General features: G+C 40.8%; 2 protein-coding genes and 1 long non-coding RNA gene across 7 annotated transcripts in view; 2 read left to right on the top strand and 1 right to left on the bottom strand.

Moving 5' to 3' along the window:
* LOC311518683 overlaps positions 1-6,771 on the top strand; it is an 11,964-nt gene extending 5,193 nt beyond the window's left edge. For all 3 annotated transcript variants that reach the window (XR_014711074.1, XR_014711075.1, XR_014711076.1), the window contains exon 3: positions 5,816-6,771. This is a non-coding gene — a long non-coding RNA (uncharacterized lncRNA). The remainder of the gene's footprint in view (positions 1-5,815) is intronic.
* Positions 6,772-15,876: 9,105 nt separating this feature from the next.
* On the bottom strand, positions 15,877-25,154 carry GTF2H5 (general transcription factor IIH subunit 5). 2 transcript variants are annotated; one of them, XM_084624706.1, is made up of 3 exons: positions 25,021-25,154; positions 23,677-23,795; positions 15,877-16,646 (listed from the first exon to the last, which is right to left on the bottom strand). In XM_084624706.1, exons 2-3 carry the CDS (start codon positions 23,709-23,711, stop codon positions 16,466-16,468), a joined length of 216 nt encoding a protein of 71 aa, XP_084480832.1. In that variant the 5' UTR covers positions 23,712-23,795; positions 25,021-25,154; the 3' UTR covers positions 15,877-16,465. The 2 variants fall into 2 exon arrangements, with proteins under 2 accessions (XP_084480832.1, XP_084480833.1); XM_084624707.1 differs by lacking the exon at positions 25,021-25,154 and adding an exon at positions 24,563-24,703.
* Positions 25,155-25,166: 12 nt separating this feature from the next.
* SERAC1 (serine active site containing 1) lies at positions 25,167-71,529 on the top strand. 2 transcript variants are annotated; one of them, XM_084624704.1, is made up of 18 exons: positions 25,214-25,287; positions 25,510-25,654; positions 35,694-35,785; positions 37,368-37,404; positions 37,850-37,986; positions 39,920-40,009; positions 41,053-41,181; positions 48,537-48,658; positions 54,347-54,475; positions 56,625-56,738; positions 58,640-58,802; positions 60,122-60,272; positions 61,824-61,965; positions 63,493-63,593; positions 66,100-66,197; positions 66,765-66,947; positions 67,436-67,579; positions 68,862-71,529. In XM_084624704.1, exons 2-18 carry the CDS (start codon positions 25,605-25,607, stop codon positions 68,996-68,998), a joined length of 2,019 nt encoding a protein of 672 aa, XP_084480830.1. In that variant the 5' UTR covers positions 25,214-25,287; positions 25,510-25,604; the 3' UTR covers positions 68,999-71,529. The 2 variants fall into 2 exon arrangements, with proteins under 2 accessions (XP_084480831.1, XP_084480830.1); XM_084624705.1 differs by lacking the exon at positions 25,510-25,654 and having other exon boundaries at positions 25,167-25,287.
* The last annotated feature ends 215 nt before the right edge of the window (positions 71,530-71,744 follow it).

Raw genomic sequence — 71,744 nt, 5'->3', positions numbered from 1 at the left:
TGAATAGGTCCCTGAACTAATCACCCCTCTTCTCTTGAAAGTGCACAAAACCTTGATATGCAAGCAAGGATTTTTCACAAGCAAAGGGAAAATGTTTTGTGGGAGCCCCTAACTGACATCACATCACTGGCCCACAGGCCACCTGCCTGTTACCACTTCTGTCCATGGATGCCAAAGGACTCACAGTTGCTACTACTGTTTCTGTAAGGATATAGGGACCCCTATGATATAGGGACCTTTATAGATATAGGGACCTCTATGATGTGCTGGAGAAGGAAACACAGTGGATCAAAGTATGAGGGGGTGGGGGGGATTAGTGGAGCTGTGAGGAAGAAGATAGAAGTGATGAATTTTTGGTGGAGGAAGAGTATGGAATTCATGGGTATTTCTGAAGAGTATGGAATTAATCGTTTATTTGAGGGAAGAACCCTAGAACCAGAAAATGTCTCAAGTATTGCCAGAAGAGGCAGAACACTTTTGGAGGAGCCCCTGGTTGAAATGTTGATAGCACATCACTGAATGCTCCCTACCTGTATGTAGTATTCTGGGTAAGTGGAGAAATGGGGAGGAAGATCAGAACTACTGGAGTGGAAGGCGGGGAACAGAGGGGAGGAGAAAAGTCTACATAAAAAGTAAATGAGCAAAAAAGAATAAGAAAGCAAAAAGATGACAAGTTAAATTGAGGACAGGAAAGGGGAAGTGAAAATATGGAGAGTAAAAAGGAGAGACTATGGCATCTGTGCCAGGACATAACAGGAAGACATATGTAAGGGCACCCATCACCAGCCCAGCTCCAGCTAAAGAAGGTTGGGAACCCCTGCTGTATGATAAAGGAATACACAACAAGTGACCGAGGGAATTCAGCATGGGACCAGGGCAGGTAAGGGATTAAGGAGACTAACAACTCCACATACAGAGTTCAACAGGAATGTGCTTTGAGTAAGACGCTTTCATGTTGCTACTTTTGTACATTTTCCATGTTCATTTTTTTAAAAGTTTTGAACAAAGTAAGTGTGGTGGATTTGTCAGTGTGTTTAATATTTGTATATAATTAAGCTCTGCAAAACATGTATTTAAATTTACCAGCCCAGGCACAAAATCTCCTTGGACACTCTTACCAACATGATGAAGATATATAACTAATGTTTCCTGCTTGTCAAATTACTCATGTTCAGCAAGGCACTGTAGCTCACGAAAGCTCATGCTCAAATAAATTCGTTAGTCTCTAAGGTGCCACAAGTACTCCTTTTCTTTTTGAGTAAATTTGGTATGCTAGTTGAAGGGTAGTATAGGTTACCTCTCTGCTAATAGAAAAAGAGTACTAGTGGCACCTTAGAGACTAACCACTAGTACTCCTTTTCTTTTTGCGAATACAGACTAACACGGCTGCTACTCTGAAACCTGTCTCTGCTAATAGTCTATGATCATGGATGGGTCTATTTCTTATTCATATTAGGATCACAATCAGCCAGATTGTGCATATCAAATGAAAAGATTTGTGTACAAGCCAAATGCCAATATGAGATCAAACACATCCCTACTCTGGATTTGTTAAGTCACTTTTAAAATTCTATGCTGAGGTCCTTACTCAAAGCACAAAACGATTTTGGATAAAGAGGAATTTCTGGCAACCTCTATCACAAAGCTGTTGATATATGATTGAAATGTGTACCTCATGTCCTCTTCAAATGATACAAAGGAGCAAAATGTACTAACAACCATACACAAAAGGGGTCAATCTGCTATATTTGAAATCAAACAATCCTCTTCTAATTAGCTTTCTATAACAAAAGCAGGCTATCCTATGTGTGCATTCAGCTTTTTTCTTGGCAGCAAATGCATACTGCTGTGTTGATGATAGGCTAATGGATGATAACACCACAGGAGAAAAAACAAAGCCTTCAGCTGAGTAGCCTTGAAATGTTTTCACCAGTCTCATTTAGTGTATATGCTTTTGAATACAGCATTTGGGAATTTCAGTTCTGCATTAATCACGCTAAGTACCAATGTGGTTCATATCTTTTCCTATAATAAGATAATATATACCTTCTCCGTTGCAGAAATCCGATTACAGCTAGCTGTATGGATCATGGTGAACAGTTATGGTATGGCACTAGTGTTCCTATGATCCAGAGACTTAAAAGACTGCTATTTCTGTGGGCAGGTCCACACTTTAAACTGTAATGGGACAGCTGACCGATGCAGCTGTAGCACTTTAATGAGAGTTCTCTGTCGATGTAGTTAATCCACCCCCTTGAGAGGTGGTAGCTATGTATAACTACATTGCTCAGGAGTGTGGATTTTTCACACCCCTGAGTGACGTAGGGTTACCCAAGTAATTCTGTAGTGTACACCTGCCCTATGAGTTTTTTAGTACAGACGTTAGGTTTTTTAATCCTAAAATCTCTCCTTGCAATTGATTAGCCGCTTCCCCCCAACACCCCCTTACTGTACCTGTAACCGGTATTTCTCTAATGGACAAAGGCCCAAATTTTTAGAGGTATTTGGTGTTACTTTGCTTATCACTGCAAGGCCTAAGTGATTTCGATGACTAAGTCCCATTTTCAAAATTGACTTAGTCCCTTATGAAAACAAGACTCAAACAATTAAATCACTTAGGCCTTGTAAGGCTTTGCAGAGCAACACCTAAATATTCGTTAAAATTTGGGCCCAGGGCACTTTCTAAATAGATGGGGTTTTGCTTATATTGTATTTGAAGAAGCACAATTGACCAATGAAAGTGCAGAATTTTTGAGTTGTCTTGAGGTTTCCTATTAGCTTCCCTAGCTCCATATGCTCTATATCAGGTGTACAATAAACAGATACACTTGCAACTTGGGAGGTGAGAGACTCTTGACTGTCTCAGGTGCAAGTTTAAATGTGCAAACTATAAACTACTAACAGATACTGCTCTCAAAATTGTAGCTGTGTCACACAGGTAGCATAGCTCATACCCACTAAGGATGGCACTTTGTTCCCATCTAGTGGTGGCTGGGCCACATATCGAGGTTAATGAGCCTTCTACAGCAGCATTACTCAAAGTGGTGGTCGGCGGACTGGTGCGGGTCTGCGAGCCATCGGCTGCCGGTCTGTGTGCACATTGGAAAAAAAAAATTGCTGGTCCCCCACAACAGATAGCTTGAGAAGCACTGGTCTACAGCATTGGCTAACAAAACTATAGCCTTTTCTAATGCAGACTAGGCATAAGGTTTTATAGCGATTTAAATCACCCTGAAGATTTAAGGCCAATTCCAGACCTATAGGTCCTCCAGACAGTGGAACTAGCATTGCTCTGCTTCACAGGGTGGGGTTGGAAATGAATGCAGAGAGTACACCCACAATGAGTGCAGACCTGCTCCACATCAGCTCCCTGCGTAACAGTGCTTAGGAGATGGGGCATGATCTAATCCTGTGCTAAATGGATCCTTCCATCTCCCTGCCCCCAGCAGGGGGGAGCCAGGAAAGCCTGCTTCAGCCTTTAAAGTGGGCTTTACAGAGTGGCTCTGACAGGGCCAGGAAGGGATTCCTCATCTCCTCCATGCAACTGGGTTGGGCCAAGCACTGAGCTGTAGCTTTTGCCTTTATTGAGGTTTAAGTAGTTTATTAATGTTGCATAGATTCAGATAAACCTGGCCAGATTGTGAGAGGAGCGCTGAACTGATGTTTGCAGGGTTAGGAGGACTTCCAGCTTTAAAGATCCAGATCAAGAAATGTGTTTGCTCAGCAAAGATTTTGGGGCAAAGTCCGTAAAAACTCAATGCTTGTAAAAGCTGAAAACCAAATTGTTGTGTCTTTCCCTTTTTGCCCCTCTGAATTTCTTTGCCTATATTAAATGTAAGCAGCAAGTTAATGCAATACAAGTTTGTACAGTTAAACATCACAAAAAGCCAGGAACTGCAGAAGTTCTTCAAAGACTCAAAAGGAAAATTACAAAGAATTTACAACTAAATTCAGCCTCGACGTACAGAGGGGCTTAATGAGAGGCTGTCCAGAATCATTTAAACAGAGGGTGATCAAAACCCTTGTTGGAAAACAATCCTGGATTTTAGTGAAACAGCACTTGGCAGATTTAAATGAACTCTCCCTACATGCATGCATGGTAGAATTTCTTCCAGACTGTATCAAAGGAAAGAGATGTGGAAGAACTTCTGGATTTTAAGAGCCTCTTACTAATTATCCAAAATATTCATGCATTGCGGGAATAAATTTTACATGTCAGGTTATCAGGGCTAGCTTGAAGATTCAAGTGAAGAAATGGATCTCAAGACAGGAGGCTAGGAACCTGAATTCTTCTCTCCATGAAGATAGACATATCTGCGATCCATGGAATTCTTGTTCATGACGGGGACAAAAGGAAAGCATTTACTTTTTCTTTTTAAACTCAATTTCTTTTTTAACCATCCAGTCAGGGAAGGAAGAAAAGATGTGCAGACAGGTCTTTGAGCTCAAAACTGAGGCAGCATCCAATTGGCAGAGTAAGGGACAAAACCTGAGGAGTTCTGCATGCAGCGGAGAAGCCAAAAGATCCCTGGTGGAGAACTGGTGCTTGTTCACTGGGAATTGAAACAGTGCAGGGAAGAGAGTCCAGGCTCTTAGAGAACTGAATTTCTTCACAGTCCACCACCAAATAGATCTATTTTTCACACAATATGAGCAACCTTCAGAGAAGTGAAATATTTCTCTGATCAGAGGAACCACAAGCTTGACTCGGAGAGAAACCTGAAATTCTTGGTGCCTCCTAGACAGTCCTATTAATCTGTTAGTACCACTGATGAACTGGCTAGCCAGACTTATACTGGCTTGTCCACACAAGTACAAAAGTGCCTTTTTTGCAGCTCTTCGTTCAAGAACCTTTATGTGGAATTTTAATTTGGAGTGGGCTGGTACCTGGAACAAAACCTAAATTAATCTGACATTCATTGGAAAAACAAAAGAGAAAAGGCAAAAAAATCATAGGGTTTCTATAAAAAAACCTTCCACGCATTTTTCTAACAGATCCTGGGAGCTGACATTGCCCTTAACTTGGAGAGAGGATTTTGAGAAGCAATCATCCCCGAGCAAATCTCATTGAATCATAGAGATGTAGGGCTGGAAGGAACCTCAAAAACTAATCAAGTGCAGCCCTGCACTGAGGAAGGACCAAGTAAACCTAGACCATCCCTGACAGGTGTTTGTCCAACCTGTTTTTAAAAACCTACAACAATGGGAATTCCATAACCTTCCTTAAAAAGGAAAGGCACCTTAGAGACTTGTGGCACCTTAGAGACTAACAAATTTATTTGAGCATAAGCTTTCGTGAGCTACAGCTTACTTCATCGGATGCATGCAGTAGAAAATACAGTGGGGAGATTTATATACATAGAGAACATGAAACAATGGGTGTTACCATACACACTGTAACCAGAGTGATCAGGTAAGGTGAGCTATTACCAGCAGCAGAGCTGGAGGCGGAGGGTGGAGAAAAACCTTTTGTAGTGATAATCAAGGTGGGCCATTTCCAGCAGTTGACAAGAATGTGTGAGGAACAGTGGGGGGAGTGAGGGGGAGAAATAAACATGGGGAAATAGTTTTACTTTGTGTCATGACACATCCACTCCCAGTCTTTATTCAAGCCTAAGTTAATTGTATCCACTTTGCAAATTAATTCCAATTCAGTAGTCTCTCATTGGAGTCTGTTTTTGAAGTTTTTTTGTTGAAGAATTGCCACTTTTAGGTCTGTAATCGAGTGAACAAAGAGATTGAAGTGTTCTCCGACTGGTTTTTGAATATTACAATTCTTGACATCTGATTTGTGTCCATTTATTCTTTTACATAGAGACTGTCCAGTTTGGCCAACGTACCCAGAAGTTACTTACTACAGGACAGGCCCAACAAAGAAAATAACAGAACACCACTAGCCATCACCTTCAGCCCCCGACTAAAACCTCTCCAACGCATCATCAAGGATCTACAACCTATCCTGAAGGACGACCCATCACTCTTGTTGTACCAATAAAATAAAAACCAGCAGGATCTTATTAAAGGGAAAAAGGCAAAATACCACATTTATTGTGAATACAGAAAGAATCATAGTAAGCAGTTAGTTATAGCTATAACATTCCATTCAATCTCATATTTATTCACACATTCATTCATACAAACACACACCCACACACATACACACCCACACACACAGGTTCTGCAAGGTTGTTATCATAGTTACCAGCCTTAGAGTTGCTCATGCCAAGCCACTGGCCAGGTGGCCTGGACATGAGGAGAGAGCAGGGCCTTGTCAGATGCTCATCTGATGCTCCTGGAAGTTGGTTTGCAGAATCAGACCCCCCAAAGTTCTCACTTTTTAGAGTCTATTTTTATAGGAATTTCTTCCTATGCCAGTCTATGGGAATTGCTTCATCATGCTGTTGCTGAATCAATCAGCAGATAGCACATTCCTGACGGCTCCAAGATGTTATCTTGTTCTTTGGTTCTCCCATCCTTGAGGCTGTTGGGTGGATTCCAGTCTGCCCTCCGGGTGGGGTCCTCTGGTTATTTCCACTTGACGCCTTCTTCAGCCGATGGACACTGGATTCTTAGGCTGGCACCTCCCTGATCATTCAGTTATTATCCACACCAAGCATCCATCCACATACATCCTCTATCTCTATTTTAATCACAATTGTTAATACAACAAAAGGGTGGGGAGTCTCTGGGTGCTGTTTCTGTTGTTAGAGTATTGCTTTGAGTCTCTCTCTCTTGTGAATTGCTTTGAGAATAGACTCTGTCTTAGAATGTACTAACACAGTTAGCAGCTTGCAAGTTTCACATATAGAGGGAGAGAAACAGTACCAAAAACCAAGAGACCTCTTAATTAGTAATACCCTGGAATTTAAACTCTGGGGAATCAAACTCATTTGTGATTTTAATACAGAACTTCTTTAATATGATCCAACACTCTCACAGATCTTGGGAGACAGGTCAGTCCTTGCTTACAGACAGGCCCCCAACCTGAAGCAAATACTCACCAGCAACCACACACTACACAACAAAAACACTAACCCAGGAACCTATCCTTGCAACAAAGCCCGTTGCCAACTGTGTCCACATATCTATTCAAGGGACACCATCATAGGGCCTAATCACATCAGCCACACTATCAGAAGCTCGTTCACCTGCACATCTACCAATGTGATATATGCCATTATGTGCCAGCAATGCCCCTCTGCCATGTACATTGGCCAAACCGGACAGTCTCTACGTTAAAGAATAAATGGACACAAATCAGATATCAAGAATTATAACATTCAAAAACTAGTCGAAGAACACTTCAATCTCTCTGGTCACTCGATTACAAACCTAAAAGTGGCAATTCTTCAACAAAAAACCTTCAAAAACAGACTCCAAAGAGAGACTGCTGAATTGGAATGAATTTGCAAACTGGATACAATTAACTTAGGCTTGAATAAAGACTGGGAGTGCATGTGTCATTACACAAAGTAAAACTATTTCCCCTTGTTTATTTCCACACCCCCACCCCCGCCACTGTTCCTCACACGTTCTTGTCAACTGCTGGAAATGGCCCACCTTGATTATCACTACAAAAGGCTTTTCCCCCCCACTCTCCTGCTGGTAATAGCTCACCATACCTGATCACTCTTGTTACAGTGTGTAAGGTAACACCCATTGTTTCATGTTCTCTGTGTATATAAATCCCCACACTGTATTTTCCACTGCATGCATCCAATAAAGTGAGCTGTAGATCACAAAAGCTTATGCTCAAATAAATGTGTTAGTCTCTAAGGTGCCACAAGTACTCCTTTTCTTTTTGCGGATACAGACTAACATGGCTACTACTCTATAACCTTCCTTGGAAGCCTATTCCAGAGTTTAACTACTCATATAGTTAATTTTTCCCCCCTAATATCTAACTGTGAGAGGACACGCCCACACACTGACTGAGAGGAGACTAAGAAGCTCCTCTGGACCTGTGCAACACCAACGAAGTACACCTGCACGGCTTGTTCTGCTTGAAGGGTAGGAGAGGGGAGCTTAAAAGGGAAAACCTGTCACAGGAAAAAGACTGCCCTCCCCCGACAATGGAGACAAGCTCTCTGAGAGGTAGAAAGTAACAAGCCTTGCCATTCCTGAAGCTGCATGACCCAGCCTCAGAGCAGTACTCCCCCTGAGGAGGGGGCTGGAGGTACTCCATTTAGACTAAACCAAACGGGCTGACCCAGGAAGACTGCATGAGTTCCAAGTCACCCCTGCTTCTCTTTTTATTTTCCTATGGACTTTCCTCTCCTCTTAGGCAAGAAAGATGGGGGAGGACTTTTTTGTTTGCTTCAAAAACTCCCTTGGGTGTCTACTGGGGAGCTGGAAAGAAAGAAAGAAAGATGATATAAGGACTTGAAAGTGGATTTGTAGGGGACTTGAGGGGACCCTCCCCCTCACACTAACCTAAATCTCCCTTGCTGCAGATTAAGCTCATTACTTCTTGTCCTATCTTCAGAGGACATGGAGAACAACTGATCACCATCCTCTTAACATATTTGAAGACTGTTATCAGGTCCCTCCTCAGTCTTTTCTCAAGACAAAACATGCCCAGTTTTTTTAATCTTTCCTCATAAGTCAGCTACTCTAAACATTTTATCATTTTTGTTGCCGTCCTCTGGACTCTTTCCAATTTGTCCACCTCTTTCCTAAAATATGATACCCAGAATTGGACACAATACTCCATCTGAGGCCTTAATAGTGCCACCTAGAGTGAGACAATTACCTCCTGTGTCTTACATATGACATTGCTGTTCATACACCCCCACAATGATATTAGCCTTTTTTGTAACAGCATCACATTGTTGACTCACACTATTGTTTGTGATCCATAATAGCTCCCAGATCCTTTTCAGCAGTACTACCATGTTGTTATTCCCCATTTTGTAGCTGTAAATTTGATTTTTCCTTCCTAAGTGACGTACTTGGAACTTGTCTTTATTGAATTTCTTCTTGTTCAATTCACACCAGTTTGCCAATTTGTCATTTTGAATTCGAATTCTGTCCTCCAAATTGCTTGCAGTCTCTCCCAGGTTGGTGTCATCTGCAAATTTTATAACCATACACCCCACTCCATTTTCCAAGTCAGTAGTTAAAATATTGAATAGTACTGGACTAAGGACTTACCCCGGTGGAAACCCATTAAACAGGCACTCCCGCTTTGACAGTGAACCATGGATAACTACACTTTGAGTCTGGTCTTTCAAACAGTTGTGCCCCATCTTATAGTAATTTTATCTAGATCACATTTTCCTAGTATGCTTATGAGAATGTTATGTGGGACTGTCAAAAGCCTTACTAAAATCAAGATACATCACATCTACTGCTTTCCCCTTGTTTTTTCCTCCCCCCCCCTCAGACATTCTGGTTAAACTTGGATTTATGCTGGAAATGGCCCACCTTGATTATCATACACATTGTAAGGAGAGTGGTCAGTTTGGATGAGCTATTACCAGCAGGAGAGTGAGTTTGGGGGAGGGGGGAGAAGACCTGGATTTGTGCTGGAAATGGCCCACCTTGATTATCGTGCACATTGTGGGGAGAGTGGTCGCTTTGGATGGGCTGTTACCAGCAGGAGAGTGAATTTGTGTGTGTATGGGGGTGGGGGGGTGAGAAAACCTGGATTTGTGCTGGAAATGGCCCACCTTGATTTTCATACACATTGTAAGGAGAGTGGTCACTTTGGATAAGCTATTACCAGCAGGAGAGTGAGTTTGTGTGTGTGGGGTGGTGAGAAAACCTGGATTTGTACTGGAAATGGCCCACCTTGATTATCATACACATTGTAAAGAGAGTGGTCACTTTGGATGGGCTATTACCAGCAGGAGAGTGAGTTTGTGTGTGGCGGGACGGAGGGTGAGAAAACCTGGATTTGTGCTGGAAATGGCCCAACTTGATTATCATACACATTGTAAGGAGAGTGATCACTTTAGATAAACTATTACCAGCAGGAGAGTGGGGTGGGAGGAGGTATTGTTTCATGGTCTCTGTGTATATAATGTCTTCTGCAGTTTCCACAGTATGCATCCGATGAAGTGAGCTGTAGCTCACGAAAGCTTATGCTCAAATAAATTGGTTAGTCTCTAAGGTGCCACAAGTACTCCTTTTCTTTTAACACAAAATAGGCATGAAACACCTCGGTTTTCTTGATGTCATCAGTTATTAGCTCTTCTTCCCCATTAAGTAGAGGACCTACACTTTAAAAACATTAGAAGCAAGAGAAAGATGAATGAAAGAACCTCTTTAAGAGGAAAAGACCAGCTAGCAAAGGAGAAACAGAGCTGAAGAATAAGTTTGCTGAGTTGGAAAATGAAGGGGAGAGGCAGGCAATTACAGAAGATGGGAGGGCAAGAAAGAAGAGAAGAGTGGCTAGTCCTACAAGAAGAGGGGAAGAGTCAATAGAGACAGCCAGAGTTCAGTTCCCCAGGAGGACAGAGGTGATTTGCAGAAGATTGCAAGTGAGATCAGAAGGCAAGAAGACTTACAGCCAGAAATAACAGAAGGAAGAAGGCCAGAGAACTGCACCAACACTCAGGAAGAGTCAGGTCTATGTGATTGGGGATCCCCTACTAAGAACAGAGAGGTCCATCATCAGAGCTGATCTAGAGAAAAGAAGAATGTGTTGTCTGCCGGGAGCTAAAATATAGGATGTGGACCTGAGGCTGAAGAGGATCCTAATGGAAGCAAAAAAGAATCCACTGACTGTCCTTCACGTATGAATAAATGATACTGCTAGATTCTCACTGGGATGCATCAAGGAAGACTATGCCAGGTGGGGAAGGCGCTTAAAGAAATGGAGGCTCAGGTGATCTTCAGTGGAATTCTATCTGTTACCAGAGGAGGAGAGCTAAGATAAGAAAAGATTATGATAATCAACAGACGGCTTAGGAAGTGGAGCTATAAGGAGGGCTTTGGGATGTTTGACCACTGGCAGGCACTCATCGACAGAGGACTATTCTCATGGGATGGACTGCACCTGAGTAGGGAGGGAAAACATTGAAATAAGTTTATTAACTACAGAAAGATAGATTTTAAGTGATTATAAGTGGTGGGCATAAAGGTCAGAGATAGTTATCTTGAGAAAATAAAAAGTAAACATGCATTCTAACTCCTAAATTTTTAGTCTAACTTAGAGTAGAATCCAACAGCTTTTCTCACCCTGAGAGATATTACAAGCAGGTTACAGTTCCTTAATACACAGATTGGACTCTCTTTCCAGCCTTGGACCAAACTTCCCCAGTTCAAAATCTTCGTCCTCCAGACATTCTTCCAGGTGTTGAGTCATGGGGTGGGGGAAGAGGCCAAGTGATGATGTTGCTTTCCCTGTTTTATACCTTCTTCCAGCTTGCAGGAAAGATCTTTGCTGTGACATGCGAACCAGACAGTCCCATGGGTGGTGAGTTCTATGGGCCCGTGGTGCCTGGGCACCACAGGCCTGGCTCCAGCACTGGTCTCTCCCTCGGCCCTGCCTTCCGCCCCCAGGCGCCCCTCCCCCGCATCCCCCAGGACATTTAAAACAGCCCGGGGCCCCCACTCACCACCAGCAGCGCAGTGGAGCTGAGCGGCTTCCTGCCTGCTCACTCCATGTGGCTGCCAGCCCCTCCCTGTGGCCCCTTGGTGGGGTTGGTCTGTGTCCCACCCCAAGCCCCCCTGCAACAATAGGAAGCTGCGGGGGCAGTGCCTGGGGGCAGCAGCACACAGAGGTCCCCTGGCCTACCCTGCCTAGGAGCCCCAGGTAAGCGCTGCACCCCACCACCCCCTCCCAGAGCCTGTACCTCCACCCCTTTCCCACACACCTCCTCCCACCCCCAAACTCCCTCCCAGAGCCTGCACCCCCTCCCTCCACACCCCCTCCCATTCCCGCACTTCCTCCCAGAGCCTGCACCCCTCACCCCCTCCTGCATCCCCACCCCTTGCCCCAGCCCAGAGCCTACACCCAAACGCCATCCCAGAGCCTGCACTCCTCACCCCCTCCTGCACCCCTGCCCCAACCCAGAGCCTGCACCCTGCACCCAAACTCCAGCCCAGATCCTTAGGCAGGTGGGGGGCGGAGTTTGGGGGGGGTGGGCTCTGGGCACCACCAAAATTTCTATAAACCTGCTGCCCCTGGACAGTCCCCATTGGTTAAGCAGTCTTCATTGCATATGTGCGTTCTCTAAGGAGTCTCTGGGATAGTGGATTATTTTCTTGATGTGCCATTAACGTCATTTGGCTATCGATGGCTACTCCTTTGTTGTACCTGAAAGCCTGGTTGTGGGTGTTCCCAACCTCACAACATATTTCAGTAACACATATAGCAATACTCCATAACTTCACATACCATGATATTACATACAATCTAACAGGATATTAATGTTCAACCGATCAAAACTTTTAAAATGATATTTCATAAGGTATACAAAATATAATCATATCACTATGGTGAATATGGGGGTTCCAGGGTGCTACTTTGAGGTGCAGAGAATCACAAACTCATGACAGGCTGAACCTGAAGAAGAGTCAGGGCTGATGAGGTCTAACTGATGATGAAGCCCAGCTGGGCAGGGGAAGACTGAGATAGTATAAAACCAGGAAGTCGTGTGCAAGAGGGGCTGCAGGAAGGAACTCTGCAGTCACTCCCTAGAAATAAGGGGAGTTGGCAAGAGACAAGGAGTAAGCCCTGGGATCCTGTGTGGGAATACAGACTCTAGCAAGAACTGAAGAGGGGGTAAAATAGTCAGACGGAGCTGAAGAAGCTCCACTGGTAACCGGGAGGTGGGGGCAGAGCTAGAGAAAAATAGTAGGAAGGAGCTCACAGAAACAGCAACAGGGTTTGGGATTGCGTACCATGGTTGCTAGTTATAGGGTCCCTGGGCTGGAACCTGGAGCAGAGGGTGGGCCTGGGTTCCCCTACCAGCCACTGGGGAAGTGGCACAGTCTAGGCAGTGGAACAGAAGACTGCTTGAGACTGTTTGTCTAGAAGGACTTTGATAAACTGGAAGGGAAAACTATAGCAATTTCACTGGAGGTCCAAGCCATGAAAAGCAAGCAAGCAAAAGTCCACAGAGAGAGACCACAAGGCAAGCAATGAGAGGAGGGGTCGTCAGACTGGTTGAGAGCTAATCTTCCCATGAGCCACAATGAGGTGACCCAGTGGTGAGTAGTAAACCCTGTGTCAAAGGGAGAGTTGTTTTTTATGTTAAGGGCCAATGTTGACACAAGAACAAATGGATATAAACTGGCCATCAACAAGTTTAGGCTTGAAATTAGACACAAGCTTTTAACCATCAGAGGAGTGGTTTTGGAACAGCCTCCCAAGGGGAGCAGCGGGGGCAAAAAAACTAACTTGTTTCAAGTCTGAGCTTGATAAATGTATAGAGGGGATGGTAAAATGAGATTGTCTACAATGGCATGTGGAACTATCCACAACTGCTGTTAGTAAATATCTCAAACATATGGTGATGGGACACTAGATGGGGAGGGCTCTCCGTTATTGCAGATAATTCTTTCCCAGGTGTCTGGCTGGTGGGTCTCCCCCACATGCTCGGGGTCTAATTGTTCCCTATGGGGTTGGAAAGGAATTTTCTCCCAAGTCAGCGTGGCAGAGACCCTTTTTTTTTTTTTTTTTACTTTCCTCTGCTGTGTGGGGCATGAGTCACTTGCTGGTTTGAATTAGAGTAAATGGTGGATTCTCTGTAACTTGAAGTCTTTACATCAAGTCTTGAGGACTTCTGTAACTTCAGCCAGAGATCACATATCTGCTCCAGGAGTGGGTGGGTGAGGTTCTGCAGCCTGGGAGACGCAGGTCAGACCAGATGATCATGATGGCCCTTTCTGGCCTTAAAGTCTGAGCCTATTACCTTTTATGTCCCTTGCTAGGTGATATTCATTTTGTGCCTTAGTCTTTTTGATTTTGTTCCTACGTGCTTGTGCTATTCTTTTGTACGCCTCTTTAGCAATTTGTCCACGTTCTGGCTTTTTGTAGGGCTCCTTTTTGATTTTTCAGGATATTAAAGAGCTCCTGATGGAGCCAGATTGGCCTCTATTATTCTGATCTTTTCTTTGCATCAGGATAGTTGGAAGCTGTGCCTTTAGTATTGTCTCCTTGAGAAACTGCCAACTCTCCTGAACTCCTTTATCCCTTAGATTTTTCTTCCCATGGGACCTTACCTACCAGTTCTAAGTCTGTTTTGTTTTGTTTTTAAATCCACTATGCTTATTCTTCTGCTCTCACTCCTTCCTTTAGAATCCTGAAATCTAGCACTTCATGATTGCCTTCCAAATTCAGATTTGCTACCAATTCATCCCTGTTGGTCAGAATCAATTCTAAAATGGCTGTTCCTCTGATTACTTCCTCTACTTTCTGGAACTAAAAGTTTTCCCCTATAGATTCCAAGAACTTATTGGAAGTTTATTTTGGTGTGTTACTTTCCAACAGAAGTCCGGATAGTTAAAGTCCCCCATTGTGACCAGGACTTGTGTGTTAGATATTTCTGTTTTTTGTTCTAGAAAAGACTCATCCACCTCTTCTTCCTGAGTTGGTGGTCTATAGTAGACCTCTACCATGAACTCACCATTTTTGTTTTTTTTTTTAAATCCCTTTTATCTTTACCCAGAGACTCTCAACTAGTCTGCCTCCCACCTCCTTCTGGACCTCAGAACAAGTGTATATATTCTTGACGCATAATGCAACACCACCTCCCTTTTTACTCTGCCTGTCCTTCCCGAACAAGCTATACCTCTATCAATATTCCAGTCATGAGACTTACCCCACCAGCTCTCTGTGATACCAATTAAATCATAGTTCTTCCTGTCTATTCCCCATACTCACTGCATTTGTGTAGCAACAATACAAATGCTGAGCAAATTCTCCCACTGATTTCTCTTATTGCTCCTATGACCCTATGGTAATTTTCCAAGTCCTCCCACCAATATCTAATTCTCTGTTAGGCTGCCTTTTTTATACTTACCTATGGGCTTCTGTCACCTGCACCCTCTGAACTTAGTTTAAAGTCCACCTCACGAATTTGATTTGTGAAGATGCTCCCTCTCTTTTTAAATCAGATGGGCTCCCATCTCTTCCCTGCACACCTTCCCAGAATACAATCCCATAGTTGAGGAAGCCAAAGTCCTTCGGTGTGTGGAACTATGCATTCATCTTCAAGATGTGCATGTCCCTTCCTGGGCCCTTACCCTCAACCAGGAGGATGGATGAGACCATCACCTGTGCCCTGACCCCTTTACCCTAGCTCCCAGGGTCCTGAAGTCTATCTTTTGGCAGTAGTATCTCACTTTTTTTGCATTTGCAAATGGTCATTTATAAGTCTCATTACATTGTCATTTGCTATCCTGCTCAGGGGGAAAAACTCATGATAAAACTGACGATAAACCTCTCTCTGTTGCTCAATATTTTATACTACTTTATTTGTTGGTGGGTTCCACGTATGACATGTGTTTCATGGATATATGTTAACACAGCAGCTTAACTTGCTGAATAAGCTAAGATCTGAAATGGTGGCTTATGAATTCAAACAGAAGTTTCACAGTAATTGAAAACAGTTTTCTCTTCAGTTTAAGGAATGTCAGCTTCCACCGTAGTCTTAAGTAGACAGACTGCTTATTTAACCTCCTATTTATGCACTTTATTTTAGAGAATTTGCTACATGTTCAAGTGCTATTTGACCACCATTTACAGGCACATTTCTCCTCCTTATTTGTTGTTGCTGGTATTCAGTTCAGCAACCATTTAAATCTAATAATCATTGGTGTATTTTGTTTTTCCATACAAATATTTTAATTAAAAAATACAGAACTATGAATTAGGTAACTGTCTCAAGGCTGTGCTAGCAAATGATTAATTGGTAAACAACATTTAACAAACTGAGGGGAAAACATTTTATTTATTTTGGTACATCAAATATTTAAAAAATAAAAGCTAAGTACTCCATATCATCATGCACTCAATTTACTTAGGGTGTTATCAGTCACACAAAGTAACATTTTAATACAGATGGTTTAATCAGAGTCAATCATACTATAATCTGCTCTAATCTCAACTGCAGGAATGTGAAATCCACACAATATTCTAAGGAAATGCTGATAAATAAACCATTACCCCCTGTTTTAAAATAATGTAATTTGACAAGAAAAGAAATGGAAGAAGAGGCTAAAGGAACACATGGTATTTAAGAAAATAAACAAAAAACCCCTAAGCATCAGAAAATCCTTCAGACTAGCAAACTCTGAAAGGTATCCTGTCTTTCAAGTCTCCCCCAAAATGGCAAAAAGCCAATTCAAAAGTATTTAGTCTATGGAAACAATCCATTTTGTTATAGTAACAAAAGTGTTAGTCTTCTCTCTAAGACTCCCTAATCAGTCACGCAGAGAATGAACAATAAAACTCTTGATTCCCTGTGTGTTGCTTGCAATTTCGGAATAGTCAATTCGCTATCTAGTCTTTTTACTTTTGTGTTATAGGAAAAGAGTTCTGGTCCATTAACTCGCCCACTCTCTCCTGGAGGAAGTTAACCAACTCAGCTAACACAAAGACATGTGTTTCATCCAGGTCTTGTATGATGAACTTCTTCCCCAGGGCATTTGACTCATCCAAGTACAGCAGGAACTGCTTCATGGCTGGATCACTGTAGAGACAAACATGCACCAGAATCCATATTACTGCCATATGACGCAATACAGCAACACAGCAGTAAGTAAAACAACTTTGGAATAATGGAACGTGAAAACTGCTTCCTAAGCAGCATCCTCATTTTCAAAAGTTCTTTGTTGCCTATATCCATCATCTTAGAAAGGCTTTTCTAAAAGTTATTCTTAAGTAATAGTGCCCCTTTTGGAGTTTTTCACAAATTAAACTGTGACCAGCTAAAAGAGCCCAGGAGGAAGAAAACTGGTTGCCTGACTTGCAGAGAATACTTAGTGATTATATTGGTATTATAAAATACGTTCTCAGTAAAACATGAACAATGAGTTTAAGGTTCATTTGTCTTTGCTGAACACTTAATATCCTCAGTTTACATATTCTTGTTCTAGCCTGATTTAGCTATAAATAGTAGAGACATAGCCAAGGCCCTTTGCTTTCAGTTTTGATTTTGTTTAAAAATTTCTGGGAATTTTGGTGTTTGTTACAAAAATTAAAAACATGGATGAAAAGCAGCACAAAAAAGTAACTTCACAGTTGTCCAAGTAAATATCAGATTAATACTGGGTGATGGGAGGACAAGAAAAAAAAAGCAAAAAATAGAGAAAAGTAAGAGTATTGAAAGTAAAAGCAATTTAATTCTGTGGTTTATTTTATGAACTGTACATATGCATGTGCCTTGCACTACACTGTCTTTAACAGCCTTGCATTTACACTTAATTATTAGCATAAACATTTACCCAATGTGTATTTGATTTTCTGAACATAATCCATTTTTTTCATATACTTGAGTGGTCCAAAATTTGGATGACAAGGGGTAAAAACTGTATAATAGCCTTTGTAAAACCTGAGAATTTTTCTATAAAAACTAAAAATGAAGGGCCCTAAGTACAGTATGGCATGAAATAGTATTGTACCTGAAACACAATGGAATTTAAGAGTTTCTCAGTAAATCCTTAATTATCCAATACTTTGTATTTTCCAAAACTTTGTGGGTTTTTTGGTAGTGTTTGAAAGTTAATTTCTCAATACCTTATCTAGACACCTTACCTAGCTCCTCTGGGGCTCTCAGGTTTTATTTAAATGCGAGTAGCTAAAGGATCAGTGATAAACAGTATTTATTGAGCTGAGGTGTAGGTATCATCATCAGAAGGGCAATCTTTATAATAACCACATTACAAAGTGACCAGATAATTTAAAATTAGACTTTTAATAAGTGCTGTGTTCCACTGATATATTTAGCAGTTTAGACTTGACAGGAATATATAAATAAATCAGTGGAACACAGCACTTATTTAATATATTTTACACAAGTCAGGAAAAGCGTTCTTCAGTGAAATCATGCACTTGTAAACTAATCTCTGGATTCTGGCAGCTGGAATGTTCTGGTGCAGTAGTCAATGCTGGAACAGTAGATGTCCAGAACTAAGGGGCTCAGAATCTTTTAGTAGAAACCATTATTTATATTAGAAATTATATTATCTGACAGAAAGGAGGTAATAAGATTTAGCAAGTTCTGCAATCGATATTAGTACCAGTTACCATATTTACAAGACCTTCTATGGGAGGAAACAAAACAACCCACACATTTGGGTGAACTGTGTACCACAAAATGAAGGTAAACTTTTTACACAGTGTAGAAATCCTTTTAGATATTGGCCTCAAACACATAGACACATGACTGGAGTGAGGAAGAAGTTTGCAAGATACAGATTAATTTTGAAGCCAAAAAAGTGAAAAAGCCTCTAACTTAAAGCTCATCTAAAGAGGTTACACTCATTTGCACTGGCATGTCCGGAAAGAAATCTAAGATTATATAAAATAGAGGGTGGAAAAATTGAATACCCTTCTAAAGTGCTTCTTTATATATTCGCAAAAAGAAAAGGAGGACTTGTGGCATCTTAGAGACTAACCAATTTATTAGAGCATAAGCTTTCGTGAGCTACAGCTCACTTCCTCAGATCTGAGGAAGTGAGCTGTAGCTCACGAAAGCTTATGCTCTAATAAATTGGTTAGTCTCTAAGGTGCCACAAGTCCTCCTTTTCTTTTTGCGAATACAGACTAACACGGCTGTTACTCTGAAACCTGTCTTTATATATTATTTATCATTCCTCCATAACCAGTTGTCTTCCTTTTGAACTTCATCCAACGGCAGGTTACCGATCCAAACTGCTAGTGCCAGATAATTATTAGCATTTGCTTGCTTGTGTTTAGTGATCTGTTGGAAATGAGTTAGTGTTGGATCATATTAAAGAAGTTCTGTATTAAAATCACAAATGAGTTTGATTCCCCAGAGTTTAAATTCCAGGGTATTACTAATTAAGAGGTCTCTTGGTTTTTGGTACTGTTTCTCTCCCTCTATGTGTGAAACTTGCAAGCTGCTAATTGTGTTAGTACATTCTAAGACAGAGTCTGTTCTCAAAGCAATTCACAAGAGAGAGAGACTCAAAGCAATACTCTAACAACAGAAACAGCACCCAGAGACTCCCCACCCTTTTGTTGTATTAACCATTGTGATTAAAATAGAGATAGAGGATGTATGTGGATGGATGCTTGGTGTGGATGATAACTGAATGATCAGGGAGGTGCCAGCCTAAGAATCCAGTGTCCATCGGCTGAAGAAGGCGTCAAGTGGAAATAACCAGAGGACCCCACCCGGAGGGCAGACTGGAATCCACCCAACAGCCTCAAGAATGGGAGAACCAAAGAACAAGATAACATCTTGGAGCTGTCAGGAATGTGCTATCTGCTGATTGATTCAGCAACAGCATGATGAAGCAATTCCCATAGACTGGCATAGGAAGAAATTCCTATAAAAATAGACTCTAAAAAGTGAGAACTTTGGGGTCTGATTCTGCAAACCAACTTCCAGGAGCATCAGATGAGCATCTGACAAGGCCCTGCTCCCTCCTCATGTCCAGGCCACCTGGCCAGTGGCTTGGCATGAGCAACTCTAAGGCTGGTAACTATGATAACAACCTTGCAGAAACTGTGTGTGTGGGTGTGTGTGTGTGTGTTTGTATGAATGAATGTGTGAATAAATATGAGATTGAATGGAATGTTATAGCTATAACTAACTGCTTACTATGATTCTTTCTGTATTCACAATAAATGTGGTGTTTTGCCTTTTTCCCTTTAATAAGATCCTGCTGGTTTTTATTTTATTGGTACAACATTAGAAGTCTCAGGCCAGATCTCATGGGACATATGTCCACATCAACACAAAACCAACACAACTGGCATTAATTGGAGCCCTTCTGGCAGTTCTAGCCAGGGTGGATAAAAATCAATGATTTTTTTAAAAAAAAAATCCAATTATTTAAATTGGATTTTTTTGATAAAATGCTTTTTGAGGCAGGAAAAAACCTATCTAAAGATAGTTTTAATTAAGATACATTATAGCTCAAAGATACCTCATCATGGAATAGGGATTATAAATTCTAATTCTATAGCATGAGACAATATATTCATGTTATACTTAAGAAAAGTTTTTTGTAAATGAGTTCCGAAAGTTCATAGATTAGGGACCCAATCTTATGGGATTCCAGGGGCTTCTGTATAGATTATTTAGGTTAATCTTTTTAGATTTGTCTAGAAGATACCATCAGAGATGCTTAATTTTGCCGTTCTCAAACTGTGGATATATGTCTCCAGACGTAACATACTTGTTAACAGCAAAAAAATTTTTATAGAAATAACAGAGGTGAGAAATAACAGACCTCACCCCTATTGTCCCTCTGCAAATTTGTGTACACAGAGTAATCCCTTACGTCTCTCTAAAAGTGCAAAGTTTCAAAAAGTTCAATGAATAGAAGATTGTTGGGGGAAGAATAGATCTGGACAAGGAAAAGAAGACTGGCGATAAATGTGAGAAGCGAGGGACATATGCTTGTTTTGTTAAAATATTATATGTTTGCTGTTTGTAGAAAAAAATCCAGAATACTTAACATTTATTTAACTAAAAAAAACAAAACAATTTAAATGTCTGCCTGGTGTTCTCCTCCTCCTACAGCATGGCAAGAAAATCCTCCAAATATTAATGATAGTTCACTCCCAATGGCTTCATAAATATCTGCTTCAGTTACCTTTAATAAATGAAATAACCAATTATTTTCTGATGTAGCTGTAAAACTAATCTGAAAAGTTTTCAAAATAAATCACTGTTTAAAAATGTATAGTGTGTATCTTCTAAAAATGAAACTTACATCTATCTCTGAGATGTGAAGAATATGCATTAAGGTTATAATCAACAAGAATGCACTTTTATGTAGAAAACAGATTAAACAGAGTCTTCCTGACTATAGTGATTAAAATCATGATTGAAATCAATTGATTAAAATCAAATCCACCCTGGTTATAGCAGAAGGGCTTTACCCATTTAGTACATGAAGACTTAACTATATTCTAATCCTTGATGTGGTCCTTCTGGAACAGGGCTTAGCATGCACATTAAAAGGGTGGGGAAACTTGCAACTGCAGTGCCTTGCCAAATTTTCCTTTGATCTGTTTATAGATACAAAATTCAAACATTTTTGTTTTTAACTGATGACTTCAGTTTCCAGTGCTGTCCATCTGGCACCTTTCACAAGTTCTAAAAAATTAATTTGAAAAAATATTAAGGAATTAGATTCCCTTACAACAGTTCTATGACTTCTGCTAGCACAGAATTCCATGCATACTCCCTGAGCTGGCTGTGAGCAGCAAGACAGCAACTGGCAAAGCTTGTCCAGCTAGCTTTGTGGAAACGGTGGATGGGGACTGGTTCGTAGCACAGTAAATACTGTAGGTCAGGTGTTCTCACTTCACTGCACCATGACCCCCTTCTGACAACAAAAATTACTTCACGACCCCAGGAGGGGGGACTGAAGCCTGAGCCTGCCCAAGCCCCACTGCCCTAGGTGGGAGGGCCAAAGCCTAAGCTTCAGTGATCTGGGCAGGGGGGCCAAAGCTGAAGCTCAAGAGCAGGGGTTCTCAAACAGAGGGTCGGGACTCCTCAGGAGGTCACGAGGTTACTGCATGTGGGTCGCGAGCTTTCAACCTTCACCCCAAACCCTGCTTGCCTCCAGCATTTATAATGATGTTAAATATATAAAAAAGTATGTTTGTTTAATTTATTAGGGGGGGTCATACTCAGAGGCTTGCTGTGTGAAAGGAGTCGCCAGTAAAAAAATTTTGAGACCCACTGCTGAAGAGCTTCAGCCCCAAGCAGCGGGCCTGCAACCTGAACCCTACCACCCAGGGATGAAGCCCTAAGCCAACCCTTGAATGGTGACCCCATTCAAAGGGGGTTGCGACCCACTTTGGGGTCCCGACCCACAGTTTGAGAACCACTGCTGTAGGTTCAAAGTCCATCTTGGACTTAAAAATATTTATAAAAGCAGCTAAGTGATGGGATCTTCATACCTGTCACACCTGAGAGCAGCTGGGTGCTGGGAGCCTGACAATGAACACGTACAGGACTGGAATGCAGACAAGTCCCACTAGCAGCTGCTATGCTACTCTCATGCTTTTTCCACATTAATATTAGGCAGGGCTGTTAGCATGGAACTAAAGTGTGAATAGACAAGCAAATGCTAAGAGTGTCTATATAAAAGACAAACATTATTTTTAAATGTTTTGCTCCCATTTGTCTGAGACTCTAACTTCCTGACATGGCCTGTTAGCGGAAGATAAACCTGTTGGCATAGTTTACCATAATAGCTCAAGACAATTGAATTACATGGTCACTAACCTCAATTTTCTGACTTTTCTGTTTTATTAGTCGTCACTAAAACTATAACAATCTCTTTGCCTGATTTGTTTGAAAGCAGAAATAACTATATTATAGGGATCAGCACTACATTTTGGTTGAAAGACCTTCCCCTTGCTATGTCTTCCACATGTCTTTCCTCTGTTCCCACCCTTTCACCTTCTCCTGCTGATCAGATTTTTACTCCTAAGGAAAACAGTTCTTTCAGAGACTAGAGTTTAAGTACATATAGAACAAATACTTTAACAAAAAAGCAAGAACAGTTTGAAATACTACTGGAAAGAGTTAAAAGGAGAGAATGTAGCAAGTGTTGGAATAATTCCATGAAGCAGCCTGAAGATATTTGTTAACACAGTGCAGTATGCTACTTATTATTTTACAGTATAGCTATGGCTCACGGCTTTCTAATATTGGGTCACCATATTTAACTTCACAAAACACTAACAGTTTTTGGCTGTCTTGGTTACTTAAGGACAAATTCTCTCAAAGGCAACACTCCCACTCACTTAAATGGGTGCAGTATCAGGCCCTTAGGGACAAATCCTCAGAAGCACTGTGAACACTTCACACCTTATCATTGTGAACTCTGGCCACAAAAACTAAGTAGCCCAGGGAGGATCACCCTGGGACTGTCCTGACAGTGGTCTAGAACTACTATACTACAGATCCCAGTGCGAATGCAGGGTATACCAAAAGGAGTTTTTCCTGCTGGCACAGAAACACTACCTCCCCTACCAACAACACTCTTCTGTCAGCTTGGCTGCATCTACACTTTATGTTTTCTCATCATAGCTATGTCTCTAGAGGTGTGGATTTTTTCCCCATTCTTGACCACAACAGTTATGCTGGTATAAGTTTTAAGTATAACATAACACACAGTAGAAGGCATGTATGGAGTACAATCAGGATCATGGCCATGAAGTGGATGTCAAACCCTGACTTGTGTTGTCTATATTTTGGGGATAATTGAGGGTCTGGCCCTTAAGTTAGAATTTAATGGCAACAGTTTAGATTATATGGTATACATTTACTGTATAGAAAGCAATAATTTACAGACTAAATAAAATTCAATTTTCTAGATTATAAACTGCAAACAGTTGCAGAGTGGTCTAAGCAGAATTTGTGCAGGACTTCTATTCAGTGGGAGAGAAGGGGGAGAAAAGATGAAGGGAGTGAGGCTTCTACATGTTCCGTAAAGTGTCTAGGATGTTTTAGGCACTAAACAAATAAGAAACGTGTTCAGTTGAAATTCAGCTTAACTACTAACCATTCTATAAGGACACCCTTCAGGACATTCACCATCTTCTCAACACACTTAGAAAGCCCAGATGTGGCAGATAATGAAAACAGATCTTGCTTTGGGTTCTGCTTGTAACCAGCGAGAAACTGAAAAAAAGGGGGAAAAAATCATGTTACAGCTTTTTACTGACCAAAGTGACCATTAAAATTTGGCCCTGTATACTTTTAAGTCACTGTAAAATTTGTGACAATGACATGAAAATGTAAACAAAAACCTACATACATTAATAAACCCTAGTCTACATATTAATCTTAGTCTTAGAGAAGATATTGTCACATTTTCAATATATACATTTTCTACAATACCACAAATGAGGAGGAGGAGGCGGTTTCATGTGTTACAGTAATGGAACAAACGTAGTAGTTACTAATATTGTCCAGCTTATAAAGAATTACAGAGATTATTTAAATGAGTCATACAAAGAATACACATAGGGCAGGGCTACACTGGAAACTTCAAAGTGCTGTCGCAGGAGTGCTCCCGCAGCAATGCTTTGAAGTGCGAGTGTGGTCGCTCCTGGTAATCCACCTCCTAGCGCTCAGAGCCTGTCTATACCAGCACTTTAAAGTGCTCTGGCTTGCTGCGCTCAGGGGGGTGATTTTTCACACCCCTGAGCCAGCAAGTTAGAGCGCTATACAATGTAAGTGTAGCCAAGCCCCTACCGATTTGGAATATCGTAAGTAGTGCTTCTGGGGTTTTTTTTTGGGGGGGGGGGTTATTAATTTAATGTCAGGGTTTATTTTTAGCAGTTTACGTTTTACAAAGATTTGCCCCCCAAAAAATTGGGGGGGGGAGAGGTTGGAGCTCTTTTAGTATATACTGTACCAAGTAATGTACATTCTCTGTATATTACCCATCACAGCGGTATACACTGCAACGAGCAGTCTCTCTGCAACGTTTGCTGGTGCGCGGCAACGCGGTGCCCCCGCCACCAGCACGACGCCACTGCAGCGCCCCAGGGAACCCCGAGCGCGCACCAGCAGGGCCTGCGGGCACCAGCGAGCGTCCCGCAGGGGAGTGGCTGTACAAAGCCCCCCCCGGCCCCCGTTACCGCTCCCCGCAGACGAGCCCCATGCTGCGCAGCGGGCGGGTCTGTCGGTTGCAGCCGCAGGGCAGCGGGCCGGCTCAGGAGGGCCCTGGTGGGTGTGGGGGGGGGGGCGCGGAGGCGGGGGGCCGGTGAGCTCTACGGGGCTGCGCACGGCGCGGCAGCCGCCCAAGCCCCGGGAGGGGGCGGGGCTCCACTGCGCGAGGGGGCGGCAGCAGCGGTGGTGAGTGACGCCCGCTCCCATTCACTCGCCCCCCGCCACCGACCTGCGGTTTCCCTGACGACGGAGCAACGGGCTGCGAGCCCGACAGCCGCGCGGGTTCTCAGGAGATTGAGCGTCGACGACGCCACAGCGGCCGTGCGCAGGCGCGGCCGGGCACGGCTCTCTTCCTGCCCCGCCCCTGGCGCTAAACGGGGATTGGGTGAGGGCCTCCTTGCGTGTTGACGACACACGGGTACGTCGCGGACAGCTGTCAGGAGCTGGGAGAGAGAGAGAGAGGCAGAGGCAGAGGCGGCGGCGGCCCGGGAGCGGGGTAGGTAACGGGAGTGGGGGCTGAGCGAGCCTGGGGGCGGGGCTGTTGGCCCATTCACGTGAGGGGAGCGACTCTGGCAGCCCCTGTGCTGGGGGGGGGGACCGCAGGGGGGGCCGGGCAGGATCGTGGGGAGGTGTCATGAGACAGGCCGGAAAACAATGGGAAGAGCAACTAGAAAAAAAGATTAAAACTAACAGCAAACAAAACTGTAAACTGCAACAGCAGCGGGAAGCCTGCCAAACTGTCAGTGGGGCCGCTGGACGATCCAGGTGCCGAGGGAGCACTCAAGGAAGACAAGGCTGTGGTGGAGAAGCTCAATGAAGTTTTTGCAATGGGCTCCCGGGGCGATCTTGGCGATTACAGGCCGGTAAGCCTCACTTCAGAACCAGGCAACTTGGTTGGAACTAGAACAGAATTATTCGACACATAGAAGAACATAGTATGTTGGGAGTCAGCCTGGCTTTTGGAAAAGGGACTCATGCCTCACCAGTTTATTAGCATTCTTTGAGGGTATCAGCAGGCATGTGGACAAGGGTGATCCAGTGGATGTAGTGTAACTGGACTTTCAGAAAACCTTTGACAAGGTACTTTACCAAAGGCTCTTAAGCAAAGTAAGCAGTTGTGGGATAAGGGTAGGCCCTGGTTAAAAAGATAGGAGCCAAAGGATAAGAATAAATAGTTACTGTAGTTTTCACAATAGAGAGAGAGGTAAATAGCACTTAATGAAGGCAACAAAAATAACCAGTCCTGAGTACCCTAACTAAAAATCACTTCCCCTCTGAGTTGCTCAGCTTTCACTCCATTGACTCTTGTCTGCTGCTTTGCTAGTTTTCTGGCCATTGTAGAGTCTCAGAGGAATAATGTGAAGAAGGGGTGGGGAAAAAGCATAAATAAAAATAATCGTTTAGATTTCATTAACATGTTTTAAAGAAGTAAAAAGGCATAACCCCCATCTCCCCCCCAGCCCTTTGCATGGCATCTTTAAAGTGTCTGGTTGTTCCCTCTTTGTCGTTGTGACAGCTGGATGTTTCATAGCTATAAAACTGTCTGAGACTAATACTTCTTCCTCCCTGCAGCCCAAGAGCATGATCCCAGAGATTCTGGGATTCTCCTGATTTTAGTGGAAAACTGTCAGGACCCCAAATAACTTTGGCAAAGGGAGTGTTGTCTTATCATAAGATCATGTTTGTCCTAAATTCCAACAGTTGACAGCCCTAAACCCTGTGCTGAAAACAGGCAGAATGCTAACTACACTTTTGGGTTGGAGACAGATCTGTTCTCCTGCCTAGAGTAACCACTTATTCTTCTGCTTGAAGAAGAGTTCTGTGGAACTCAAAAGCTTCTCTCTCTCACCTACAGAAGTTCGTTCAATTAAAGATATTGCCTCACCCACCTTGTCTGTCTTGTTCTTCTGAGCTCTTACGCAATATTGCCCCTTAGGGGACTGATACAAGGCCCACTGAAGACAAAGGAATGACATTGACTTTAGCCATGTGTTTTCAAATGAAATTTCTGATGCTTGTGGGGAACTGCAGTGTTTTCTTTTACAGATTAACTGTGCTTACTGCAATTACAGACTAGGATCAAGTGGTATTATAAAAATCTTTCTGAAAGTAGGATTAGACCATAAACTTGATCGTGTCTCGAGAGACCCAACAAAAAGGCAATACCTTTCATAATGCAGTGCATCTTTTTCTTAACCACTTAATTCTTAATAACCACTCAAGTAGCATGTTCTACCTATGGTGAAGAGTTTATAGATACTCTCATTTTGCTCAGTTTTCATTCTCTTGAGTCTTGTGACATCCTGTCACTAGTTCTCCAGTCAGCGTAGGCCTTGTCTGCCCTGTATCAAGCGAATGCATACTCTGGTTTAGAGGAGCTGGTGTTAGCAATGTTGAGAACTGTAGTGTAGACAGTGTGCCAGCTGCCAGCCATCTTTTCAGCACCTTGTCAGAGGCAACTTGGAGGGGGGCATGCAAAATCACCTGCCCTCTCCAGATTTGCTGCTCAGCTTGTACCTGAGTATGCTCATATAGACAAAGTGCCTTCACTCTGCCCCTTCCTCCACCAGTTTAGGCTTATTTTGTGCAGGATTAGATATCACAGTGCTGAGGAAATAGCCTGCTGGCTGCTGCTGTTATCTATGCTATGGCTGAATTAAGTTGATATTAGTAATGCTAGGAAATTTTTCTAAAGCCTCCTTAGCATAGACAGGACTATAGAGGTTTTTCTGGGAACAGAAGACCCAAGCTTCATTGCGGGAGCTGAAGGGAAGGAACCAAGTGTCACAGGTCCAGTTGAGTGTCCCCTTCCTGGCTGCTTGCCAGACTGCTGTGAGGTTACCTAGCTGCTGGATCCTCAAGTATTTTAAGCATTTGCAGTCTTAACAGAGGCAAGGCACGGTCCATGTCTTGGGATCTGTAGGCATGCACTTGAGGTGCAGAGCTTCTATCTAGGATCCCCTCCTGAAAGCTGCGACCACATGGCCCCCTGTGCAGCCCCTAGAACCAGGGCAATCCTCCTGTTGTTTAAACACACCCTCTCCTATGTCTCCACCTGAAGGTGTGAGCCTTCTGGTTTACCTCTTCAAGGACCATGTGGTAAGGTGTGGCACACAACACATACAGACTTTCCACGGGACTCACAATTCTGCTCTTTAATAGCATGAGACATATACAGATCTTTGCAAAGATAATAAACCCTTCATATAATTCCCTGCCTCAGTTTCCTCACCACTTCAGAGTATTCTTTGGGGTTAGGTCAGAGTCCCTTGGGACTATCTAGAGTCTTTCTGTTCCAGTGCATGGTTTATAGTCTGAAACACTGGGCCTTCTCTCTCCATCATGCCTTCTCTGACCTTGGTTGGGATAGGATACAGAAGGACCTAGACAAATTGGAGGATTGGGCCAAAAGAAATCTGATGAGGTTCAATAAGGATAAGTGCAGGGTCCTGCACTTAGGATGGAAGAATCCAATGCACCGCTACAGACTAGGGACCGAATGGCTAGGCAGCAGTTCTGCGGAAAAGGACCTAGGGGTGACAGTGGACGAGAAGCTGGATATGAGTCAGCAGTGTGCCCTTGTTGCCAAGAAGGCCAATGGCATTTTGGGATGTATAAGTAGGGGCATAGCAAGCAGATCGAGGGACGTGATTGTTCCCCTCTATTCGACATTGGTGAGGCCTCATCTGGAGTACTGTGTCCAGTTTTGGGCCCCACACTACAAGAAGGATGTGGATAAATTGGAGAGAGTCCAGCGAAGGGCAACAAAAATGATTAGGGGTCTAGAACACATGACTTATGAGGAGAGGCTGAGGGAGCTGGGATTGTTTAGCTTGCAGACGAGAAGAATGAGGGGGGATTTGATAGCTGCTTTCAACTACCTGAAAGGGGGTTCCAAAGAGGATGGCTCTAGACTGTTCTCAGTGGTAGCAGATGACAGAACGAGGAGTAATGGTCTCAAGTTGCAGTGGGGGAGGTTTAGATTGGATATTAGGAAAAACTTTTTCACTAAGAGGGTGGTGAAACACTGGAATGCGTTACCTAGGGAGGTGGTAGAATCTCCTTCCTTAGAGGTTTTTAAGGTCAGGCTTGACAAAGCCCTGGCTGGGATGATTTAACTGGGAATTGGTCCTGCTTCGAGCGGGGGGTTGGACTAGATGACCTTCAGGGGTCCCTTCCAACCCTGATATTCTATGATTCTATGATTCATCCTCTTCCCCTCACAACTTCCTATGTTTATACAAGTCTTGACCTGGTGCGACTTTTATAACCTGCTTTTGTCATCTGTCTCTTTGTCCTGCTTCAGGAACTTCCATTCTCCAGCCCTGTGCTGAGGGAAGTTGGAGAGAACTCATTTCCTAATTTGGGAACCCTCCTTATCATAATTATTGTGCGGTCAGAGTATAATTATTAAGATTGACGACTCTCCATTGTTGCTGGTCTGGGGAAGATGTGACAGGGTCTTGCCAGCAGTGTTGAAATCCCTATAGAGGTATAACAATTTTCATAGCAACAACTCCATATTATTAGAATTTGTACAGATAAGACTCCCCAACTCATCACATCAAGCAACTGCCTCTTTTTCTTGGAAGAAGTGGAACAGTATTAATCAGAAACTAACAAATACAAAAAAAGGGCACAAGCCCATTTTTATTTTTTTCCCTTTGGAGATTACTTTAAATTAACTGGGAGTTACGGGTGCTCAGCGTCCCTCAAGATCAGGCCCATAAAGACCTTTCATATGGGAGCGCTGTCAATGTGTGCATGCATTAGTTTGTCATTTTGAGTTAGTAAGAACTGTGGTCATATGGTGAATTAATTTGACACTTGTTTATTTAAAAGGCACTTTTATATTCCCAATATAATTAGTTAATTGTTGAACAGATGTTTGATAGTACTCATTTGTTTTTTAAATGCATTTTAGAAATTAATGTCTTCAACAATGTCTTCAATAATCATTCAATAATGATACAGTCAACCTGTGGAACTCTGCCAGAGGATGTTGTGAAGACCAAGGCTATAACAGGGTTCAAAAAAGAACTAGATACATTCATGGAGGATAGGTCCAGCAATGGCTATTAGCCAGCGGGGGCAGGGATGGTGTCCCTAGCCTCTGTCTGCCAGAAGTTGGGAATGGGTGACAGGGTATGGATGACTTGATAATTACCTGTTCTGTTCATTCCCTCTGGGGCACCTGGGATTGGCCACTGTCAGAAGACAGGATACTTAGCTAGATGGACCTTTGGTCTGACCCAGTATGGCCATTCTTATGTTATGTTCTTTCCTGTAATAAAATAATAAATCTGTGTTGTTACCGCAGTGTACCTAGCGGCATATTATAATTTTTGTTTTGTTTATATTTTAAGGTAGCATACCATATCTGTATTATCAATAATCCTAGGTTTGGAATCTACCTTAGTATTCTTATGGAATCCATCACTACATTGGAAGAAACATATTCCAAATATTCTGGAAAGACTCTGAACATCTATTAGGATTTGCCATAAAGTGCTCCGTATTAGTTTATATATATATATTTGATTACTGTTGTGATCAAAAGTCAGAGTGGTTTTCCATTGTGTGATAGTGGATTGCCGGATCTTCCCATGTATTGACTCCATTGGGTCTCTTGTCTTATTGGATCCATTTGAACCCATTTGATTACCAAAATTCAAACTGTAATGCACACAGAACAATCACACTTGTGTAAAAAGTGCCACATATAATATGATTGGCAACACATCTCTTCTGGATTCCCATCACTTCCTTGTGAAACTGGATATGAACATATTATGTAGGAACCTGTACACAGTTTTTGATATTTTTATAATATTTTGTTAATTTTTATAGTATATACGATATACATACTATGTAGGAATCTGTACACAGTTTTTGACTATTAACCATTCAACCAATTTCTCATTAATCATTTTTTAAATCTTTCTGAACAACTTGAGTATATTTTCCATAATGATTCATTCCACTCCCTGCAGGGGATGTGCCATATCTCAATCTTCAATTATGCTTTTTATATATGGATATAGAATTCCCCCACAAAAAACACCTTAAACTTTTGGTTAAGGTTGCTAGGTTGCATATGCCACCAACACGAACCAAAAAAACCAAGGAAAGTAAGTAATGAAGTCATTCAGCCTTCAACTCATCAGTTCGAACTTCTGAACCTCAACTACTTGCCTTCCATCATCTTGTCTGAGAACTGCAACCTTAACTCTGTCTTCTGGTTTTCCAATGGTTGTGAGTGTATTTGTTTGTTTAATCCTAATAAGACACATGCTGGGCAGTCAGTGAAATAAGATAGTTACTTTAAGATAGTTTTTAATAAAGTTTTATTGACCAATACATCTCTTCTTATAAGGTTTCTGTGCCAGATCTGATTCTGAGCCCCATGTAGATGATAATTAGTTAATTTAGCCAACAGCACTTTGCCTCTTCTTGAATCCATGTCTGAAAATAACAGTTAGACTGCCCAGAGCCCTAGTGTTACTTCAGACTTAGTTGGTAGAATAATATTCTAATTTTTATTGGTATTGTAATTTGCAAATGTTGAAAAAAATTATCAAATCTTGGAGTTATTTTAATTTTAAGGAGGTTAATTCTGTCCTCCAAGTGAATATCTGCTGGGACAATGCAGTTAAATCTTGGTCTCTTCCCTGATATTAGTGCAATTGGTCCCATATAAATTATATGTAGAAGGAGTAACACTTACTCTGTAACACTTAAACCCTTTATGACCATAAAGGGGACATCTGTAGGGGGAACACAATCAGCTTCCCCCAATATGTGATGCTTCTCATGTATCTTAATTAGTGTTATATCCTGAGATTTCCGCATGAGATTTAAGACATGAAAGAGAATCTGAATACACATCTCTTATTGTTGCATCAAATACAGCCAATAATAGTCAAATTCTGTGTCACTGACACTATTGCACTTCATTTGAAGTTTTCTTCAAAATTTGTGTGAAGAATAGAGTGGAGCTGTGCAGAAGCTACTCAAATACCATTGGATTTCCAAGTTTAGATCTGCACAGGAGTTAACTCTGCTAGAAGCAGTATTAAATCGCTCCAACGGACTAGGGGAGAAGGGTAGTGCATGGCGATTCAGGCCCGGTGAGACAATATTATTCTTTCTCTGGAGGTAACAAGGGAACGTTATTACAGTTTAAGAGAACTGTGTACCACATTTGTACATAAGAAAAATGGTTTGGAGCTTAAGGCATTAGACAGGGACTTAGGAGATCTTGGTTCAGTTCTCGGTTCTGACACTTACTTGAGCAAGTCACTTTATCACTTTGGGCGAGATTGTGATTCCCTTACTTACACTGAATAGCACCTAATTTCTTGAGTAGTGGCACTGACTTCAGTGGTACTACTTGAGGAGTAAGAGATAACCCTATGGGCTTGTCTACACTACCGCTTAAGTCGATGTAACTTATGTCGTTCACGGGTGTGGAAAAAGCCACCCTCCTGAGCGATGCATGTTACATCGACTTAAAGTGATGTCCACATCACGCTCTGTAGGCAGCAAACACTCTTCCGCTGACATATCTTCTGCCTCTAGTTGAGGTAGAGTAATTATGCCGATGGGAGAGTGCTCTCCTGTCAGCATAGCCCATCTTCACCAGATATGCAACAGTGGCGCAGCTGCATCGGATCAGCTGCGCCAGTGTAGCGTGGTAGTGTAGACTAGCCCTATATATTTGAGAAAATTTTAATGTGGCTATCTAAGCCTCAGTTCCCCATGTGTAAATGGGGATAATGGTAGTTACGTATGTCACATATTTGTGAGGCACTCGGATACTACAGTGATAGACTCACTGATAGATAGATGAGGGGTTCAGGGTGTGGGAGGGGGCTCAGGGCTGGGGCAGGGGGTTTGGATGCGGGAGGGGTCAGGACTCTGGGATGGTGGTGCAGGCTCTGGCGTGGTGCCGGGGATGAGTGGTTTGTTGTGCAGAAAGGGGTTCCAGGTTTGGGGGGGTCTCAGGGCTGGGGCATGGGGTTGGGGCACAGACTTACCTCCCAGTCAGCCGCGCAGCCGGTATGCAGAGTCAGGCTTCCTGCCTGTGGACCGCGTTGCACCCCTGAAGCAGCCAGCAACAGGTCGGGCTCTGTGCGACACTCGCCTGCAGACACCCCCACCCCCCCACTCCCCACCCAGCTCCCATTGGCCAGAAACCAGGGTGGATTTGATTTAAATCACTAGTTGGGAAGACTTGATTTAATCATGGATTTCTACATAAAAGTGCATTCTTGTTGGTTGTTATAACCTTAATACATATTCTTCACAACTCAGAGAGAGATGGAGGTTTCATTTTTAGAAGGTACACACTATACATTTTTAAAGTGATTTATTTTGAAAGCTTTTCAGATTAGTTTTACAGCTATATCAAAAAATGAATGATTGTTTGGTTATTTCATTTACCAAAGGTAATTGAAGTAGATATTTATGAAGTCATGGGGAGATGAACTATCTCCAATTCAACAGGTTAATCATTAATATTTGGAGTATTTTCTTGCCATGCTGAATTAGGAGGAGAACATCAGCAGACAGACATTTAAATTGTTTTATTTAACTAAAACAACAGTGTTATGTATTCTGCATTTTTTTCTTCAACAGCAAACATAATATTTTAACAAAACAAGCATATGAATTTTTGAATTTAGTTAGGTTTCAGAGTAACAGCCGTGTTAGTCTGTATTCGCAAAAAGAAAAGGAGTACTTGTGGCACCTTAGAGACTAACCAGTTTATTAGAGCATAAGCTTTCGTGAGCTACAGCTCACTTCATCAGATGCATATCGTGGAAACTGCAGCAGACTTTATATATACACAGAGAATATGAACCAATACCTCCTCCCACCCCACTGTCCTGCTGGTAGTAGCTTATCTAAAGCTTTAGATAAGCTACTACCAGCAGGACAGTGGGGTGGGAGGAGGTATTGGTTCATATTCTCTGTGTATATATAAAGTCTGCTGCAGTTTCCACGATATGCATCTGATGAAGTGAGCTGTAGCTCACGAAAGCTTATGCTCTAATAAACTGGTTAGTCTCTAAGGTGCCACAAGTACTCCTTTTCTTTTTGTGAATTTAGTTAAACATTCAAGTTTTTTAAAATCAGGTTTGTTTTTTTAAAATTGTTTTAACTAAAATAGTTAAATGAAATATTTTAAAAAACCCGCAAAAATTAAATATACTATGTCAGCCAGGTCAACATGAGAAACTTAAAATATTGGCTTCTGCAACTAACTCAGTCGTCTTCACCTTCATTTTCCTGTTTGTTCATAATCTGGAAAAGAAAAACAAGCTTTCCTGCTTTTTCAGGTCCCAAACGATTTCTCAATTTGGAATGAATTAGTCCAAAGGAAGAAAATATTCTTTCTACACCTGCAGAAGAAGCTACTGCTGTTAAAAGTGAGATTATCACTTCAACAGTCTCTGAATCCAAGTGCTTAATTGACTTCCATCAGTTCACTGGTGTGACTTTCTTTAAAACATCATCAGCAAACATACATTTCTTGAACGGTTCTTATTCCCAAACTGGGTCTCTTTTACGGCCTGTTGCCATTATCGGTTTTCCCTTCTCATGAGCGAATGGTATGGTAGATCTCAAATCAAAGAAGGCTACACTCAGAAAGACCTCAAGACTTTTGGAATATGCTGCTCAAACAGTTTCACTTTTGCTTTTACTGCCTGTCCCTCCCTTCTCACATTTCTCTCCAGACTTCTTCCCCTTGTCCAGATCTATTCTGCCCCGAAGAATTCATTGAACTTTTTGAAACTTTGCACTTTTAGAGAGAGTTAAAGGATTGACTCTGTGAGCACAAATTTGCAGAGGGACAGTAGGGCTGAGGTCTGTTGTTTCTCACCTCTATATATTATTTATTTAAAAGTATATTTGCTGTTAACAAGCATATTATCTCTGGAGACACCCTACCTTCAGCCCGCATTAGCAGCTCCTGTCCCACGGAGCTGGGCCCAGCTCCCCACTCTGGGTGCTGCAACCTATCACATGTGGTTGCAGCACCACTCAGGTTTGGTGCATCCACCCCTCTGTTTCCGTCTACAGAAAGGTGGATGTGCCGCTCTGGAGTGCTGTTGTGACCCTATGTGCAGCTAGGTTGCAGTGCTAATCAAATTTGGCCAAGTCACCCTTCCATTTCCATCTACGGAAGGGCCAAACCTGAGAGGTGTTGCAACACCCAGAGCCAGGACCTAGACTGAGCCCCACAGGACAGGAGCTGGTGCTGCAGGGTCAGTGCAGTGTGGGCTCCTCATGGACTCTATTCAGATTCACGATTACCTTGAACATTGTGACCTTCATGTGAAAACTGTTGACTTGATCATAACTCTTTTAACAGCAGAAGACTTCTAACAGTTTCTGTGAAATATATCTTTCAAAGATGTAAATGTTTGTTGTTGAAAGCCCCATCGAGCAGATGGTTGTATAGATCAATTTCCTAAAACAAATTAAATTCTGAACATTAAGAACAATGGGATTATTACATATTGGTGGTTGAAAGGCATGTATGATACAGAGTAATGACTTTATGGAGTTGTGGAACTATATGGTACTTAATGAATAGCTACTAAGATGCAGCAAAGGAGACTTACTAGAGGAGAGAGGTAGTTTGAAAAATATGCACAGTAAAATCAATTGCAACACACTGTTTTATAAAGCACTGTGTTAAACTTTTAGTACTGAATGTAAGCTACCAAATGCAGTAATTTATGGATTTCTTAGTTTCTAGCTGTCTGTCACTTTAGTATTCAGTATAAATGAATAATGCTTTTCTAATCTTGAGGGCAAAAGACACAGAAATTTGCTGCAGGTTTTTAATTATATTACCTAAATTAATAATTTTTGTTTGTATGTCTACAGAATGTCGTTGGCTGCTTATTGTGTATTTTGCTGCAGAAGAATAGGAACTTCTGGTCCAATCACAAAAAGTGATCTGCCGTGGAAAGATATCAGTAAGTGAATTCTGTAAATATCAACTTGAAGAGCTCATAAAAATGACTGTGTTGCTACAGTAAGCTGTGTATTTAAATTATGGATTGGACTTCACAAGATGATATTGGGAAGGTCTACATACCATTTGTAACCCCAAAAGACTTGGAGATGATATGTTCATGTTTTCAGTCTCTCTCCCATACCTCCAGAGTATTGCCATCACTGACCTTGGCAAACAGAGCTGTCATTTAAAATATAATTATTATGCGTCAGCGTCAACACTTCACTGACATGAGTGGAGTAGCTAGCATTGCTCAGACAGACAGCTCTGCACTGGTTAATGCTTCATATCACAAAGGATAAGCTTCACAACCAGAAAGGCTAGAAACGTAATTTATTTGGGGAAAAAAAACCCGAAAGATTTTTAGAACACAAAATGGCAGTCTCCAAAAAATTACCATCTCATTAAGCTGCCATAAATTGACCTCGTTCAATAAGGTTTTTTCACCTTAGAACCATAGGAACAAACTTATCCTGAGATTCTTAAAGCAAGGGGCAACATTTGAGTAAACGTAGCTTCTGTTTTCTTTTCCTGCCTGCCTGCTGGCAGTAGGCCTACCATTCTTCTTTCTTACTCTCTACCTTCCTTCTGCTTTCCCTCTAGAAGAAGAGCCCTCTGGATTCTTAATCTCTCTGCCCCAGCATTGAAGACTGGATACTTCCATTCTTGATAGATAGCAGACTTCGTGTTTCATGCCTGTTTTACCTTCCCTGTCAGTAACTTTTCTGGCATGTAGCTGCTTCTTGTTTTCATACCAGAAATCTTTGAGAAGCCTGCTCCATGCTACTTCCCTGCAAGGGCAGAACCTGGTGGAGTAGGAGGTGGGGCAAGTCTCCCAAGGAAATTTATTCTTGAGAGGATGAGAGATGTCGTATTGGGATTCGCTCCTCTCAGTTGTGACAGACTCTCTCGATTGGCTCCAATGGAATCCAAAAACAGGTTCACCTTGTCCAGGTATAAGATGCCTTAGTCCTGGCCAGTGTCCTTAGAATTAAAGTGTAAAGCACTATAAGTGCCAAATACTGTGTCAGCTGTCCTGTTTAGATGAATGAGATTTGACTGAATTTCTGTAAAGAAAACCTATGAGACACCTTTGCAAGGCTTAACAGATAAGAGCATGTATATTCCTGTATTCACCCCCACACAGCAGAGATCTCAATGAAATTATTTATTTAAAGGAGGAATCTTCTTCATAGTTTATGGCAACTGTTCAGTACAAGCCATATTGTTGATCACCTGCTGCTGATATACTGTCAGTAACAAAAGATTTATTAGTTTATTTAGCTGTGAGAGCAGGGGTTTTGTAATTTAAAACTAGAGGGGAAGAATGTCGAATGTAAAATCTATCACTAGTTTTCAACTACTGAAAACATGGAGTCAGAAACAGAAAAATGAGCGTGAAAAGCCCTGCTCTATTCCTCTTTAACATTTTTATAATCTTTGACGTACAGTATCCAGAACTGATCAAATGCCTTAACTTTTTAATAACAATTTGTATGCACACAGTTTGTTTGACTTTGGGTGTTTTTTGTTTGTTTAAGGAAAAATTTCAAAATTAACTGGATCACTTATTCTCGGGTAAGTTGTAACTAACAATTACTCATCTAATTTATATCTTTTATTTATATCTGAAGTTATGTCACTTCCCAAAAAAGGATCTTGCTAAATAATCTTTAAACATGAAGTACCTTAAGTTTAAAATGATAACTGAACATCTTTGCATATTTTGAGGTACTGTCCATTAAGATCACTTCTCTTTCTTTGCCCTGATTATTTGAGACACTATACTGGTCCCTGCAACATGTCAAACACTTGATTACAAAGAAGATCAAATGCGTATATTGTATTTGATAAAATATATTCTCTATAGAGCAAATGATGATTTACCTTAAAACAGTTTTCAACCTATATTTGTCGTCTTCATTCTTTGCATTTGTATTTCTAGATGATATGGTGGTCCCTTCTGCCTTAAACTCTTTGACTAATACAGTATTTATATTCCATTTTCTTTTCTTTTCTTAAGAGGTTTCGTATTTATTACATATGAAGTTCTGGCCCTAAAGAAGTTACTGACACTTGATACTCACGTTGTACAGCAAGAGAAACTGAAGTCCTATATTTATGTACATACAGTTTCTTTAGATCCCGGTGAATGTCAAGGTAAGCTATGTAAGATTGTGTGCTGAGAGACAGAACTAAGAGAGCAGCTTTTCAAACAATGCGTGAGTCACTGGGATGGTAAAAGAGAACTAAAAAGAATTTGGTCACGCTGCGTGGTCCCATAATAAACATAATGTGAGATTCTTCTATTGAATCATAGCCCAGTGTGGGACAGAGATAAGGTGACATTAAACCACCCTTGTGCACTTCTGATCCTAGGCTGCTACAGGGCCCCCGACATAATGTAGACCGCCCTTGGAACGTGTCTAAATCACAGCAGCCTCCCAGGGCTACCTGGAATCTCCACAGCCCCACATGCTGCAGTCCCACCCTTGGCAGATCCCCTCCCACCCCAGCACATGCCCTTCACCCTGGCTTACAAAGGGGTCCTTGGAGGTGGCAGCCTCACTGCCGTTTTTGACAGTGCTTGTACCTAGGGATTCCTGCCCCATCTGGGTACAGAGCTTTTAGGGCTCTTATATACCTCTCTGGCTCTTTGACATGGCACACAGGGGCTGGAGTGTGGGTGAGGATCTCGACAGTAATAAATGCAACTGTCGGTGCTGAATACTGTTCAGCTGTGCTATCTTGCATCGCACAAGGTATGCATTCAATTTTCCCTCTTCCAGAGGCAAATGGTAAAGATGATTATCTATTCATTGTCCTCCCTTTATTTTTTTGAGCGTCATCTGACACATATGTATAACTGCTGATCACTTAAACTGACATTGTTTCATGGACCCTTGAGAACAGCCTTGTTATCATTCTTATTAGGAAAATGGAACTGGAGTTGCTTCATCTCTTGTATAACCTAAGTGTTAGAGTACTGATTTAATCTTGTAACAAAACCACTTCTGTGCTTTTATACCTTATCCATATTATTTGGCCTCAGAGTTTGTGGCTCAGAATATGATTGTTATCTCATAAATAAAAAGCACTATGAAGTTATTATAATTCTCTAATATAGAAAATGTTAGTTGAGCTTTTTATCTTTTTGAATGTAATTTGCAAAAAAAAATTATTTCAAAAAAACTAAAACCCTGTTGTCCTTTAAATAAAGCATCTTTCTAACTGAAAAGTTGGGCAACTGCTTCAGAACTTAACAGGCTGTTTAAATAAATACAATTTTAGACTGGTAAAGCTATCTCTCTCCTCCTGCACACATTGGTTTTATTCTTTTACATTTTAAGTGGTGAACATGAATGGTGTCATTGTCGACGTAGAGATTGACAGTCTTAATCTCAGTCCATAGAAATATTGCATAACAGACTTGGAAGAATTTCCTTTTTCTATTAGTTCTCATATAGTAATATGAGAGGCAAAATAATATGGATCTACTATATTAAAGGGAATATAAAACTAAATATTTTAGTTACAGCAACACTGACATGCAGGCAGCTCTTGGTTGTAGGTTGGAATAAACAACACAAATCATGCAGCGTGCCAGTGAGTGTGTAAAGAAGCTTTGGTAACAAATCACTATTTTTGTGAAAAGTGCCGGAGGGTCTTTAATGTCCAGGCAGAGACAATAGGACCTCAAGTCCTCATCTGAAAGACCCACACACAATAAAATGCCTACTCTGAAAGGATAAAGGTTTAAGTTTAATTCTGCTGTAACTTGAATTTATGGTTTCATGGAAACTGGTTATTTCAAACCTGAGCGTGAGACTTTAAGCCACTTCTCCAAGTTAAAGAAAAAAAATGACAGTCTTTTGTCTTATTTATATGTGCATTAATTTTTCTTTTGACCTTAGTGGGAAGCATACCTATGTAAAGAGAATAACCTAAAATACAAAAGAGAGAAATGTACAATATTTTCCTATAGTAACTGTTTGAAGAGATTCTTTTAAAACCTTTAAGATTGTTGGTTCCTGGGCATAATACTACAACAATTCCCTGATCAACCTTGAATAAGCCTATAATATTTTCATAGGAATCCTATACAAGGCAAGAAAAGAACTTCATAAAGTAGTGAGGAAAATACTAGAAACCGAAGCTAAAATTCTCCGGAGACCTTTTGATGGTAGGTATTAAGAGTGGAAATGTTGGCTTGTCTGTGATTAATATTCATGTTTAGAAAAGAACAAATCTATTACCTTTAGAAAATAGAAGCATTTTTCTTATGTATGTGATACTAGTTTGTAGTTATAATATTCCTACATGTTTGTAATATTTCATGCCAGTTTTACAAACAGTTTGTTTAAAGGAAAGTTATATGCATTATGTTTTTATAACAAATGTTAGACACATGCTAGGACAGAATTCTGCATCCTCTTTCAGAATTGATTTGAAGCTTAAGACTTTTGTGATGCCAAAAGCATTGTTTGGTGAAGAAGTCCTGGAAGATTTTTCATTTTAGGAACTAGGTGTGAGTGCGTGACACTCTTCAGCAGGATTTTTGTTAGTGTTAATTGAAAGGAATGAAACCTCTTCGTAATAGGTATGTGTGTGTGATAGAGCACAGGACTTGGTGTCAGGACTCAAAGGTTCAGTTCCTGATTCTGCAATCAACTTGATGTGACATGTTGGGCAAATAACTTTCTCTTTGCCCTCATTTACCCATCTGCCAAATGGGTATAATATGTACCTCACAGAGCTGTTGTGAGTGTGATTCAGTAGATTAAGGCCCAGATCCTTGGAGTTGCTGATCACCTCCAACTCCCACTGAAGCCAATGGCAGTTATGGTTGGTAAGCACTATACAGGATCAGTTCTTAAATATAAATAAAGCATTTTGAGATCCTCAGTTTGAACACTCTATATAAAGTATAAAAAGATGAGGTGAAATCCTGGCCCTATTAAATTAAATGAAAACAAACTCCCACTGATTTCAGTAGGATCAGGATTTTAGCCCTGGTCTTCTGAAGATTATGTTGCTTCCAGTTTACTGATCTGTTACCAATTTTTTGATATTGTAGCACTTATTAAATGATTGTTCCATAAATGGTTATTAAGTCATATTAATATTCCAGGAAATAGTATTTTTGGTTGATAATAAGAAGGTGACTATGAAAGAGAAATGCTTATTAATTTTAACATTATATTTATGTGATTTTTTTTTATAAAGAACATTTTAGTACATTTACAGAAGATAATGAATGTGCCTTGTGGGTCCTCTTGAAGAGAAGTCAATCAGAAGACAGAACCATTCGACTGCAGGCGGTGCAGCAGCTGGCAGAGAGTGGTCACTGGCATGGTAATGTATGCTGTGACAACCTAACCAATCTTTGAAACATGACAAAATCTCATTTAACTGCTCTATGTTCATTGGCAAATGCTAACATGAAAAGGGGAAGCCAAAGGAGAAGGCAAATATTCTTTCTGAAAATGTTTTTCACACTTTTTTATTTAAATTTTAATTTATTGCTGATTAAAGGCACAATATGCACGAAACATATGCACAAAACACAGTTATGTGTACATATGCACAAAACAGATAGAGCATGTGTGACTGCAGTGCAGGCTTCCCTATGCTGCCCCACCGATGTACCTCAACCTTGACCTCATCTAGACAAGAGAGGGTAGCTTAGTTTCTGTATCTTTTAGTTCTTTGACCTGTGTGTTGGGACTACCAACAAGATAGCCTGTTGTGGTGGCAGCTTGATGATGTCCATTTGTCCACTAGGGACAGGACTGAAGCTATCAAACACAATTCATGAAGACCACTTAAGAGCTGTTGGATAGTAACAATTAAGGGTTACTACCAGTTTGGTCTAGATTTGATGTGGCAGCCTGGAGGTGAAAGATTTTTCATGCTATTATCATCCTAAAACGTTCATTCTACCCTAAAGTATCTTTTTAATGTCTGTGTGAATTCAGAGAAAGGTAGAAACCTCCCCCACACTTAATTAAGAGAACTTTTCTTTTAAGGCCAGTTTAGCTTCATGTTCCTGTATTATAAATTATAGCTGACATTCTTTTATGTTAAAGGAGCTTTTGCTTCTTGTGTTTACCCTTTGCAGAATAAAAGCTCAGTTTTGTTATTTAGATTCTTTACATTATGTTTATACTTAGAAAATCCCAGGGTTCCTGTTCTTATTTTTCAGAGCTCAATTTCTGGCAAATGCGGTAGAATTGCTTGGCAGGTATCAGTGGATTCTTTGCCATGGTACCCATGCTAAAACATATGCTTCTATCCTTCACTTCTGCACTCCAAAATCTTTCTTTTAGTGGTAGAATTTTGGGAGCTCTGAGGGTTTTTTTTTAGTATGCTTATGGCCATGGAAGCTAATCCTGTACATCCAGATATATTGGGGGATAGCAAGGGAAGTGTCATACTATATCTGGTGCATGTACAGCATATAGTACTCCTGAAAAAAATGTGCTTTCCGATTTTTTGCTGGGGAACTAGAGGAACGTACACCTGCTTGTGTTGTCAGTACATTTAGTTCTGCCATGTCCACAGATACAGCTACAATGCCAAAGCTCAAGTAGAGGGAAGAATCTAGCACATGACCTCCAGGCCAATCAGGTATCTCTTTTTCAGCACTTAGGTTGACAACTCAAAGCAAAGTGAATTAACTGAGAACGCAAAAAAGAGTGAGATTATGAACAGTTTATCAAAGTAGGATAGCCATTTTACTTAAAATCTTATATTAAGTACAGCATCCTTTTCCAATCTTCTCCTGTTGATTTATTTCTCTCTGGGTAGAAGATGCACTTTAAAAGGATTCAAATACTACTACTGAGGAAAGACTGGAACAGCACTTAAAATCAATTACTAAAGTGTCCAGTCTGTAGATCTGTCATGCATAGTCCCAGAGATGGTTGCGTTTCAGCAAAGGATGCACTGGGTGACTTTATTTTCGTTTCTATTTTAGCATTTTTCAATAATAAAATGTTAAGTTTGCATCTTGACTTAATACCTTGTTTTTATTCACTCAGTTTTTTTTCCCCATAAATTCTCCTTTTGGGACTGTTACTGTCTTTCTGATCATAGCCCAAAGCTCAAGTTTACTTTTAAAGTTTGAAGATCTGTTCAGCTGTGTTTGAGTTGTGTGAACTGGGAATATAATATACTTTCCCCTGAATTCTTTTTATACGTAAGGGTGTCCAAAAATTGCGGGCCACTATCTTGTTGTGGAAACCACAACTTCTAACACATACTGTAACTTTTTATAGTTGCCACAAATTTGAGTAGTGTTGCAATGCCACTTGTTCATGAGGTCGCAATGCCAGTCACTCAGATTTGGCCCAGCATCCCTGCAGTCATGACAGAGTGGTGCCCTGCCCAAATTTGAGTGAGTGGCACTGGAACTTGGTGCACTCAAATTTGGCTCTGCACCAAAATCATAACTTTAAAAAACTGTGGCTGCAACTTTTGAACCAAAAATCACCACTTTCGTACAGCCTTATTTATACATATATAACTCAAATTGCTGAATGTTAAAATGTCAGACCTCACTTGTGGTTCTATGTCTGAATAACAAACAGATGTTTGGTAAGTTTGGAAAACAAAATAGAATGAAGAAAGTAAGTAAATAAAGATTCACTTTCACATATGCACATTATTATTATATTAGCAAATGTACAAGTGGTACAATAAAGATTGGAAAAAAGTTCAAAATACAAAATATAAAGTCTGGAAATAAAACAGAGGTGTATGTCAGAAAAAAGAAAAATGTCAAAAGGGCTTAGTTAAGCATCACACATAGTTTAGCCATTTTGTAACTTTGGGGTCAGAAGTATGAGTCTGGAAAGTCCTCCTGACAGACCATCACAAGATAGCAATCATTCAGTAAGCGTGCATCTGCAGCTATGCAGAGGGCTGTTCCTGAGTCTCCAGGTGTGGTCATTTGCCACACACCTCACCAGCCCACATCTGAAATGGTTGAGCTTGCAACAGAGGTGGTGTGGCAGCTCAAAGCCAGGCAAAATCTCATCAAGCTGAGTCCCACCCTGAGGAGGGAGTTTCTTACAGAGAGAGCAGCATGTTCCCCTTTTGCTCACCACAGTTTGACCGCCATGGACATGCTCAGTAATGTAGTCCAGATTAGTCTTCTACAAATGAGATGGTGACAAGGCGCCTCCTATATGTCTTTGAAAATTGGCAGTGGTAGTATCTCTGGGGTTTTGTCAAAGGAGATTCTTTGCTGCACTATAACACTTGATGTTAGGAGGCAGGATATTAGAAAGGACTGGTACCCATTTGGTGTGTGTTGGTCTCATAGTCCTGTTGTTATTCTCATCATTTGATTCAATTGTACATCAACTAGCTTTGTGTGGGGTGGGTCTAATCACTCAGAAGCACAGTATTCTCCATCTGAGTAGTAGAGAGCTAATGCCGAGCTGTGCAGTGTCTGCACATTAGCACCCCAGTTTGTGCTTGCAAGTTTATATAAGAGACCCTTTCTGCTCTTAATCTTCTGAGCTACCTTGGTAAGGTGGTCCTGATAGGCAAGTGTGCAAGTTAAACTTACTCCTAGATATACTGACTTCGGATATTGTGCCAATCATTCTCCATTCAAGAAGATGTTGAGTTCTCATGAAGTGTTCATGTGATTGAGATGAAAGCATGATGATACCGATGTCAAAGATATTACCTTGATGGGTTGTTAGGTCTACAGAAAAGATGCTTTGAAACAGAAAGCTACAAGCGATGCTGGAAAATAAACTGAGCACTTGGAGGATCCAGAAGAACATACACCCTCAGGAATCTGTTCTTGCCACAACGTTTTTGAACATTGAAAATCCTCCAATCTCTGCCTACCTTCAAGAAACAGAAATGTCAAAAAGGTTGAGGTCAACCTGAACCAAGACATGGCAGCCATCAGTGGCTATTGCAAGAAGTGGAGATTGAGCCCAGTGTGTCAAAGACAGTGTCATGCTGCTTTCATCTCAATATGAAAAGTAAACAATATATCTTTGAGTGATAATTAGGAAGGATGTTGTGGTAGTTGGGACACTAGCCTGGGACCTGGGAGATTTTTGTTTAGTTCACTGTTCCATCAGACTTCCTCTGGGACCTTGGATTTTACAATGCAAATCATCTCTCCCTGCAACTTCTGATACGAATGAATAGCCTGTTGAATTTGTGTATGTCTGATATCATGCTGTCTGGAATGGCTCACAACTGTGAGTGCCTACCTCAGGGTAGACTGTCCAAAGCAGGACAGACACTCCAAACTGGTGCCACTATATTCTATAATTAGATTTCACTAACCCAATACCAAATGTGAACTCCCAAGATATTGCAATAGTCTTATAATGGAATCACAGACAGTCCCCTTAAACACTCCAGTCTATTTTGCCACCCAGACAAGATGGACTAAGTGATAATTGGTCACTTACACCAAAAATCATAAAATATTCAGGTTATACCCAATCCCAAGAGATCTGTTGCTCATGCGGGTTGACTTGCATCCCAGATCTTACACTGGAAACACTGCTGATAGCCAATTCATTACTGATCGTAAACTAAGAAAAATAAATGAGTTATTGAGAGGTTAAAGCAGATAAAAATATATGTACAGGTTAGTCACAGTCTATAATTTCAAAAAGTAGCAGAGATACAGTTTTCTTCCAGTTTCCCAAAAGTCTTTCACGGCTACCCAGAATAACTCTGGGGATCTTCGCCTCCTTGTTTGCCTTATTAGAATCCCAAAAGCCCAGAAATGAAGAATTTTTCCTTGTGTCCATATTTCTTGCTTCTTCTCACAGGAACCAAGCTGACAGCAAGAGTTCCTATCCAGATTCCTTCTTCATGGTGGTGAGGGGGAGGAATGCACTTACCAAAGTCTTTGATCTCTCGCATCCTGATCATTTGCTTTCCATGTGCAGGATCTGGCGCTTGGCTTACTAGTGTTATACCTGGTTTGTGGTGTTGGCCTCTTGCCTTTGTCTGGATAAAACCTGTTATCAATTTGCTTGACATGACTGGTTTAAAGTCCTTTGTGGGTCGGCCTTACATACATCACACAAGAATATTAATGATCAGTCAGTTATTAGTTTTCGAATGATGTATTACGTGACACCTTTTAGATACAGATTATAACAGTACTGAGTTTGGATACACTGAGCTGGTCAGGCCAGCTGAAACTCATTAGTAGATACCAGGAAGCCCCTTGCCTTTTTGTATAGGGATGTTTTTAGGGTCACGGCTGGTTAAGAAACATCAGCGGTTCAGCTCTCTCCCTCATTGCCCTCAGTATTTTATCCTTTTCTTGATAGTACTGTAGATAGACAATCACATCTTTTGGTCTGGTGCCTACTGGGGTCCTGGGGAATAGGGATTTGTGAGCCTTCTCAGTATGAATGCAATCTGTATTGCTCAGGTTTAATATGTAATGGAAAATATCAGCCAACGTGTCCAGCAGGTTTCTCTCTTCAGTTTCCTCTGGAATACCTTTTATCCTTATTATTCCTGCATTCTCAGTTCTCCGTGTCCTACAGCTGTAATTCTATTTCTTTTTCTCTTTTTTTCAATTATTTGGATTCTTTCATCTAGATTGGTAATGTCCAGTTGCTCATTTAATCCTGTTTTCTCATCTAATATTTTCTCTTTAATCTCTGTTCATTTTTTGTATCCTTAATATAAGCTTGGAACTCTTCTCTCAACTCCTTATTAATCTTTTTGACATCTAACAGCATGTCCTTCAGTTCAGCCTTAGTGACTGGTGCTTCTCTACCATCTCAATAGTTTATCTGAGGGAGGACAGTTACTGTCTTTTGTGGCTGTCTTTGTTTTGTGGGATTTTTATCTCTGTATTACAGGATTTTTCCTTTTCCAGATATCTAAATGTTCTTGTCTTTCCTCCTTGATTGTTGGACCTCTCTCAACATGGCTGCTGCCACACTTCCCTTTTGCTTGTCTGTCCTTTCCAAAATGGCAACTGCATTTCTTCTGCCCCCAGCCACAGTAGTATAGTTTTAATTAATTTTAAAAAAATCTCGTTATACTCATTCACGGACTCCTCACAGGATAACGAGGGTCTAGTTCAACATCTTCAAGCTTGCAGAGTCATTTTTAATATGTTCTGCGGGCTGATGGCACTGGATTTTGTTGCAAGATTTTCTCCCCCGGAGGCTGCTTTCTGGGACTGGGATCTGCCAGCTCTCTTCAGCATTTTCTTTTCTTTCTAAAACTGGCTCCAAGGTTGGTTATTCATATTTAGGGCACAGATCTGTGGATTGTGGGTTTTTTTTTTCTCGATAGTCTTAAATTGCTTTGATTTTATCCCCCTCTATTGCAGAGAGCTGGATTAAGCCATCATCTTGTTTATTGGCATTGACTGAATATTTTCCAAAAGATATGCCGTAGTTTAGTGAATGATTACAGGAAGAGAGAGGACCATTTCGTGGTTAAGGCAGTTGAATGCTGCCCTAAAGAATTCCCGTGTCACAGAGTGCCTACATGATGCTAAGCAAGTGGTTTAAACCAAATGTTTCACAGATGGTCATTGATTGTGTGTTCCTCATGTTCTGGGTGCCTGATTTGAAACCTTATGGTCTGATTTGCAAAAGTGCTGAGTGCTCAGAGCTGCCACTGAAGTCAAAGAGTGCTGTGGTTTGAACATATTTAGTGATTATGTATTGCTAAATAATGTGAAAAATCAGATCCTAGGTGTTTTATATTGGGCACCTAAAATTAGTAGATACTTTTGATCTTTATTTCTCTGTGCCTCAACTCCCCTTCTATACACTGGAGGTAATACTCCCTTACTTCCCAGGAGTTTTTGATGATAGATTAATGTTTGTGAAGTACTCAGATAGTATAGTGATGAGCGTCATAGAAAACTTCATAAGGAAATTAATAATTCTGTCTTCCGAACAGTGGTTTACTGCACACTGGTCAAAAAGGCCTGGGAGTCATAAATTGAACAATGAGGATAAAACAAAATAATGAATAGCTGCTCATTAAGTGAGCACTGTCTGTGCACTGAATGAGGCGGGGGTCCTATGGAAAAAATAGTATATGATTATGTAATTAAAAACAGTATCAAAATGCATACGCATTCTGAAGGTTGCATCGGCTAGTTTAATTCTGGCATTTCCTAACTTTCGGGTGCTTGACTTGGACACCTTAAATAATGTTCATTAAATGTAGTTTTTTGTGTGTAAGTCTTTGCACCGCCAGGGTCTAAGATGCTATATTTCTAAAAATAGTATATGTAGCATAACACTATTCAAAAATCTTTCAGATTTCAGAGTTTTGTCTGAACCAAGACCACAGGCCTGAGTGCAAGCATAGCCTTGGTTTGTGATTTTTATTTTCCTTTCAAAGCACTAACTCTAAGCACTTGCTATCACATATGATTGGCTAGTGTCTGAAATTCTTTATTACAGTGTCACGCTCTGGCCTAAAAGGATTAATTAATACATGCAGTTAAAATGTCATTTTTGTTTTGTGTTGATCTGACAACCAGTTTCTTTTTCCACTTTTAGAGTTTGTGACTATAGAATCATGGAAAACTTGTGTCTTAGTTACATGGATTGCAGTAATATTGTTCTATTTGTATTCATATTTACAAAGTACTATGGAAATCACAACTAAAATTAAGTGAAATATTCAAGGCTAGTTTTGGCCGTAACATCTAAGTTCTCTTACTACAGATTATCAATATAGGACAGTTGCCCAAGCCTGTGATCAGAAGACTCTGATTGGTTTGGCCCGATCCAAGGATATTGATCTTCGTTTTTTTCTGCCACCACCTCACTTACCAAAAGTAAAAGATGTAAGTAAATGAAAATGTGGGTATTAGTTGAATCTCGTCACTTTTGGTGACAGAAAAGTCTCAGCAGTGTTTTGAGGTGAGCTGGACTACTCCTACTCCTAATTTTATTTATAATTATTGCCATTCCGCCTGCCCCCGCTCCCCCCCAGCATTTGTAGTATAGTACAGTTAAGGGCTTGTCTGCACTTCCAGCGCTGCAGCTGTGCTCCTGTAGCACTAAGTGAAGATGCTACCTCTGTTGACAGGAGAGCTTCTCTCATCTGCATAGTTATTCCACCTCCCTGTGAGGTGGTAGCTATGTTGACAGAGATGCCCTCCTGTTGACATAGTGCTGTCTACACTGGTAGTTAGGTCAGTATAACTGTTTCCACACCCCTTATTGACAGTTATACCAACTCAACTTTGTAGTGTGGACCAGGGCTAAATCCTACATTAGAACCTTCATTAAGTTAGAGTTTAGGCTGATGATGAAACGCACTGCATGTCAACACTGTCACTAAGAATCAGGGAAATAATGAGCTAAGCAAACATTTCACATTCAGAACAATCTCAGGTCACATCTTAACTTCCCAAACCACACGGATTTTTACAGGTCCTCGGGATGCTTTAGATGCAGTTCTCCCAGCTGTCCCTTCCCTGGTGCTCCTACCAACAATCAGCTCTTTCAGCCTGGATTTGTTAACCATTTGGGCATGCTGTAAAGGCCATCGTTCTCCCACACATTTGAGTAGGGCTGAACTCGGTGCTGGAGGGGTTTGTTTTTATTTTATTCTCATATTAACTGGTTGGTATTTATTTATGTGTCAAGGTGTGTTGAGCAGTCCTTGTAAATTGTATTCTGTATTTAATATATGGAATGGGCCCAGGGCTGGGCACCTGTAGAGGATTTTTGTAAATCTAATAAGAATCCTTATCATGGGCAACATGTCCATTCTTAGCCTCAAGACTTGCAAAATTAGATATGGCATCTAGCAGTGATATTCTGTAGCTTTTCACTGTCAGGTTTATCACCCTTGGAATGTGATATGACCAGCGTGAATAAAAATTGAATTTTTTAAAAATAGAAAAATGGATTTTGTTATTTAAATCAGATTTTTAAAAATTACATACAATTTTATTTAAAAAACACATTTAAAATTCACTTTGAAATTGGCAATCTGTATTGAGGCCTAAACCTCTTACAATCTGTTAAAATAATTTAAAGCAGTACATGTTTGCTGTCAAATTTTTAAGGAAGTCAGACCACTGAACTAAGGGAAGCGTCTGGCTAAGCACTTGGAACCAGAGTTTGATGAGGTGGTAAACCATCTTTTAACAGCAGTAGCCTCTTCTGCAAGTGTAGAGAGAATATTTTCTTCATTTCAATTTATTCAGCTACTTCAGTTTGTGACAGATATTGCAGCTGCATGCAGTATCTTTGAGACCCTATTGTACTTTGTTTATGAATGGCTTATGTAATATGTATCATTGTGGGCCAGGGATTGTAGGCAGCTTGGGTCGGGGAGGGTAGGTAGAGGAGGACTACCACAACTCCTACAGGAACTAAAAACAGTGTGGGGTGACTAAGGCTAGTCCCTGAAACTGCAAACAACTCCAGAGACGTACCACCTGCTGTGGTGGCTTGCATATAGTGGCTCTAAATGGATTTTCCAGAGACCAACAGACAAAGAAAGGGCTTTTGGTATAAAAAAGGTGGGTTTAAACCAACACAGGGCTTTCTTTTGATTTGGGAAATGGACAGGACCTTCTGTCCAAGGTGGGGCCCAACCCTTGTGGAAGGTTTGGAAAGATTTTGGGCAGCTAGGGCCCCATGAGACTCATGGGTGATCTATGGTAACTTTTAGCATGCATATAGGAATGTTTATTGTTTTTCATATGTTGTCTCTGTAACGCTTTTACCCTAAGAATAAATGTATTTTGGTTTGTGAAGGCTGGTTGGTAACTGGTATATATTGTTGTAGCCCCTTAAGAAAGGTTAACCACAGGTGCTAGACCCTGGTCAGACTTTCTGGGGAAATCACAGTGAGATGCAGAGGGACTGCAAACCTGATCATCATGGCCAGAAACAATCAGTTCATTCATAAACTGCAGTTAATACATCCTTTGTTTAATAAATCAGTTAGCTTTAAATGCAGATCATGCTTTGAAAATAACTTTCTCATTTATTCACTACTTTTAAAGTAGCTTTAGTTAATAAAACAAAATACAGTGCCGGGCAGGAGGGTCCCGCGGGCCGGATGTGGCCCGCAGGCGGTAGTTTGCCCACCTCTGATCTAGTAAATAAGAAATGCATCACTCAGCATTTTCTAATGTTATACAAAAAGGAGACTGAATTAAATGTACGTTAAGCTATATAATTGTTAAAATACATGTATATAGATCTAGTGTACCCTGGTTAGCAAAAAGAAACAGCAAATTTAGTGAAAGGCTATATTTAGTTACAAATCAATCTATTAATCATTACCAACTAATGAGAATTAACCTTTGTTTAGAAAATAACTAAGTACACATGAACAACACAATTGAAATCCATTATTTAAATCAAGGTTTCTTGCTTGCTGATTTAAAGCATAATTAAAATCAGTGACTTGAACAGAGTGGATTTGATTTAAATCAAATTGATTTAAATCAATCACTAGTCAGGAAGACTCGATTTAATCATGGATTTCTATATAAAAGTGCATTCTTGTTGGTTGGTATAACTTTAATACATATTCTTCACAACTCAGAGAGAGATGGAGGTTTCATTTTTAGAAAGTACACACTATACATTTTTAAAGTGATTTATTTTGAAAACTTTTCAGATTAGTTTTACAGCTATATCAGAAAATGAATGATTGTTTGGTTATTTCATTTACCAAAGGTAATTGAAGCAGATATTTATGAAGTCACTGGTAGGTGAACTATCTCCAATTCAACAGGTTAATCATTAATATTTGGAGTATTTTCTTGCCATGTTGAATTAGGAGGAGAACATCACCAGACAGACATTCAAATAGTTTTATTTAACTAAAACAACAACGTTATGTATTCTGGATTTTTTTCTTCAATAGCAAACATCTAATATTTTAACAAAACAAACATATGAATTTTTGAATTTAAACATTCAAGTTTTTTAAAATCAGGTTTGCTTTTGTTAAAATTGTTTTAACTAAAATAGTTAAATGAAATATTTTTTAAAAAACAGCCCAAAATTAAATAGACTATGTCAGCCAGGTCAACATGAGAAACTTAAAATATTGGCTTCTGCAACTAACTCAGTCGTCTTCACCTTCATTTTCCTGTTTGTTCATAATCTGGAAAAGAAAAACAAGCTTTCCTGCTTTTTCAGGTCCCAAACGATTTCTCAATTTGGAATGAATTAGTCCAAAGGAAGAAAATATTCTTTCTACACCTGCAGAAGAAGCTACTGCAGTTTAAAAGTGAGATTATCACTTCAACAGTCTCTGAATCCAAGTGCTTAAGTGACTTCCACCAGTTCACTGGTGTGACTTTCTTTAAAACATCATCAGCAAACATACATTTCTTGAACGGTTCTTATTCCCAAACTGGGTCTCTTTTACGGCCTGTTGCCATTATCGTTTTTCCCTTCTAGTGAGAGAATGGTATGTGGGGTGACCAGACAGCAAATGTGAAAAATTGGGACGGGGGTGTGGGGTAATAGGAGCCTATATTTAAAAAAAAAAGATCCAAAAATCGGGACTGTCCCTATAAAATTGGGACATCTGATCACCCTAATGGTATGGTAGATCTCAAATCAATGAAGGCTACACTCAGAAAGACCTCAAGACTTCTGGAATATACTGCTCAAACAGTTTCACTTTTGTTTGTACTGCCTGTCCCTCCCTTCTCACATTTCTCTCCAGACTTCTTCTCCTTGTCCAGATCTATTTCGCCCCCAACAATCTTCTATTCATTGAACTTTTTGAAACTTTGCACTTTTAGAGAGAGGTCAGGGATTGACTCTGTGTACACAAATTTGCAGAGGGACAATAGGGTTGAAGTCTGTTATTTCTCACCTCTATACATTATTTATTTATTTTTATTTATTTAAAATCACTTTTGCTATTAACAAGCATATTATCTCTGAAGACACAAATCAAGTGTTTGAGAACTGCAAAACTAAGCATCTCTGATGGTATCGTCTAGTCTGAGCACTGAGTCCCATTGCGTAGATAGAAAGATTAACCTAAATAATCTATACAGAAGCCCCTGGAAGATTGGGTCCCTAATCCATGAACTATTGGAACTCATTTACAAAACTTTTCGTAAACATTACATGACTATATTGTCTCATACTATAGAATTAGAATTTATAATCCCTATTCCATGATGAGATACCTTCGTTTTAATTAAGATATATTATAGCTCTATCTTTAGATAGGTTATTTCCTCAAAAAGCATGTTATAAAAAAATCCAATTTAAATTAAAAAAAATCCAATTTTTATTATTATTTTGTTTTTAAAAACATCATTGATTTTTTTTTGCACCCTGGACTTGAATTACTTTGATTAAATCAGTCCAACATGATATGACCATGGGTCTAACTATTTCCAAATAGTTGAACCTCTCAGGCTTGAGGCATACTGTGGTGCAGATATGTATATTTTTACTATTCCTGCTGTGTAATCACTGGGTGGATATCCGTATATACAGGTTAGGGAGGTCTTTGCATCCTACTCATTGAGAAATTAAAGTAATACATTCCAGCTGCAACTGTTGGTCTATGCATATCCATCTACCAGTGCCATAAAAGAACAAAATAATTTGGAAGCAAGGAAAGTTCCCCCATGTCTATCTCCAGAAGCACAGGATCCAAGAAGGAGAATCAGATCAAATGATATGTTCAGAGAGGCTGATTTCCTGGTAGGTAATTTTCCCTTCTCTGCATTTAATAGATGAAGAAAATAAGCCAGACAGGTTAGAATTGTCCAAGACCAAGGCTGCAGATGGAGGCAGTATCAGCAAGATATTCATGAGTCACTAGCTCCAGAAATTGTATTCCGACTATTAACTTGCATTTCTTCTGATCCTTAGTATGTGGCCTTAGGCAAATGACTTAACCTCACTGTACCTGTTTTCCCATCCCCATCTACTTGACAGGGATGTTTTGTGGATTTCTTAATGAATATTTGTACAAATACTTCAAAGATAAAGAAATATACAAGTGTTAACTATTTTATTTCTATCTTTAATGCCATCATTTAATTTCTTAATAATGCTATTATTTTTGTAGCTGGATGATGAAACCATATAGTCTTAATCTGCACCATTATTTTTGTGGTGATTATCAAGCAACTGAGGGCCAAGTTTCAAGCTTTCTTGTTGTATGCCCTGGTGCTTTTCTGCTCTAAGCTCCAATTCATTTCTCTAACACAGGCCACGTTTTTATTCTTCCAGACCTCATTGAAATAAAATAAACTCCTAAACCTAGAAATTTAAAGCTGACTTTCATTGAAAAATTTGCTTACCAATAATAATAACCTGTCATTTTATAGGGCTATACATCTTCAAAGTGCTCCACAAACTTTAGCTTAGGTTGTAGAGCACTCAAACCAGGCCTTTCAGTTTACAGCATTACTTCATGTAACAATTTCTGTTGTTCCAAATCTTTGTTTATTTTCACATAATTTACTGCTGTGTTACTTTGGAGAGTGTTAACAAGTACGTGTGTTTATTTGTTATAGGATTATGCTATCGAAGATGAGCTCCGATTGTTATTGGTATCTTTACCTCAGACTGATCTTGAGCAGTGTGTCCAGTACTTCACATCTCTGGCTTTAAGAGAAAGCAGTCAGACTCTAGCTGCAAAAAGGGTGAGCTCTTAACTCCAGGATGGAATTATACAGAACATTCTCTCTTTTTTAAAAATATTTATTTATTTAAGGTATAATTTATTAATTTTATAATATTAGAGTGGGTGAAGCTTTCCCTTTCCACACCCCATGCTGCTCCTGCTCCACTAGGACTGAGACTGTTTGTGGGGTTATGCAAAGATGAGGGAGAGCTTGTTTCCTCCTCCCTTCCTGTTTTTGCAACTGAACAGGTTGTTGTAAAAATGAGACATGGGGCAGGAATGGTATTGTTGAAAAATGAAAAACCTGCAGTGTTTCCCCGCTTTATTATACTTTCTGTAGTTAATAGGCTCTCCTTTGAGTGATTCGCACATATACATTTCACTGTAGGTTAGGGTTGCCAACTGTCTAATCGCAGAAACCCAAACACCTTTGCCCTGCCCCCTGTCCTGCCCCTTTCCTGAGGCCCTGCCCCTTCTCAGAGGCTCCACCCCACTCACTCCACCCCCCCCTCCCTCTGGGGTTTTCTCTCTCTCACTTTCACTGGGCTGGGGCAAGGGTTTGGGGTGCGGGCTCTGGGCTGGGGCCGAGGGGTTCAGAGTGTTGGAGGGGGCTCTGGACGGAGCCTGGGGCAGAGGGTTGGGGTGCGGGAGGGGGTGCAAGCTCTGGGAGGGAGTTTGGGTGCTGGAGGGGGCTCAGGGCTGGGGCAGGGGGTCGAGGTGCAGAAGGGGAAGCGGGCTCCGGCTGGGCTGCGCTTACCTTGGGAGGCTCCTGGTCGGTGGTGCAGTGGGGCTAAGGCAGGCGTCTGTTGTGGCCCCGTGCCGCTCCCGGAAGCGGCCAGCACAGTTCTGGCCAATGGGAGCTGTGGAGTTGGTGCTTGGGGCGGTGGCAGTACACGGGGCCCCCTTGGCCTTCCCTCTCCCTAGGGGCTGCATGGACATCTGGCTGCTGCAGCGTGCTAAAACAGGGAGCCTGCCTTATCCCCGCTGCACCACCGGACTTTTAGTAGCCTAAAATCTCCCAGTTTGGCTTCAGGAGCCTCTGGGAGGTAGAGCCTGATTTCGGGAGACTCCCGGCGAAACCCGGAGGGTTGGCAACCCCACTGTGCGCCCAACACACTGAAGTTGGAGATTTTGCCAGCAGTGTCACTAGGCAGTGCTAGTGCCTATGTGCTGAGCTGAGGGCATAAAAGGAGTGTGTCTGTTGCCTCCATCTCAGTTCTTTCTCGCCTCCCGGGGTGGGAGGTGGAGCTCCCTTTTGCTCTTTAAAGCTGGTGAACTGAAGCTAAAAAAAATTACTGTACATAGTTGTCGAGCATTAGCTTAGTCTTAGTTAGTGTACAAGCCTTTTTCCAGACATTATGCCAGTTCTCAAGCCTCCTGAGCTGATGTCAGCTTTGCCAAATTGGTATTCCAGTCTCTTTTCAAATAATCTGAAGTCCAACCACCTGTAAGGAAACTGCTGGTGAGTCACCTACAGAGTAATGTATATGTGCACAATCAACATAAGTGTTGAAACTAGGGGTGAGGGGGGTGCTGTGGCTTGAAGTGGTTTCCCTCGTATACAGGGTTTACAGTTTGGTTCAATGGCTCTCAGCACCCCCACTATAAGAATTGTTCCAGCACCGCTGGTTATTTACCCGTACGGGAACTGTTGCTCTTTGAGATGTGTTGTGCACACATACATTCCGTGACCCTCCCACCTTCCTTGCTGCTGAGGACTTTAGATAGACAGTGGAGAGAAGAAATGGAAAGGGGGGGCAATGAACACCCCCCTTTTATGCTCTCCGTTTAGTGCAGCAGAAGAGCAGGGGTTCCTAGTGGTACTGATTGCAAAAGTCTCTAGCTCAAGTGGATTGAGCGTACAGACACCCACAGTGGGATGTATATGTGCACAATGCATATTGAAGAACAACAGTTACTGTACAGGTAAGTGACTGTTTTCTATAAAAGCTACTGATCTAATGGGCTGTTTTATTTTTTTTTTCCTTTATAAATATTAGAATATTTCAGAACATATAGGGATATTTTTATGTAATACACATAAGAGCACGTGGTATAACAGCTTTACAGGCTGTTGCATGCTTCGCTTTTTAAAAAAAATAATTAGAACCATGCTTCTTATTTAGCCATTTGAGATTTGATTTGCTTGTTGTTGATTCTTATTCCAGGGGGGCTTGTGGTGTTTTGGAGGAAATGGGCTTCCTTATTGCGAGACTTTGAGTAAAGTCCCTTCAGAGACAGTAGAACTCTTCTGTTTACAAGCTTTAGTGCAACATTCCAAGGTAATCCATATATACAGTTATAATTGAACAGCTGTATCGATAAACTTACCTTTCTGATCTTGCCTTGTGCATATGTGGGATGGGGTAGGGGGGAGCTGCCTTCACAACCTTCCCGATACTGTTTTCTTCCCAAAACCTGCTGAGGTCCTGTTCACAGGATTGGAATACACGTATGAGTGGGGGTGGAGTGGGAGGTTTGTGGGGACTGTCCACAGGATCTATCATTGTCTCCCACTACAACCATGGATATTCTCCTTCAGTGATGGAGATTCCCTTTTAAGGAGTTCCCCAGGGCATCTATGGCAAAGAGTGGGGGAGGTGCCTGGGGTAGCATAGATCTTCCAGTTTTGGTGGCAGGCCCAAAAGTTCATTTCACAGTGGGGCACACCCCCACCAGCACCAGGGAATAGTCAGGGATAAACTTTATGAGGAGGCCCTTGTGAAATATTCCTCTACTACTCTGTTGTTGTTCCGTCTTCTGACGCCAGTGTCCCTACCCTGCATAGAGGTAACAGCTGTCGAAGGCTGTACATGTCAACTCCTCAGTGGAGGAGATATCAGTTATGTGGAGTCTTATATTTTAAGAGTAACTTGTTTTATTTACACACACACACACATCAGTCCTGGAACAGAGATGGTCATACAGGCAGTCCCTTCTTTCAGGAATATCTGCGCTTGTCTACACAGCAAAGCACGCCAGAGGGGTAAAGTGCACTAACGCTTGGTGTGTTCTAAAAGCTACTTAGTTTGCATTAATGTAGCAGGGCCTATATGGGGCAATTAGAGCACTTAACAAATCACACCCCTCTAGTGCATTTTGCCAGTGCCCTGTAGACAAGCCCTCAGTCTAAGACTAAGGTGGACTTCGCAGAGAGCAACTCTGTATTATGCATTAACTCTGATCAGAGAGCTGCAGCACTTTCTCCCAAGGATCATTGCCTCTACACAGAACCTTGCATAACAAAAACTAACAACAATACAGCATGTCTTCCCAACATTGAACATTTACTTGCACACTCAGAAAAAGAAAGTGGAAGACAATGTGTAACAGCATCACCTGGTGACACTTGCCATAACAATATTAATTGCACAAGAAAGACTGCAGGTAGATCATAGAAGCCCCAAAATCAGAAGTTGAATAAATACATATTGAAAAAAATCCACTAAGCTAAATGTGTGGTAGGGAAGGGCAAAGAGCACAGTACTCAGCCATAGCACAGTACTCATCACTGTAATAGAAACTTTCATGTCACCAGCATCTATTCAACAGCAGTAGTCCACAGTATGGCTCATAAATGTGCGGTCATCTGCCTACATTGGTTTCTGTTGCTGCCATGAAGATCTGTAATGACAGAAGCACTATTTAGAATAATGTTACCTTTTTTAATGAAAAAGGATTATAAGAGAGTGTTCTAGCAGGTACGTGTGCAGAATAAGTGGCCTCAGTTTACACAATGCTTTAGAAAAAGTGGGCAGTTGTGTTATAGAGAATTGTGGTCTTAGGATCTGATCCTGCAAGGTGTCAAGCATCCTCCAGTCCCATTAACTTCAGTGGGAGAAAAGTGGAGGTACTCAGCACCTTCCCAATACTGGGCTGTCAAGTTGTAATGATTGTGCAGTTCACAAGCTAAAATTTTTGACTCCCTTTCTGAGTTTGTGGCATTCAATAAAAATAAGTATTTCATAGTTCTTCAATTTCTTCAATTGTTAAATGGAAAGATTTAAGCATAACATAAAAACAAATCCTAGATTAAGTAAGAATTTCTGTGTAGGATGTGGATATAGTACTTAGTACCTTTAATGGAGATTGTATGTATTGAGAGCTTCTCAGGAAGCTTTTGCAGATGTCGATGTTTGCATGACTTCCACTTAGTATCACTGAATTTACTGTAAAATGCTAGGTTTCTACTCATTGTGATAAAATTGAAGCAAATGGAGGCCTGCAGCTACTACAGAGGATATACCAGCTTCGTAACGATTCTGCGAAAATACAAAGGAACATAATTCGCATCATTGGCAATATGGCTTTGGATGAACATCTTCATTCATCCATAGTACGTGCAGGTAAAAAGAAAGCAATCTTGATGCAATATTTATATTCTAAATTTACTTTTGTAAAATACACCAGATCAGTAGTGCTGGAGGCAGAAGTCCTATTCATTTACAGCCCAAAGCAGCATGGTCAGTGTTACTGCAAACTTGCCTACTCTGTGCAGCCAATGTGCCTCATCCCTACAGTCAGAGTCATTATAAATCATTGATGAAGGTTCAGAATTTGGACTTAGTTCAGCTAAACATCAGAATTGAGATGTTTTTATGAATTTCTTGGGGCTCCTCCTCACAAACTCTATCTACCCAATAGTTCCTAGATTTCGTTATTGGCTGTGATTTCTTCTTGTAAGGAAGCCAAGTAGGTCTGTTTCTCTGCCGTCTGGAGTGAACAGGCCAGTCCATCAGTTTCCTCATTTTGAAGTAGATCTAGTAACTTCTACTTGGTCTTGCTGCTCTGCCTCTTTTAACAGGCTCCCTTTGGAGTTTATGCCCCAACATGCACCTGGGGATTGTGGAATTCTTTATGTTGTGAAATCCTTCCTTCTATTTCTGTGAGAATCCCTGCTCAATCCTTGAGAATGGAGGAAGAGATTGTTAGAGAACAGATATTCACAATCCTTTAATGCTTTCTGCGGCATACATTTCAAAGGATGTACAAAATTTTAAAGAGAACTCCATAGAAGAGCTACAGGGTCCTGGCAGTCCAGAACTGAGAAGACTACCTGTTTGTCCCCATTAAATGGTTAACAGGGTGGATAAGAGAAAAGGGCCAGTGTCTTTGCCCACTACAATTCACTCTTTGTCTTTCTTTCTCCTTCTTCTCCCTGCCCATCAGATTTTGGAGGTCTCTTATTCTACTGGGCTACTGGGGAGGTGCCATTTCTTTTCTCTACCTTTCTCACATCTTGACTGCTTGAGGGATTTGGGGATTTATTCCTTTGCTCCTTTCCCCCTCTCTCTTCCTTTTGGGTGATGGGAGAAATTGAAGAGGGATACACACTCTTTTTCTTGAGAGAGAGCTCTTGCTGCAAATCATAAACTGATCACCAGCTGGAGTCTGAGATTAATTGTGTACCACATCACTGTGGAATATTTTTGGCACAGTTCAGTACATTACACAGGTGCTACCATCCAGCACTGGCAACAGTCTGAGGCAAGATACCTGGATTGAAATAGGTTTTGTTCTAGCATTGCAATTCTTATGCTCCTACAATTATTTTGGCAAACATCATTTTAAATGAGAAAAGCCATTCTGCAATTGTAGTTCAGATAATAGTTTCTTAGTAATTAACAGCCAATGCGAGATGTGTTTTGTTTTATTTTTAAACTAGGTTGGGTTTCCATACTAGCTGAAGCAATGAAGTCTCCTCATGTCATTCAGTCTTCACATGCATCCAGAGCCCTGGCTAATCTGGACAGAGAGACAGTGCAGGAAAAGTATCCAGATGGCGTATATGTTTTACATCCACAGTACCGTAGCAGGTAAAGAGGAGGGTCCTTACTCTAGCACGTGCTACATCTTCTATTATTCACTTAAAAAAAATTTGTGAAGGTGGAGTTAAAGTTGCTGCTGCACAACAGTGCTGTCTGCTTTGCCTGTCCGTCTGGAATGTAGGACTTCCACATCTTAAACTCAAATGTTAAGACACTAGGAAATACTCAGTGAAAGTCTGGTCATATCTCCCTGAAAAGAATGTGAGTGTTACAAGGGAAAACAAACGCAAATTTACAAAAATCAGTATATGCACATTTAAGGTATTGCTTCACATGCAACTCAGCCCTGTTGGGATGCCAGCACCATGTGGATAATTGTTCTTTTGAAAGCAAGGAACATTTGGCAAAAATGCAGGAAAGTAATTGTAGGAAATCCCCTAGAGTATTGTTAATAAAACATGTAATTGTGCTTGTGCAGCTGGAAACAAGGAGGAGAAGCAGGTGTCAACCTCAACTAGCAGCAACTACTCCTTCTATTAATGCCATTGCACAGGCCACCTGGAAAGTTCTGTTGGATTGTATGAATAGAAATCCTGATTTAGAGTTGTAGTGGGCAAAGAGACTGGCATTTTTTATTACAGAGGGTAAGGTACTATGATGTTCCCATTTCCTATTACTGTACCTATGGGGGCATAGTTAAGATGGTGCTTTGTAGGAAGCAGCATCTTAAAGGTGCACTTTGTTTTTCACTTGCTCTTGCAAAATTTGTAGGGATTTTACTGTCTCCAAACATACCAGTAAAATACTCTTTGGCCCACTTGGTGAGCAGCTCCTTTTGGGTGTCTGGAAGGGACAGATACACTCTGCCACCTTGATAGTGGCAAAATCTATTACAGTGTCTCAGTGTAGTACCAGGGATACCTCTATCCTTCAGTTTCTTGGTATTGGCTGGGTGTAAATTGGAGTTAGCAAAGGGAAACTTTCTTATTGCAGAGGTGAGATTCAGCAATGAGCCTCCTGGTACTTCCCTCATTGGCTATGGGTTCCTCCCTCATTTAATATTCCTGCATGTGTCTGCCATGGGGTTTAGGTTCGCCTTCCCTCCCTCTGTTCCTTAGTAAATCACATAATTGCATTACTCACAGTGTTCCGGCATGGTGAACATTCCATGGGAATTTCACTGTTCCTTTGGATGCAGTATGAAGGGAATGGTGTTGGTTCAGTTTTCCAGCCATTTTATAAGTTGAAAATGTATCTGTCTGTGGTCCGTTGATGTGCCACTAGCCTCTTGTTGGGTCTGCATACCTCCAATAGCAGCAGTCCTACTGCAGATGGCTTGGATGCATTTAATGTTATCTTGTATGGACCACTTGAACTCCCTCCCCTTTCCCTAGCCCACTGTATTCTGTGTGGTTCCTCAGTTTACATTTTATTGTGTATACTACATGTGATGGTCTCCGTAACATAGATATATTGTGCAGGTTTTATTTTTTAAAAAGCACTTCGGGATGGTTCAGGATGAAATGGCTTATGTAAATGTAAATTTTAATGTATTAAAATATGTACCCTACTTCTTTTTAAAATTCTTTCCAATATCAGTCAGCCCATTAAAGCAGACGTCCTTTTTATTCATGGTCTTTTGGGAGCAGCATTTAAAACCTGGCGACAACAAGACATTAATCAGCCTTTGGATGTAAAGGCTTCTGAAGGGGAAGAGATTTACAGTGAATGCTGGCCAAAGGTAGGGAGACAATAACTAATTCCCATCAGATTATTGTTTCTTCTTCAGTGAGCATTGTGGAGAGGAAAATGGAAGAGACCTAGAGTCACACAACACATAGTCAACCTGTGGTACTCTTTTCCAGAGGATGTCGTGAAGGCCAAGACTATAACAGGGTTCAGAAAAGAACTAGATAAGTTCATGGAGGATAGGCCCATCAATGGCTATTAGCCAAATTGGACAGGGATGGTGTCCCTAGCCTCTGTTTGCCAGAAGGTGGGAATGGGCGACAGGAGATGGATCACTTGATGATTACCTGTTCTGTTCATTCCCTCTGAAGCACCTGGCATTGGCTACTGTCGGAAGACAGGATACTGGGCTAGATGGACTATCGGTCTGACCCGGTATGGCTGTTCTTATGATTTTAGCAACTGCCTGGTTTTAATCTAGATTACTTCTAATCCAAGTCCGCAAGTAGCACTTACTTACTAGTAAATGTTTGTCAACGAGTTACATTTCTGAACAGATTGTTCTTGGTGTGGGATTTCCCCTTAATGTTAGCCCCTCTGATATCCTTGTTCCCTCCAATAAAAGAGGACGCAGTATCCGCCACACCTCTTTCTAGTATTCCTTTTAGGATTGGGCTAGAATTTGGTTGCCTAGTAGATATCTGTTCACCCTCCTTGCCTTTTTTATTTGCTATTCGGAGACCCAAAAAAAGTCCACAAAATTCCAGATTTTTTGCAAGTATACTGTATGTTTATAAATAAACTGATTGCTGATTAACTAAAGCTTTGTAGTGTTTGCTGTTGAAGTTTTATCAGTAAATCAGTAACAAGGGCCTTAAAGAAATCTCGTTTGGTGTTGTGTATTTTATAGCATAATGTAATCAGAAAAGTAACTCTATAAAAATGGTAGTTCAGGGTTCCATTTTTAATCTAATTGATTTTCTGTGTCACACAGGAGAAGGAGCCAGAAGCCTGAGTCCTCATTCTATCTCTGGCACTCCCTCTCTCCCTTTGTGGCTTTGGGCGGTTTCCTTAATCTGCATGCCTGTTTTCCAGTCTATAGAAGAATAGGGGCTAGTCTACTCTGGCACCACTAAAGCACTGCCTTGGCAGTGCTTTATCATGCCTTGTGTGGTTGCAGCGCAGTGCTGGGAGAGAGCTCTCCTAGTGCTCTTAAAAAAAGCCACCTCAACGATTTTGTCAATAATGCATGAGTCAAAACCGAATCCAACTCACTCTCCCATCGTTTTGGTAGCTTTGTGATGTGCTAACAGTAGTAAAAACTGTTTTGTCGTTTAAAGTAAGTAGCTAGGACATAAAGGAACACCAGCAGCAAATATTTTCAGAAGGGTATCCTTTTTACATTTCAGTCAGTTTTCTGTCCATAACTGCACTTTATTTAATAGGGTTTTTTTATTTTTCTTCTAATTAACTATCAATCTTACAGCAGATTGCTGGTCTTGATTTTGATGTTTGAGAACCAACTGGTATAATGTAAATTCAAGTATGCTCCTTTGTTTTGATTTTATATTTAATTTAGACATGGCTAGCCTCAGACTGTCCTTCGCTTAGAATTGTATCTGTGGAGTATGACACCCACCTGAGTGACTGGAAAACAAAGTGCCCTATTGAGGACCACAGGTAACAAATGAAGTGCATGTAAATTGGGGAGGAGAGAAAAAGCTATACAGTTATCATATAGGATCTTATAGTCAGGAGCAGGTGATCTTATTTTTCCTGTCATGTGCTGCTGTGGAGGAGATTTGGGTTTGAAAAAACCTCTTACCATCTGTTCCTCAGCAACAGCGTGCACACTTGATTTCCCTACTGCCTGGGTAGGTGCTTGTGGTGTCTTTCTAAATTCTTGTGGTTCATTCAGCTTTGCATTAAGGAGAAATGTGTGAAGAACTCTAGAGACTGGCCTGAATAGATTATTTGTGGGGTGGGGGATTTCTTAACTTCAGACAAACAATTCTCCAAATGCACAACAAAACAATCTTCCGATTAAGACTTTATATGCCTCGTTTTGGCCTGGAGATAATTTTTATTCAAGAGTTATAAATCCCTGAAAAGAGAGAGATACAATTCTGTGGCAGATAAAATATAGTGGCTGTATAATAGTTTTGGACAGGAAGTGAAAGAGACCCCATTCAGATGAAACTCAAGTTGGTATTTGTCAGGACATGTTTGCCAAAAGTGTTGTGGGATCTTTATTGACCGCAAGTGATGAGGATTTCTGTTATGTGTCTCATTTGAACAGCACCTCCAACTCAACAGGGTTTTCTAAAAGAAAAAACAGTAGTACAGACTAGGGGTATGTTCCAAAGCCCATTGAAGTCAACAGGAGTCTCTCCATTGACTTTAATGGACTTTGGATGAGGCCATAGGTCTCAATCCTGCAAACATTTATGCATGAGCTCAATTTGAAGCGGGCGAGTAGGCCCAAAGTTATGCCTAGGGGACTACTTGTGTGCTTAAAATTAAGTGTTTACAGGATCAGGGCCCAAAGGATTTATATTGCATAGTAGGGGAAAACTTTCATCACAGTATAGAAAATTAGGGGGCACAATTCTTATTGTTTTTTCTCCCCACTCTTTGCTCCTTCTATTTCTTGGTATTTAGCAAATTGATACAATTATTCCAATAAAGGAAGCATATGTAATCCACTCCATTAGGGAAACAATAACAATCTCACCTACTTCTTTGAAATTAGTTGAAACAAAACAATACAGTTCAATAACAGCAAAAATCTGTGTAGACAGGTACCTCTGTTTCTTACTGTGTCCAATCAGAGTTATGGAAGTGGAAAGGAGTTAGAAAGAGGAAAAAATATATTTCTCAACAAGTATTATAGTAATTTTTGTCCGCAGAATAAAGATCACCTGAGCATACTATATTTGGTCATTTTGCAGTTCCATATGGATGCTGAAAAAGGAAAGCTATGAAGGAGGATTTCTTAAGAGTATCAAGAAAGATGCAGCAGTAGAATTATAAGCCTTGCATTATTATTCATAGATACGCTAGCTGACCTTTTAAAAGTGAGCTTATAGTGCTGTCATTTAAAGTGTCATGGACGTGTGGGACAACAGAGTCTCCATGTAGCTGTGAAATCCCACGTGCCATTTTGGACTTGATTCTCAGAAGGAGCAAATCCCTGCAACTGTCTTAAAGATTTAGTTCAATTGAAAAGATACATTTGAATCTCTTTTCACAGGTATTATAGCAGAGTGATCTTTAACATCCATTCTGAGAATTGATTGTATAAGGCTTTTTAAATGTGGCTGTTGTTTAGATCTTTGCACTGTAGTATCAGAGTATCCTGATATTTCTGCTGCTCATTTAATTCTCCGAGTTCTTATCTTGTCCTGTGGTCCTCTTTGCTCAACTTTCCTTCTGCTATGAGGAAGGAAGGTGATATGGTTTAAAGCATGGGACTGGGAATCAGTAGATGGTCTTGCTCTGCTACAGACTTGTTGACCTTTGGCAAGTCATTTACCTTTTCTGTACCTCAACTTCTCCATCTTCAAAATGGAGAAGATTATGCTTTACCACTCTTTTAACTATGAGATTATTGGCTGGAAAGTGTAATAGAAGAACAAAGTATCAATATGTATTATTTTAGAAATTATAGGTAGATCAGACTTATTTGTTCAGAACCCAGGTTTCAGCTTTAGCATTATCAGTGCATTGCTCCATACTTTAAGCGCAATTTAGCAAAGTATTTGCTTGTCAGACCTTGTTTGCTTCACAAGAGAATAGAATTCATTACACTCTGATGCTTTGAAAAGAAAAATATTTTTATATGAAAACCAAGCTGTTTAAAATCCCAAAGCATAACGAGACATTTAGAGCTAATTCTAAATGCCAAAACTAAAGGAAAACTCCTGTGCTTCCAGAAAATGTTCATTATCTCTGTCCCTGAGCTCCTGTTGTTCCTAGTGGGCCCAGTCCTACAAGGTGTTTGGTGTCCTCAATTCACAGTGAAGATGGTAATAGCTGACTGTGTTCAGTAACTTGCATGATCAGGTCCAACATGAGTTATCTGCCTAATTCCCTTTTCATAATACTGATGTACTGAAACTCCACGCCAGCATGAGATTGCCCTTTAATATGTTTGCCTTCCGCATTGCATCTCTTTCTTCTGCAGGAAATCTATTGCTTATAGGAGCAATGAGCTTCTTAACAAGCTCAGAGCTGCTGGTGTTGGAGACAGACCTCTGGTATGGGTATCACATAGCATGGGGGGTAAGTACTTTGCTTATGCTGTACAGATTAGCGATGTATTATCTGCCATTATGCTTTAAAATGAGTAGCTAAATTAGCCTGAACAACCACAGTTCAGATCGAACCCAAAAGTTTGCAAAATGTGGTCTGAAAATATAAAACTGATGTTTTACTTTAGTAACTATACTGCATTGCATAACCAATTTATTAATAAACTATATTGTTATCTCTTTGTACTATGTTGGGGAAGGGCACAGAATGAATGAATGAATGATTTAGCTGAGATTGTAAGGAAGGTCATGTAATTGGGAACCTGTAGGCTAAATTGTCTCCATGTTGGATCTTTAGTGAACATCACTGTTTAAATGAAACCAAATAAGTTTGGAATATTGGATTTGACACTAAAAAGTAACAGTTTACATTTCCTGCCTCATTATAGTTTTCTACTTCTACATATTTTTCAAAGTAGAAGAGTAGACCTAATTAGTTGAGGAAAGAATATGATGATCTGATTTGTATGTATTGTAATATGAACATTATTCTCACAATTATTTAGTTCCCTGCATAAATTAATATTTTTGTTGCCAGGTCTTCTAGTTAAAAAGATGTTGGTGGATGCTTCCAAGAACCCAGAAATGGATAAAATTGTAAACAACACCCGAGGAATCATATTTTACAGTGTACCTCACCATGGCTCCCAGCTGGCTGAATACTCAATGAATGCTAAATATCTTCTCTTTCCTTCTGTGGAGGTTAAGGAACTCAGCACAGGTATGCTCACTTTGTAGCCACTTAGCATAGGAGTTTCTGTTTATGATTTTTGTCACTCCCATCTGAAAATGCAAGATAAAAACAGCAAAACTCTTTTTTATCTTTCTAAGGCTGTCAGTTAAATTGACAGAATAACTGCTGTACTTAACTGTTTGTAGAAGAGGATAAAGCTGTGGGCAAGTTTACGGAAGAATAGTCTCAGCTGTTCAGAAATGTAATAGTGCAGTATGTGACTCCTCTGTAGCATACCTTGTAATCAAATCCCCGGCCATGTAGGATTAAATGATACAGTTAGCGTGGCATATTCTGGGCTGCTGTCAAACACCTGAAAACAGGGTCTTACAATGGACGTGCTGCTGTTTTTACTGGAGTTATAATTTTGCCAAAACATTTCTTACAAGATAAAATATTGAAGATAAATTTTTATTTTCTGAAAATGAGTTAACACAATTTTTACACAACATACAGTATTTCTTTTTCTCCTTCAGATTCTCCTGCCCTTAAAGAACTGAATGATGATTTTCTTTCATTTGCTAAAGATAAGAAATTTCCAGTCTTGAGTTTTGCAGAAACCTTACCAACGCATATAGGTAGCATGGTGAAACTTCATGTGGTACCTGTGGACTCAGCAAGTATGTCAATTAGCTATTTTTTTTTTCACATATTGATGTAGGGGGATAGATAATGCAGATACTGTAATAGAAATATCTGGAAAGATAAATAAATAGGGGATATTGTATGAAAAACCATTGATGGTTCCTTTTGTTTAAACTTTTGACCAGATTTTGACCTTGGATACATTTCTAAGTACAAACATGTGACCCTCCTATTGAAATCAGTGAGAACGCAGTGCATATCTGAGCATATTACTTATAGAGCAGTGTGGCAAAGGTTGTTCTTATGCATCTAACAGGGTCCTCTCCTTATTTTAAAGGTGGGAGATCACTGCACTCAAGCTCTTACAGTAGAGATCTCACTCATGGTGTTCACATGGCCTATATTTCCTATTTGGTTCAATGCTCAGTCTCTCATACAAACCCACCACACTACTATAGCATCCTTTTGGATGACCAAATATGGAAAACTTCAGGCAAAACAAAGAATTGCTCAGAAAGTTGTTAACATATGCACATGGGATTAGAATAGAAGACTCAGCATAACCTTAACTAGAACTTTCACTAAAGTGATCAGGATTAGCTATAAGGGATACGTAAACACCATGACTAGCCTCAGTGTAACTAAATTTGCTGGGAGTAGAGCACCTATATTGTACACTTAAGTGATGGGTTTTTCCCTTTCTTGGGGAAACTCTTTATACTGTAGTCCATGTTTGATGTCCAATCCAGCCCAGTTTTAAAAACTCTAAAATCACAGTTTTTATAAAAGAGTTCATTTAATTATGAGTAAAAACCTTCTGCAGTCTTTTAGACTTTTTCAAAATGCAGATATTTTGACTTCAATAGGGCCAGGATTTAACCCAATGACATTAAATGATGTGTTCAGTAGATAAAGCATATGTTTGTAATGTTCTCCTTATTGACTAAGCTGGGTGCTGATGCCTAAATCAAAAAGGGAAAATTATATGGGAAGGAAGATGTTTTCTAAAGCCCTGGTCCTGCAAAGGGATCCATATGGGCAGACACTTACATATTTGTGGAATCCCACTGAAGTCAGTGGAACTCTGCTGGGTCTAAGGGTCTGTCCAAGTGGATCCCTTTGTAGAATCCGTCTAAAGCTGCATCTGCTTATGCACTATGTCATTGTGTTGATAATGCTTTCAGCACATTTAAAAACAACCTAGTTTAAGACAAAATGAATAAATAGCAGCTCTGGAGGGGTTGGTTTTGGGTGACTTTAATTGTTAATGCAAGAGCTTTTTCTTAATCTACACTTTTTCCCCCCCCCCTCCTCCAGATTTAGGCATAGGAGACCTAATTCCAGTGGAGGTTAATCATCTGAATATATGCAAGCCAAAGAAAAAAGATACTTTCCTATACCAATATACTGTAAAGTTTATTCAAGATGCTTTAGCAAGAGAACTGGGAAGTTGAGTCTTGATCATCCTTGCTTGCTTCTCCCTCAGAGTGTAATGCAACAGAGTCTTTCCACTGAAACTGGTGGCAGGCCTCCAGAACTACAGCCACAATATTCATAATAAAATCAGCTGTCCAAGTGGCTTTGAATACATCTTCTACTTGGAAATCTACATTGTCTATATCTGAAATGCATTCAAAATATATACAGACTCAACCACAGACCCAGAAATCTGGCAATAAAAGGTGAAAGGCTGCTGTGATTCACTTTGACTTATTGACTACATGTATGTAATTCCTCTGATGATTTGACCAGTAGGCGATGGGAATGCAGTGGAGGAAAGGCTTCAGGTATCCTGTAGCTACTCTTCTGAAGCAGCATGGATGGGCTATGAAGGGTCCCATGGTTCACTTCTTCGCCAAGAAAGGTTGCTATGATTGAGACGAATGTACATATGGTACACTAAGGACCAAAAACAATAAACCCAGATGATGATCTTTTTCTATAATAGCATAGGGAAACAAATGGCTGTCTCAGAGTACACATCTGCTATCCATGTTTGGGAGTTTGAACCCAAGTAAGAACACGTGAATAATTCAAGATATTGTTTTGATTGATGGACCAGTTTATGCTGCTTGCCTTTCTGTTTAATAGGCCCAGACATTCCTCTAGTTTAATTCATTTTTTATCTGTTGGCATCAATTGATAACAAATGCAGGAAACAGAGTGCTGTGTGAGAAAGAGAAGCATCACCTAATCTATTGATCTCTGGTATGGTATCTTATGTAAAGGAGAGTGGCAGTTTAATTTCGTTTTAATCAAAAAGATAAATAAATTCTTGTGCTGTTCCATTTTAATTCTGTCAGCGTTGGGCTTCAAAATCATAGAAAAAGAGCCCTAGTGTGAGATGTTTTTGACCTAGTTCTCTGCTCTGCCATACACAGGATCTGGGTAGGGGACCTTTTGTGCCGATTTCTTGCTGCCTACTTGGGAGTGCTGAAAAGGCAGCAGTCTGCCAGAGTATCTGCCTCTCCCTGAGACATGCCATTGGATCCAGCACTTCCGTCCTTGCCCTCTCTGAATGACTCAGTCATTCCAGGTTCCTTTTCTCCCCGTGCAGCAGATTTTAAGTCCTATCAGGACTCACTGCAGAGAATAGCTTCAACTCTGAGTGTACACACTGAACTGGTGCAAGGAAAAAAAAAATGCATAAATTGCTGGATATTCTTCAGGCAACAACTCCAGGAAGGACTGCCCTCCTGATTAATTATGCCTTGTTACAGCCAGTGAAAGCTTTGTGGCTGACCCCAGCCTGGCTAGCCCTGACAGCTAAACATATAGATAAACATACCATCCAAAGGCTCCAAATGGTGTTCTCACACCCAGGGCCTTGGGAAATTTAACTTGATCCTGAAGTAAAAAGAGCTAAAGAGATTGGACTTGTTAGGGAGGAAAATTTACTCTGCTGCCTCACTCCAGAGAAGACTAGCCAACCAGGACTAGAGTAGCCCTTCTATCCTCCAAGACAGTGTGACCCCTTCAGAAGAAGACAGAAACCTCAAAAGAAGTAGGCTAATTCTCTAAGCAATTGTCTTCCACTCAACCTACTGTAGGAAAGCAACCCTTTGACTTCAAGGGCAGGGATGCAAACAGAAGTGATCTTTCCATCCCTGCCCATTTTGGGGACAGACTATCTCATTTCCTCAGGTCTTAGGAGGTGAAAACCTTAGAGAAGTGTGTCCTACGTACTGTGGGACTGGGATATTTGATCCAATTCTGTTCTGTCCCTTCTCATTCTCCTGACTCATCTCTTTTCAGTGACCAATCTCATGCGGCTGTGCACCTCCAGGAAGTTTGGGCTCTGTGCACTATAGAGAAAGGATCTCTACAGTTTCAAGGGTGGGTTTTTACTTCTGCTACTTTCTGATCCCCAAGCCAAAGGGAGGGCTGAGACCTATACTGGACCTTCATTCGTGCACCAAATTCATCAAGCAAGATTCTGTGTGGTTATCGTAACATTGATCCTCCCCTCCCTAGATCACAAGGTTGGTTTGTTGCCCTTGATTTTTTGGATGCATACTTCCATGTGGTGGTGCTCCCCAGCCACAGGAAATTCCTTAGTTTTGTCATAGGGGGCTGCCATTATTAGTATATGGTTCTCCTCTTTGGCCGCTCAACAGCTCCTCATGTGCTCACTAAATGTGTGGCAGTGGTGGCAGCCTGTTTAAGGAAGAATGGGGTCCATGTTTTCCCTTACCTCGATGATTGGCTTGTTTGGGGATCATCTGAGAACCTGGTTAGTTGCCACCTCAAGTTCATCATCCACCTTTTCAATCAACCCGTTCTTTCTCTTTGATTTGTTTTGCTAGAATAGTATATGCCATCACTGACTGTATGAAGCCTGTTTGCTGGAGGGATTCTCATTTTAATGCACGGGTCACCACTCGCTTACGCAGAAAAAAGATATAGTTAGTGCTGAAGGCCACTTAGTAAAGTGGAGTAATTAAACAAGTTGTAGTTGACATGTATAAATCCACTTCAACTGGCTTTCCTGCTAACTCTTTCATTAACATAAATTAGCTGTCCCAGGGCTGTTCAATTCTTTGTTGCACAGAATGTTGGATACGGTACTAAACGTATTTTATTTTTTACAGCCCTTAATGATTTATGGTGAACTATGTCCATAAATAGCCACTGTTGCTTTTCTTTTTTTAAAGGAGGCTGGGGGTTGTGATGGGCTAGGGAACTAACTAGCCAGCCTCT

Source organism: Lepidochelys olivacea, assembly GCF_965140295.1.
Source record: "Lepidochelys olivacea isolate rLepOli2 genome assembly, chromosome: 3".
Classification (NCBI taxonomy): Eukaryota; Metazoa; Chordata; order Testudines; family Cheloniidae; genus Lepidochelys; species Lepidochelys olivacea.
Note: the sequence above shows the minus strand (reverse complement) of the source record. Positions and strands in the feature narration are given on the sequence as shown.

Excerpts from the sequence above, each read along its gene's own strand:
- GTF2H5 (XM_084624706.1), bottom strand. The coding sequence starts at position 23,711 with ATGGTGAATGTCCTGAAGGGTGTCCTTATAGAATG. Across the intron at positions 16,647-23,676 it reads AAGGGTGTCCTTATAGAATG|TGATCCAGCCATGAAGCAGT; the intron begins GTTAGTAGTTAA and ends TTGTCTCTACAG.
- SERAC1 (XM_084624704.1), top strand. The coding sequence starts at position 25,605 with ATGAAGTTTTTGCAATGGGCTCCCGGGGCGATCTTGGCGATTACAGGC. Across the intron at positions 58,803-60,121 it reads TTCATCCATAGTACGTGCAG|GTTGGGTTTCCATACTAGCT; the intron begins GTAAAAAGAAAG and ends TTTTTAAACTAG. Across the intron at positions 60,273-61,823 it reads CATCCACAGTACCGTAGCAG|TCAGCCCATTAAAGCAGACG; the intron begins GTAAAGAGGAGG and ends TTCCAATATCAG.